A 72,089-nucleotide genomic window follows, 5' to 3' on the forward strand; every position below is an offset into this window, starting at 1 on the left:
TGTAATAAAAAAACTTTTTTGAATATTGTTGGAAAGTGTCATGTAGGCATGTGTCGAGTCTAGAAATTGGCTTGGGGGATTTCAAATATACTAAGATTACATGCACAAATACACATATAGATTCCTAAAAAAAACAACATAGACAATCAACATGTGACTGTCAACATAGTCGCCTTCAATCTCCAAGGCTTGTTACACATCGAGATGAATGCTTGGGACACCCCCTCAAAAAAGAGAGTCTTTTCTTTTCACATTTAATGAGTCAAAGTTATTATAAATAAGGTGATATAATCATGAGGGCTTGCCTATAAACGAAGTATTGAAAGAAATAGCCATAGTAGGGCCATTTAAAAAGTAAAAAAGCAATGGAAGGATATATGAATCTCAAAGTTCAAATATTGAGCTTGACAAAAAAACATTGGGATTTATTCTTTATGTGTCTGTATACGTGAGTAGAGGAGAGGGTATGTATCAATATAGATGAATATCTTAGATAGTAACATTTGATTTGTGTATAGTATATGTATGTACAGACACACATTTGAGAGGGAAGCAATGGTGGGATGCAAGGTAGAAGCTATGGAGTGCAAGAGGGTTGAGAGATAAGAAGAGAAATGAGTTATGTGGATACAAAATGAATAATACCCTTATTCTTTGTTATCTTTACTTATATACGACTATATGATGTGTACTTATACAAGGGGCACCTGCTATTGGCCATTGGCCTTTACCCCAACAACCTCCCACTCAAAGGCCAATGCACATTTATGAGAGTACAAGAAGAAAGTGAAGATACTATCCAATGCCTATTAGTACTCTATAGTGTGCAAAGCACTAAGAAGGTAAGAAAGTTTACCTTCTACAAGGTAAACTATATAGGGTGCAAAGTGCTCACAAGGTAAACTCTTCATGAGAATATATGTAGGGTTATCATTCGTATGGATCTTGACAAGATCGGTGTGCTTATCCTTAAGCAGCTTATTCCCTTAAGCACCTCCCTGATGAAGTGATACTTCATCTCAATGTGCTTTGCCTTTGCATAAAAGACAAGGTTTCATGCCAACTGAATGGTACTATGACTATCATAGTGCAATGTAGTTATCTCTTCTATAATATCTAAGTCTCCCACTAGACTAGTAAGCCATGTAATTTCCTTATAGGCCTCAATAGCTACAATATACTCTACCTTAGTAGATAAAGCCATACATGGCTACAATTGAGAGACCCAAGAGATTGGACCACTTGTGAAAGTGAAGACAAAACTTGTAGTAGACTTGCTAGAGTCTATTGGTGCGCAAATCGGATGTTGGATGCGTGCGTAGCGAGCGTCGGAAGGTCCCCAAGAACAAAAGAACTCTACTAAAGCTCATAAAACAAAAAGAAAGATTTGCACGACATGAAGAAAAGAGACCAATTGGGTACAATCTCCCCCCATGCCTTGTGTGAGCGCTCCACAAGGCATGTATTTATAAATTTATTAATCTCCAAGCTCAAAAATAGCCCAATTTACAATCAACATGCTTTGGGTTTTGTCCAAATAAAGAATAAAGCGGTTGGGCATCCCAAAAGTCGAACTGTGCCCAAATACAATGTCCAATAATGAAATATTTAAACCGAGCGTCTATGCGCATACAAAATAATAAATATTTATCAAGTGTTTCAATAAATAAGCGCGCCTAAATAAATATTAGCACCATGCCTTTAATGACAAGACGTGCGCCTATAAAAAATGATACTTTTTTCTTGGTAATTTGAATACATGCCATCACCTGGTGCTTCCCAACGCCACTGCTGCCTGCTCTACACATCAATTGAAGCATTCACAATTGTTAGAAAATAATAAAAATAAATCGAAAAAAGTGAATACCTAGTAGTCTTTAGCTACAAAATAAATAGATAGGTTGGAACTCTATCCTAACCTTAATTTAATACGAGTGCACTCTAAACTCATAAACGCCCATTAATTTAAATATGTATTTTGCGGAATCACCCACGTGCACATTAAATTAACATGACACCCGAAAAGGACAGGCGTCCCGTCAACTTCTCGCATAAGGAATCCACTTTAAGAACGAGCCCCAGCAAATAAATATAGTTTTATGGAATCAACCGCAAAACCTCATGGAATCCACCGTGGTCTCACGGAATCCACTGTGGAATATGCCTCCTGGCATCATCTACGCTCCCTACAAAATCAACATTTACATATTCAAGTACAAATACATCCTTCCTTTTGAAGCATATGCACATAGATCTAAAATCCATTAATGAAACTAGCATTAGAGAGCATACTATGAACCCTTTATTGAATGATCCTAATCTTCTCAACCACATCATTTTGAATAGGATCCTTACAAGCTGCCAACTCTCTCATGCTACCACAACTAACACAAATTTTCATTAAGGCATGTGAGGTGTACTCTCCACCATTATTAATCCTTAGGCACTTAAACTTCTTGCTTAACTAATTTTCTACAAATGCTAAGAATTTTTTAAATGCATTCAACATATTACTCTTATTGGGAAGAGGATAAACCTAAACCTTCCTCATGGCATCATTTATAAAAGTGACAAAGTACGATGCTCCTCCCAATAAAGCTACGGGTTTAAAATATCATTTAGCAAAAACATACTTGAAATAAGGAATGAAAGGAACCTTTGGATACATAATATCAACTTGCCACACCCTTTGTCTCTCAACATTAAAAGGTTGGAAAGAGAGAATCCTCCAAATCCCATTACTCAACAGTTCTTATGTTACACAGTCTTTACTAAATCCAATGTTGACCATTCTTATCTTACACAATCCTTTGCTAAATCTATTGTTAACAAACAATCTCTCTTTTTTATTCTCTCATTGTGTGAGAGAGAGAGAGAGAGAGAGAGAGAGAGAGAGAGAGAGAGAGAGAGAGAGAGAGAGAGAGAGAGAGAGAGAGAGAGAGAGAGAGAGAGAGAGAGAGAGAGAGAGAGAGAGAGAGAGAGAGAGAGAGAGAGAGTGTGTGTGTGTGTGTGTGAATCCAAGAGGTGACATGAAGGCCTACATCCTCTAGGATAGGAGAATAGAGCCTCTCAAATTGTTGGAGTTAGTGGATGCTATAGGGATTGAAATTGTCTGTCTCATTAAAATTTATCCATTCCTAGATTCTTGATATATTTTCAATGATAATGTTTCCTTTTTTAGAAGTGTGAACAAGAAAAGGATATCGTCAGGATAAAACTTCTCCTAGATAAGGCATGTAATACAATGAGATAGGATTTTATAATCATCACTCTTGGAAGGATGGGCTTTGGGTCCACTTTTTGTAGAATGGTAAAAGCTTTGTTTACCAATGTTTCCTCATAGCTTTTATCAATAGCTACCTAAGAAACTCTTTCACTCTCTTTAGATCCATTTGGTATGGTTTCTCTTTAGCATCTTTGTTGTTTTTTGTGGTATCAAATGCATGTCTTACTTTGTTGGCCAAAATGTCTTAGGATCAAGAGTGAGTATAGATAAGATTGAGGTGCTAAGGTTGTCCCACAAAAGTGACCTTTGGTATCTTGTAGGAGTTAGGTGGTATTGGTAAAATTATAAGGTATGTGGAGTGTCTAGTAGGGTTGGGAATTACATAAAAGCAATGATTTGATTGGCTAACTCAAAATGTTTGCAAAAATTGGAATATTGTGCCAAGGAACCATTATCCTCCCTCTAGTAAAATGGTGGTTTTAAAAGTATGTATTATAGATTTACTTTGTGTTTGTGGTAATGGTCTACCCATTTGCCAAGTTCTTGTGGGACAAAATTGAAAGGCAGTCAAAAAACTTCCTCTAGAATAATGACACTCACCAGACTTGGCATTTTGTGCCGCCTTGGGCTCAAATAACAACTAATAAGTCTCTGCATGGCATGGGTGTTAGGTTGTTATATGGAAGGGCAATTAAATTTAGCAATAGGTGGCTCCAAAAACTTCATAATTTGCCTCAACTATGGTGGGTGGTGATCCTATGGTCATGAATTTTACTAGCTCTAGTGAAAGGGAAGACTTGGAGAGGAGTAGAGTGATTTCATAGGTTGCTCTTTGATTCCCTTCAAGTTTGAAGTCTAATAACATTATAACAATCTAGGCGAGGCTTAATTTATTAAAATGGTGGAGAGTTTCCATAATTTCTTGATGAAGATGACTTAGCTATCCACTTGGTATATTACATGTCTAGTACTTACATCACAATGGATGGATCCCCAAATGAAGTTATAGAAACTTGAGAATTCCATAATTTACCCAACTATTGGTTTTTCAACCCCTGGAGTATGTAAAGGGATATCCAACAATTACTTCAATAATGATCAATAGAAGTTAATCGCCAAAGATAAAGTTGAAATCAAGATTTATGATGTGGTGTAGCTTCTAGTGGATGCTTGGAAAAATCAGTTGGTTCAAGTGGAGTGGAATCCTATTGAGAAAGGTGATGCCTTCCTTAATATGTCCACTTGGTTCACTACAACTACCGCTACTAATCAGATGGAGCTTTATTGGTTGTATACAAAGGAGAGCTCACAAACTACAATGTAAAGGCCACTGTGACATGGAATGATGTGTGGAATTTGTGGATGCAAAATTGGATTTCTATTGATGAAGCTAAATAGTGATTTCTTTTGATAGAAAAAGAATAGGAACGGTTTATTCAAGTGCTTTCTAAGGTCAAACAAGACTAGCCCACCAAGATTGAGGATCAACTTTGGTTGAAATCATCTTAGTCTTGATGAGGTGCCTATATCTAAACTCAGATCTGCTCTTGAGAATTTGAAAGAAGATTGTATTATTAGATCCTATGGTTTGTGAAAAGTCTTTGATCCCACTATATTGGTTTTAAAAAAAGGACTTTAGTTCAAGAGGCATGGAAGGCTACTCCTTTTGTGTGATGCAACTTGGTTTTGTGGATAATTACTATGGAAAAGCTCCCCACTAGAAATAAGGTGGGAAAGTGGATGTTGTTAGATAAGCATTGCCCATTGTGCAAAGGTTTTGAAGGAACTCTTCTAGTAGGCTTTATGCATTATTCTCTATCAATACATGTAGACTTCACACTAAAAAAAAAGAGCTTGTAAGATTCTAATTTATATTTGATCTACATTTGTCATTTGCTTGAGCATCAAGATCGGTCCCCCTTTGAGAGAGAGAGAGAGAGAGAGAGAGAGAGAGAGAGAGAGAGAGAGAGTCGATATCATGTTATATGAGAGGGCCACAAAGGAGCAAAATCAAAGAGGAGAGGAAGATTCACATGCGATGAAGAATGCGAATGGAGGCACTTTGGATGAATACATAACTTTCTTGGACACGAACAGATGTGTTACAAAAGAAACGGGAAAGAGGGTTTGAACTTTGAACTCACACACCCCCAATTACTTGACCCACACCTGAACCACTCCACCATTGCTGGTGAAGAAGGAATCACTCTACTCTGTAGTAAATCATATTTTACATTGCAATTATTAGGGGTCAATTTTTAAATTGCTGGGCTAAGGGGGAAAAACGTCTCACAAACTTAGGAAAAGGAAAATGCAGATCAACCAACGAAATAAGTACAGGTCCGGGCCCGGGCGGTCGGGCAGTCACGTCGTACATTTTCATGGCGGACAACTCTTTTGATGAGCGGAGAGTGCACGACAAATCAATCTCTGCGCTGGCGCGCCCGTATGGACAGGAGGTCCACACTTGATCGATTGCAGCCTTATTTGCACACTCGCACTGGTGTCTGGATGCCGCCATAGCGATTATTTGTAGTCTCCTTTCTGCTTCGCCCGGCATTTTGCCGATGCCCTTTCCTTTCTATCCCGTCGCTTCTCTCGGCAAAACATTGCTGGACTGGACATCTGCCTTTACTTTTGCGTTTGGTATGCGCAAGTCCCGTCGCTGTCTGCAAGGGATGGGCCAGCCGTTTAATGGCAGTCCATAGCCTGCGTTGTGCTTCGTCTGCGGAGGCCGCTCTACCATCCTACGGTACGCTGCTCGAGGCGCTCTCATCATCCTCGGTGCGCCTTCAATGGTGTGCATTTCCTTGGTAAATTCCCGCATCCGGTTGTGAATTCTTCGCACCTAGTCATTGGCAGATCTGTCCCTTTTCTCAATGTATATGTCTCTCTTTATCGTTTTGCTTCTGTTTCCCCCTTCACGTAATAAAAAAGCTGCCTCTCAGAATCGTTTTGCCTTAGACAAGCTTTTGCTTTTTGTTCGACCAAAAAGATTATTATGGGACGACATTGCTAGTAGCATCGCTACAGTGTTGCTCTACTATCCTTGACTGAGTTAAATGGAGTCACTAGTTGCGGGGTAAAACAGGAAGTGAAGTTAGTCTGGTCAAACGTAAAGCGAAGTTAGTCTTTGCATACCTGCAGAAAAAATGATCTCAGCTCTTGATATCCATGTGCAGGCCAAAGAATTCCCTGGAAAAAGTGCAAAAGGTGTTGCCCAATTGCTCTCTGGCGTTCCTGGACTATGCTATCGAGCTTTTCATGGGCTGTTTTGGATCAAAGCCAGTTAAACAACTTCCTGGTTATGAAGATCCAGCAATCTTGGCAGCGGAAACTCCATGTGAGTAAGTTATGTTCACAGGAAATGCACTTTTGTTCTGTACAAATGCATGGACATGCTTAAGGATGCAGCATCAGAGTTTAACTTAGTTCAGTCTGTAATGAGAAAGTAGCAGCGCTGTACCTATGTTCGCCATAGCACAATAGAGCTAGGCACAACCAAAAACTTACACAATGTTGTGTGTTGCATCTAATCTAACTTCTCGGGCTTCCCTATGTTGTATTAAAAATGAAGGTAAACAATTAACAGGACGTGAACCAAAATTACAGGTTTGATTACATTGAATTGAAAACAAGCCAATTGACCATGAATAGTTGTCACTGGCAGTAGATTTCTGCAAATTGAAAATGATATGTGGAAATGATTGTATGAATACTTGATGGAACAGTGTTTGTAAGTCCAAATTAGTATAGACCTATGAAGATGGGTATTTCAATAGCTTAGTCAAGATTTCTTTGAGACAACAACATAGGACAAGAGAAACGACAGCTAGTGGCAAGGGACATCCTTTCAAGACGGACAAGAACAGGTTTTCAGACATCTATGACTCTTGAGTCTTTACTCTTTAGACCTTTTTAGTAGTATGTACTTATTTTGCAGCATCTATTGGTCTTTATATTTGATGTGCCATTCATTTTGTTTGTAATATCGTAGTGTGATGTTTAGAGTGTGCTCTTGGAGTGTCTTGTCTTTGAATAATCGTGAAGTTGTTATTTCATATTTTTAATGTCTCATTCCCTCCTTGTTTTTGGAATGGGATCTCCCCGTTCCTATCACATGCATAGTTGAGAGAGATGCTTAATGCCCCACTGTAAGGTGCCATCAAGGATCCATGGTGTCATGGGGACGTGAAATTTTGAGATGCTTTAATCTTACTAGTAACATTTGATTAAGTTATTAATCAAATGTGCAAGGTGGTTTAGCACATGTGATGCACATGGCAGTTATTTCATGGGAACGGGCCAAGGATCCCGAGGATGCAGTGGATGTTAAAGGCAAAAGTTGTGTTAAGTTATGCCAACTGGGTTTTGGTGGTCAGTTGGTGCCAGGTTGGACCCTAGGACAATTGTTTGGCCATTAAGTGTCAGTAGTGTAACTAGGGACTAGCATTAATTAATTAATTAATCCTAGTCTAAGGGTCAACAGAGGTTGGGGACCACTCCAAGTTGCAAATGGCCTAGCCAAATTCATTACAGATGGGCATGTTCAATTTTGGGCAGGGTCAAAAGAGCTGAAATTAATTTTCAGAATTAATTAATTCTAAAAAATTAATTTAATGATTGTAAATGCATTAGGAAGGCTGCCACTTGGCAAAACTTTCCCATGCAACTAGGGAAGGCTGTTGGACGCTGGTGGAAGCTGAATTGCAGCCATTCTGAGCTTGGTAGAGGGAGAGGAGGTGATCAGATTTGGCTCTGAGAGACGACGACGACTGATCGCGCGCCGCGACAAGACAGGGGGCAGCAGGTTTTCTCTTCCGCCTCAAGAGAGGCGGCGGTAGAAGAGAAGGGCTTGCTAGAGGAGTTGGTGTTTTACTCCCCTCTTGAAGTTGTTGGTGCCATTAGATTTGTCATCAGAGCTACGAATCAAAAGATACATTTCAGCTGATTTTCTCTCTCTCTCTCTCTCTCTCTCTACAGCATTCTCTTATCTCCTCCAGTATATGCTCAAGCATTCCCAGTAATTCTTAGCCATTGGTAGCAGAGTACAGCCAAATTTGGTGGACAGCAGAGAGTTTACTGTTGTAAACCCTAAAATTACAGCAGTAATTAGGATTTAGCAGCCACCTTGGGACCCGTGCCGTCAATCAAAGGCATTGTACACTGAAATCAGCACCGGAAATTTGTGGAATTGTGAGGATTTTAGATGCCAGCCCATCTATTGTGAACTTGGGGCAGCATTTGACCAGTTGGGGTTCCATTAGAGCAAGTCCTGAGTGAAAATCAAGGGGCAATTTGTTCGAATGCTTTGCTGATTATTGGAACTGCAAGGGGCTTTTGAATCAGCCAAGGAGATCGTGAAATCTCGGCTAGTAATTTATCCATTAGCAATTGAAATTAAAGAAATACCGAAAGGAGCGCCAGTTTTGGGGCCAATAGGGTGTCCACCGTCCAAGTTTATGAAGGTAAAGTGAGCATTTCAGTTTATGTTCATTTGTTGCTGATTGCTGTAATTAAGTGCTTAATCAGGTTAAACCACCCTATCCGAGAAAGAAGGCTGGTTTCACATGGTGCTCAAAGTTGTAAGGGCCTCATTATGAGGAGAATATGTGCGAGTCTAGTGGATCTTGACTTGTATGTCGGATGAGGTCTATTTGAGTGAATGATAAAAAAGGTGACTATGTTGGTCTAGTCTACAGGTTAGATGGGGTAATTGAGTTGGTAGCAACTTGAGACACATTGCATGGAGCTGTGGGACATGGGAGTTATCAAGGATTCCTATTTTGGGTCCTAGGGATCACCTAGACTGAATGTCCCCCAAAATTTTCCTTGGTTGACTAGTGAAGGTTGATAATATGGTATGTTGGTCATGCCAACCTACCGCCTTTACGGGCTATGAAAGAGGAGATCCTCCTAGCGACCACAAAGAGCAAAGGTTCTCTGGAAATTTCCTTGACTGACTAGTGAGGCTAATAATATGGTATGTTGGTCATGCCAACCTACCGCCTTCATGGGCTATAAAAAAGGAGACCCTCCTAGGACCATGATCTATCCATTCACCCAGTCTCAGTTTATCTGGCAAGCTTTAAACTAGGGTATGGGCTTTGTAGCTATACCATGGTGTAGGAGCCAGAAACACCTATTTAGGAAGTAGTTGTGACTCTGAGCTTAGCTTGGTTTCCACTCTATGTGTGATTCCCTATACTCAGGGGTGAACCCTCATATGTGTGGCATCATGAGGGTGTAATCTTGAGATGCGCCTCAATGTTGTATCTTTTGATATCATGAATACAAATATTCCTTATTGATATATCTTGTGTGTCATTCCACTGTGCCTTTTTGTGCCTCATGATAGGTTTTACCATGAAGTTCCGTAAAGAGAGTGTGTGTGTATACATGTGCGTGCAACAAACAAGGAAAGTTGTGACTTGACAATGCAAGGATCCAAAATATCAATGTTTCGCTTATTGGTTTCTAGTATCTGAAAGAGTTTATCTTAGAATAATGGGAAGTTTTCAATTTTATCTATTTTTAATATTGTATTAAAAAATTGATGCTTATTTGTCCAGCATTGGGTTCAAAAATAGTCCAAGTGTTCCCACTCTCTACATTAAAAATGAAGGGAGACTTGTTGGTTATCATTTTTTATGTGGATAATATGTTGCTCACTAGACCTAGAGAAGACAAATTTGCAAATTTTAAGGCTGATTTGAAACATGCTTTTGCTATGTTAGATATTGGTTGCTTACACTATTAATAGAGGATTTAATTCACCCAAAATCAGCATGGTATCATCATGTCACAATCACAATATGTGGACAAGCTTTTGCATAGGTTCAACATGCGAGACTGTAAACTTATGAGCACTTTGATAGAGCCATGGCTAAAACTGTCCATGCATGATGGTAGTGAGATGTCTGAAGTTGCAGTTTACACCCAGGCTGTTGGCTATCTTGTTTATCTTTGCAACAATGTCGTGACATATAGTTTGCAGTATCTTAGGTGAGTAACTTTATGTACATCCCATAAACTGTACATTGAAAGCTGTTAAGTAGATCTTTTGCTATTTGTAAGGTACCCGTATGCATTGCTATTTCTCGGGGTGGGGGGGGGGGGGGGAGACTTGCAACTATAGGCTTACAACGACTCAGACACTTGATAGTCTACTAATGGACATTGTTTCTTTCTAGTCCATTCATGTATTTCGTGGTTTAGCAAGTAACAACCTACAATGGCTACCTCGTCTTATGAGGTTGAGTATAGGGTAGCTTTCATAGCAATAGTTAAATGTGTATGACTGTGTAGATTATTGGCTGATCTACAAATTTCATTGGAGGGTCCTATGCCCATTGTCCTATGCCCATTTTTTAATGGTCAGAGTACTATTGTAGTAAAATGAAATCTTGTGTTTCATGCTTGCACGAAACACATCAAGGCTCACTATCATTATGCTAGAGAAATATGTTATGTAGGAGATTGACTTGAAATATGTTCCTACACAGGAAAATGTTGCAGTCATTTTCACCAAACCATTACCACGTGAGAGGTTTGAGGCTTTTCGAAAGTCCTTGAAGTTATTTCCTCTTGGTGATTGATCTTTCTTGTACTTCATCACATTGGCACTTTAGGGGGGTGTTAGAATTTACCAAATTTGGGTAGTGCCCAATGTAATTTGTGTGGTGTGGATACTTTAAAGTGTCAATGTATGGTGTGTACACCTAGTGTCTTAGGATATTAAAGTAGTGATACTAGGCTCTAGAGTAAATAAACCTAACTCTAGCTAGGTGGTAGAAGTGTGGTTAGGTCAATCTTAGACCTAAACCTTAGTTGTTCTTTTATCTATCCTTTTTTAAAAGTTGAGCAAGTACATTGTCATTGAGCTCACACATTGTCCACTGTCTACTATTCATAGCTGTCATTGAGCTCACACATTGTCTGCTGTCTACTATTCACTATCTTGTTTCTCTCTCCTCCATAGCTGGTTGTTGTTTTCTACAAAAATAAGGGAGAAGACAACATGAATGAAAGAGAAATTCGTGTTGGATTTGGAAAGGATGGTGAATACAATGATGGACTAACATGTAGGCCAAAATGTCAGTGAGGGCAGCGGACTAGGTTGGAAAATGATGACAGAACTGAAGATGGAGATGGAATATGCAGCCACCAGCATCTGCAAAAGGCTAAAGATGAACTGATTGTGTGCTATGACTTGTCAAGTGGGGATATGAATAGCCAACATCCACTAAAATTGGTCAACCTGCCTAAATGGCATTAAAAATGCAGTCCAACTGCAATAAATGCTGGCCTACTGCTATGACTGCAGCAAACAATGCTGATGTGGCATCCTTTGGGGAAATTGCAGCAGTCATAGGGGCTGCCTAGACTATAAGGCATTTGGCAGATGAAAGATGAGCTCCAATGTCTCCCTGGAGAATACCCCCTCTTAGATCTTGGGAGTGTTTGAAGACCCAACAACATGTGATGAAGCATAGAAGCTTGTGGAAGAGGCTTCGTGAAGAGATTTGCTGCATTGTCCTCTATGGGACGATAGGCCAGTGATAACTTAGAATCCACGATCTGCTCCCGAACAAAGTGGTATTGAACCTCGATATACTTAGTATGAGTACGAAACACAAGGTTCTTTGCGAAAGCTAGGTACTTTGGCTATCCATGTGTGGCTAGGTGGGTCTTGTTTGTGGAAAGCCAATCTCCACCAACTAATGAGGGAGCCAAACTGCCTCCTAAGCTATAGATCAAAGTGCACGAGACTCATTCTATGCACAAGATAAGGCCACGGCAGGCTGCTTCTTGCTACTCCATGAGGTAGCTCCTGAGCTGAGGGAAAAAGCAAAACATATAGTAGAGCACCACCTGCCCAATTTGAGTCACCCTATCCAACAAGAGTGCCCTCCTCTCCATACATGATCTTGTAGGATCGGTCTCCTATAAGTAGCATAACATGCGCAAAGCGGCTCGCAAGTGAACTTGAGTAGGAGTCTTCATGAAAGCAGATAGTAACACCACCACAAAAGAGATGTTTGGCATGGTATGGATAAGCTAGATGAGTGATTCAACAAGACACTTGTACTGGGTAGCATTAGGAAGGGGGTCTGCAGTAGTAACCAACTTGGACTTAGGGTGTATGGGGCAAGAAATAGCCTTTTGCAATTATAGACATGATTCTCCTTCCCTTGCATGAGAAAACTAAAAGGACGTGAAACATAAATCTCATCCTCAAGTATGTTGTTCAAAAAGGCAAACTTCATGTTCATTTGAAAAACAGGCCAATGGTGATGGGCAGTCTTTGGATAATCCAAACTTGCACGTTGTGCAAAACCCTTGGCAACAAGCCAAGCTTTATGCTTGTCCAAGGAACCATCAAACCAAATACCTAGTCTTACCCACTTCACACCAATCACCTTTCACTCTACGGATATAGAACCAACTTCCAAGTCTAATTACGCCCCATCACGTCGAGCTCCTCCTGCATAGCACAGTGCCAAACATCCTGTGTGCAAGAGCCTTATCAATTATAGTAGACTCATGATTTGAAGCGTTCGTGACATAAGAGCATAGTTCACACAAAGTGAACTATTCCATTGGGCTTGTATTTTGCTTGATCCATGTGGGCCTGAAGGGGTCGTAGGAAAATGAGTAGCACCTGCATCCTCCATGAGTTGTTAATACCATTGAGGAATAGTGATAGACTCATCTTGCAATGAGAGAGACTTAGAGGCCTTCGGTGCCTTTAGTGCACATGTTTGGGAATGGGACTCCCCTTCACCAACATCGATGGGGCCATCTCAAGCATGGTCTGATTGTCGCGCTTCACTACACTTCTCTCTAATGATGAGTTTGGATGAGAGTACACCCAAATGCCGTGATCCTTGCAAAACTTTAAAAAAACATTAGAGCAAAACTCACCGTCATGATTAGCTCGTGCACCTCGAACGTTGAAAGATGTTTGCGTTTCAACAAACATCTTCCACTTGTAGAAGTTGAAGTACGCCTCACTCTTGTACTCCAAGAAGTACAGTCATACATATTTGTTGAAATCATCAACAATCAACATCAAACACTTGGCCTCCCAAGGGAGGTGTGCCCATAGGTCTGCATGAGTTAGTGTGAACCAACTCAAGCGGTGTAGCAACCCTTTGAGAGGCAACTTGTGGATGAGGTTGCCTATGCTGCTTGCCTCGCAAGCAACTAGGGCACAAGGTCTTAATAGGAGGAAAATTTGGGAGACCCTGTTAGCAGAGTATTTGTCAGCTCATGTGTGAGTCTGAGCTTGATCTGGGCTGGGCATTTTTATTAGGTATTTTGGGTATTTTTCTGGTGTGGCATTTTATGCCATTGGGGCATTTTATGCACCAGTCGACCAGCTTTAATGCTGTCCGACCAGCATTATTGCTCCCCACTTTTTCAGCCTATTTATACTCAGTGGCTCCTCCTCAGTCAGTTACATCATCTTCACCATCTGCAGACTCTGTGGAGAGAGGAGCCAGTGCCAGTGCCCACGCAGCCAGTGACTCACTGTTGTATGCGACTGTCTCGTGTTCAGATATATGGATTCCATTTCCCGTGCATACATCTGAGTTCTCATCTGTATCGTGTTCTTTTCTTTTCTCTTTTTGTCTTGTGTTTCAGCAGTTTATTTCAGCACATGTTTATGCTTCCACCGCTGCTCCACTTCTGACATGGTATCAGTTTTCAGGATTTGTGTTTCTGCTGTGTTTTCTTGCTGATTTCAGGACTGTTTTGTACCCCTGCTGATCAGACGACTGCTGTCGCAGCCAGGCGACCTGTTTTGGGGCTGTTTTCAGCCTGCGTTTTTTGCAGTTTTGCCATCGCCTGCTGCCTCCGCACCCTCTGCTGCCTACGCACCCTCTGCTGCCTGCGTTTTTCATCTGCAGCTGCTGGCGACAGTTTTCTGCCTGTTTTTCTCCAGTTTACAGCCTGCGTTTTGCTGCTTCAGCATCTCTCGTGGCTGGGTGACTGCTACTTCAGGCCGTTTTCTCTGTTTTTGGCAGTTTTTGACTGATTTTTTGACTTTCTGCAGCAGATTTTGTCTTCTATTGATCAGATTTTGGGTTCTATTGCATGTGAACTCTCATTTTCTGTAGTCTGTGCTTGTGTTTTGGCTGTGTTTCCTCTCTAAATTCCATCTCTTCTCTACTTCTCTTCTTCTCCTCTCCATATGGCTCCTCCGTGCACTTCCCCTGATGATAAGTTGCATGAGACATCCTTGAGATTACAGGGGCGGCTTCCGGCACATTATGGAGGTGAGGCTTATGTAGCTTCAGAGAGGGGTGACGGGAAGAAGAAGTCGAAGGCCCAGTGTTACCACTGTGGCAAGAAGGGACATTTGCGGAAGGACTGCAAGAAGTTAGCGGCTTCCAGGAAGAAGGAGCAGAAGACGAAGCGGGATGATGACTCTACCGATGAGTCCTCTCCTTCATCAGACTCCGACTCCGATCCTCCGACCAAGGTGAAGTCCAAGGCGCGGAAGGGATCCTCTTCTTTGGATCGCGGGAAGGGCTTGGTGGCCCCTTCCTCGGCTGCTTTCTAGTGGTGGTGATGAGGTCATCCCTCACGACTCTCTTGTGCCAGAGAGGGAGTGTGAGCGGGTGTTCAGATGGGGCAGCCGCGCCTCATCTATATTTTTATACAGGTGCACAGGTTCCAGAGAGGGACGTCCCTGACGCATCGACTTCAGTCTGGCGGAATCAAATCCTAGAGCTGGGATTGACATCCAGGTTCATGTTGAGCTGGTTATCTGACAGAGAGCGGGAGGCTTTCGTCTGGAGCTCACATGAGGGGACACTTTGGTGGTCTGGCCAAAGGCGGAGAATCCATGGTCACATATGTTCAGCGGCATTTTTGACAGGATGGTCTTGTATGCTCCTGCGAGACATTGGTGATGGACACAGTGACATGCTATGATCTTCTCTATTTTCAAGTGTTTGGTACGATCGACATCGACATCAGGTTCTCTCCGAGGCACCTTGGTGGTGGCTTGATCACCCACTGCTTGGGTATCCATGGTTCTACTTGGTGGTTCTCTGTTGTATAGTTTATGATCCCTTTTCATTGTACTATTGTATTGTATCAGATCACCCATGATCTGAGAGAGGGTGTTAGCAGAGTATTTGTCAGCTCATGTGTGAGTCTGAGCTTGATCTGGGCTAGGCATTTTTATTAGGTATTTTAGGTATTTTTCTGGTGTGGCATTTTATGCCATTGGGGCATTTTATGCACCAGTCGGCCAGCTTTAATGCTGTCCGACCAGCATTATTGCTCCCCACTTTTTCAGCCTATTTATACTCAGTGGCTCCTCCTCAGTCAGTTACATCATCTTCACCATCTGCAGACTCTGTGGAGAGAGGAGCCAGTGCCAGTGCCCACGCAGCCAGTGACTCACTGTTGTATGCGACTGTCTCGTGTTCAGATATATGGATTCCATTTCCCGTGCATACATCTGAGTTCTCATCTGTATCGTGTTCTTTTCTTTTCTCTCTTTGTCTTGTGTTTCAGCAGTTTATTTCAGCACATGTTTATGCTTCCACCTTTGCTCCACTTCTGACAGACCCTTCACTAACTTATTTTGGGAAGCCTTGCATATGGAGTCAAAGTTTAAATGCCTATAATAGGCATGCCAAAGTAGCCCAAGCTCATGAGAAGTCCACATAGCAAGGGTGATGAGCTTATAAAGCCCACCCTCTTGAGTACGTGTCCAAAGAATAGAACCTGTAAAAGAGTCCTCTACGGTTATAGCATCTTGGGTAAAGACCACATGAGTACTTAGCTGTGTCAAACCATGGATAGAAAGAAGGTTAAAGCCCAAATCTGGAACGTAAAGGACTTTGGCTGTTGAGACTGAACGATGGGGCAAAAGGGGAACGGTCCTCACTCCATGCGTTGGCACGGAAGAGCTGTTACCAATGGATACCGAACTCCCTTTGGAATGAAGATGTTGAACTTTCAAGCCAATCTTGTTGGTAAGTCATATGGGAAGTGGCCCCATTGTCAACAAGCCATGGCTTCTTCTCAACTCGAACCTGAATTGGTTCTTGACCGTAGGTCTAATTTCTAAACGATTCCATACCGTTAATCCTAAGTGGAAGAACTGCTTGGAGGTAGAGGCTACTTGGGAGTTGGTATGCTCGTTAAAGAGTCATTTTTCCCTCTTCGTCCTTGATGATATTACTAAGGACAACAATCATTCATAAGGGGGGAATTGTTACATCCTTGGACATTCGGATGGGTGCTAGTAGCATTGGTCACAGTGGTTATGAATTGACTTGGTGCGTGTGCATTGAGGACACTTCAGGGTTAGGGGCCAGGGCAATTGAGCCCTATTTATAAGACTCAAGGCCCTATTGTGCACATTCATTGTGTGATCACTATTGTTGGTGGATGTGTTCATACATCAGGATGGTAGGGGCTGGTGGTATGGAACACTAGTTCTTGGGACATGGTTGTGACTTGGAGCGTTGCTAGCTCCCAAGCTTGGGGATGAGCCCATTTGGCTCTATGGCTAGGAGGTGGGCCTAATGTCTAGTTTCTTACATTGGTAGATATTACTTGTTTCATGTCTTGTGTAGGTTGGATCCTAGGTGGGGATCATTGTACGATCCTAGGCCACATAATGCCCTCCCTTTCAATCGTCAACATCTCTTGCATGTTGTGCAAGAATCAACCATGGCTTGCATTTTTATTCCCTTGAGCTTGATGATAATTGGTGGTTTAGTTGAATGGTTAGCATTGTTATAAGCTAACTCTGTCTTTGGAAGATAATGCTCCCAATTAGATTGTCTAAGGGAGACATGCACGCAACATATTCTCCATGATTTGATTTGTTCACTTGGTGTATCTGTCGGCCTCAATGGACAATTGAGTCTCCAACTTGTGGAGGATCATTCGCAAGAAATGGCTAGTGAACTTAGGGTCACGATCATTGACTATTTCTTTAAGCAAACCATGAAGTGTATATAAATATGCTTGAGAAAGAGGCTAGCTTGCTAGTGGCTTTTGACGAACATCTTCTTTGGAATGAACTAAGCTATCTTCATCAATTGGTTGATCGTGACCTAGATTGTGTCATGGCTTTGATTAGTATGGGCCAATCCTACTACAAAATCTATGGAGATACTATTGCACTTTTTATTGGGAATTTGTAAAGAATGTGACATCTCTGCTTGTTTGTGCTGTTCAGCTTTATTTCACACTAGGTTTATTTAATGACCACTTTAATTGATGTTCCTAGCAGCCCATCCGGATGTCCAAGGATGTAACACTTAGTTTTGGTGTTTATGCTAGTCACTTGTGATACCTTTGTTGAACATCAAATTGAATGTGCATCGAGCTATTTTCATGACACCAATTTATTGAACAAGGAGGCTTGCCACTACCAAGCTCATTGGGGAAGGACTAAGGAGATGGCGATGATCTCAGAGATGATGATGATGATGATCTTAAGTGAGTCCATGATGGGAGGGATTAGATGTTGATCTGATTTGAACCCTAATGAGGATGATATATTGGGTCCAATGAGCCCTTTTGGCTAGAAGAATTGTGATAGGGAAGAGAAGAATGATGCTGCTGGATGGTTGTCTAGACAACCATCTTTTTGGGCGACAAGCATTGACAAGGAAAGGTTAAACTGAATCCTTGTACCTTTTTCAAGTAGATGGACAAAAAGTGAGACAGTTTCTAGTTTGCTATGAAGATAGATGTGATTTTGCTAAAAATACATTACAAACCAATTAGCGCTTTAAAACAGCCCCTAAACATGTAAATTACCAAAAATTTCATTAAATGATGCGCCGTCCTAGAGTGTTTTTGTGCCCCATAAGCAAAGCCCTAATTATGGGAGGATCCTTCTACATCCATAAATAGAGAGGCTGCCCACCATTCAGCCCATCGCTTGTCTTGCTGGTTTCAGCCATCAGCTCTCCCTCCAGTGGCTGTCCAGCTTATCGTGCCTGTTGCCACATCATCACCAGCCCTTGGTGTGCTATCCATTGTTGCCGCCCTGCTGTCCAGTCTCTTTGTGAGCATCATACAACTTGCGTTTACTGCAGTGCAGGCCTATTCAGCATTATTTTCATCTTCTTTTGCTGTTACTCAGCTTCCTATAGCCTTCAGTGCTGCCATCATCTTCAGGGGATTACATTGCTGTGTTTACCAATTCCAGCCCTAGAGATTGCTACGTTTTGGTTTCCAGCCTGGTGCCCTTCCAATTTCAGCCTCATCTCAGCCCCAGCTAGTGGTTACAGCACTCAGGATCTCTCTCTCGTGGACATCACACATGGATACCTCCCTCAGCCCGTTCCCACAAGAGCCACCGACTGTTGAACAGCTCTGCCCTTGATCATCTTGTACACTCTTTCCTTCATTTACTGCATTCATTCGCTCACTTCAAAGTTATCTTTCTTCTTTGTGTTGTGTTTTGTGTTTTTGTATTTGTGTTTGAGTTCTTTGTGTTTCAGTTGTGGTCGTACATTCAACGTTTTCTTTTGCAAATCCTAGCATATCTCCACAATATTGAATTGCATCGTCATGTCTACGGCCCACTGCCAGTCACCTTCCATTGTTACCTTCCGCTGTTCCTTGGATGCGATTTTGAATCGCATTGTCATGTCTACTGCCCATGCCAGTCACCTTCTGCTGTTCCTTTGGGTGGAGTTGAGCAGCTTTGCTTCTTTGAGAATGCATTTTGGTACATCACAAATGAATTTTTTAAAAAGATCTTAAGAAGACTGCTTGCCACTTGGGTGCTGGTTTGGCTTCTTTAAGATTCTCGTGCATAGAAGAAAGTTATGAAGACAAAGGGTCTTTCCTTTTTGGAACAGAAAAGTTTATAGCATCCAGTTGGAGCTGGAGAACCTGATAGGATGTCCATCTTGCAGAAGTATTTCACACTCTTAAGCTCAGATTTTTACTCTTTATGACTGTGCAGAGTGATGGTTGAGATCTTATCTTTTGAACTTTAAAGAACAATCTAGAATGAATATTTTTAAGTGGTGTGCTTGACTTTTAATTGTTTTTTTTCATTGTAATTGCATGATTTTCCTTTACACTTCTACAGGTATCATGTAATTGGATGACCATTTAAAGATCATGTGGTTATTTATGGTCTTGTTTTGTCATTGTAATCATATATGGGAGATTTTTTTCTCCTTATTTGCTGTGCCTTTGTTGTTGGCAGTTAGGGTCAGTGAGGTGGAAGCTCTATGTGAGCTCTTCAAGAAACTTAGCAGCTCAGTAATTGATGATGGGCTTATCCACAAGGTGTGGCACATTTCAGATCTCTTCTTTTCTCTCTATTAATTATTTGCATTTCTATTCAGTCCCCTGGAACATTTTCTTTACTAAACATTTATTTTTCCCTTTGACGTTTCAGGAGGAACTTCAGCTAGCTTTATTCAGGAATAGCAAGCGAGAGAATCTTTTTGCAGACAGAGTAAAAAACATATGCCCTGCAATGTTTTAGGGAAACAATAATTATGAACAATGGCTTTACTAAAGAGCCATGGAAGAAAGTCTTGTTAAAGGGTCAATGTCTAGTTGAGTGCAGAAGGCATTCTACTATTAGATTTTTTTACCTGGAGTAGATCAGGGCCCTCCACATATATAATCTTTTTGCATGGTATCTTAGACAGCCAGATATTGGGTCAGAGATTGAGTCTACAACCTTGCCACATGGTTATTTTAAAGTAAATACCTAAGGTTAATTGTCATATGGTGCTAGATGGCAATTATTGATAGAAAGAAAAATGGTCACAATGGTAGCACAAATCATTTTCCTCTATTGACTGACCCCTTTTCCTCTATGCCACCTGACATGTGTGGGGCTCCTTCACATAATTTCCATTCCAAAATCGTTCGATAAACTTCAGTAATTCTACAGTTGATATAATTACAAATCACCAAATAGGGTCATACTGTTACCATTTTGCTTGGTCTTACATCTATCTTTTCTTTCTAATGGCCTTGGGCCTAGCTACCTACACCCACCACCCCACACATCCACACACCCTCCCACACCCAACCAAAAGAAAAAAAAGAAACCCTTGACCCTCAAGCAAGTGCTTCATTGGATTGAGGTCAGGATTGGTAATTTCGGCCAAGCACAGAGGATGAACCAGGAAGTCTGAGGTTATGAATGGAATCATCCATTGCAAGGAGGTAGAATCACACCCACTGCAAACAATGGGCGAACCTCTTTCAAGGTAGAATGTCTCCCGTGGTAGTCAAAGGCTCTTGATTGCTGAATCACTTATCTGTACAGTTAGAATATTGCTGTTTGGAAAAAACGCTGCAATTTGAACTACCTTGGCATTTGGTGATAATATTTGTTTTTGCCCTGTGCTTGGCCTGTGAGCTTCGAGAGTGGAGGTGATCATGTTGCCCCAATGTGACTCTCTAGACTCTGCTTAAAAACTTTGGTATGATTAGCTATTATTGCTGTTGTATATGAGATGATGCTAGTCAATGTTGTAGAATGTTATCACACTTCCAATCCTATTTTAGTATAAACCAAAAGGAATGAAATACTGACAATCTGTACATCACTTCAACATTTTAGTTAGTATTATAAAAACACACATCCCAAGTTGTTCCTTGGAGGGGCTAGCACAATACTCAAGTTGTTAAAAAAAAACTCCAATAAAAAACCCAAAAAGCACAAGCAAACAAATATTAAACTCACAAACATATGAATGCATGGGTTGTCTTGACTTGCTCTTGTTCAGGTTTATTGCTCCACCACACTTTGGGTATAGCTAGCTCATTGTACATGTTTTGAGTCATAGGCCATTCTTGGCCTTCAATCGATGTTAATATATATTTCTTTCTGCTTTAAGAACGCTTCTTGTCACAACTCACATGAGTAGGCTAATACCACATGTGCCATGAAGTCTTTAGCTACTTGTAAGTTGTCTTGCCAAGAGTTGTGGGACCGAAGCAATATAAATGGGTTTTAGAGTTGCAAAACAAAGCCAAACCAGCAAAATGAGAACCCAGAATTTATACATGCACACATGCACACACGTGTGCGTGTCAGAGACTTTGAAATGTATATGTTTCCATTTCAGTGTTTCTAATTGGGCTGTTGAAATGCTGTTTCCGGCAATTATGCACATGTCATGTCATGTCACATCACACCAATTGGTTACATTAACATGTGCCATCACATTTGATGCTAGATAGAATAATGGCAAGTACAAAACAAAAATTAAAGGCATGCAGATTATAAATCGTAAAGCTATCATGCTATACTTCACTTCACATCAACTCATTTTACTAACACGTCTCATCTCATATCAGTTGCTTGTCAGTTGTGATTATGGTGTCACTGTGTTTTTGTCATCCATGAGATATATTAATGTATGGATCTACACTATTGGCCTTGTGTAAGGGGGGACTAGCTATTGTGATAAAAGACCCACAAACTTCATTTTCCTGCTTGGTGATTTTTGTTTTTTGTACATTTATTTATTTTAATACACTAATGTGGCCTTATATTGATACATGCATTGATGAGAGCAGTACACTCATGTCCTGTCTTAGTATTGTTGTTTGCTGTTCTACTGTTTATAACTTAATTCTTTTGATAGGTGTTTGACCTCTTTGATGTGAAGAGGAATGGTGTTATTGATTTTGGAGAATTCGTTCGGTCACTGAGTGTATTTCATCCAAACACTTCACTTGAAACAAAAATTGACTGTAAGTGATCAGCAGAATGTGTTACAAATTCATCAACTTTTGTCACTTTTGCGCAATATATTTGTGAGCAGGGAGCTGTTACTAGTTTATATATTTAGCCAACTTCCGAGAATGATGTGAAAACTGAGCTATGATGCTGATATATCTTCTACTACTGCTGGTGCTTAAGGTTTGAAGATTTAGTGGGACAGCAGGACCAAGTATAGTGGCCTGCACCATGCACTCTATGCTCTTGTGACATCTTGAAGCGTTGCTTTCTTCTTGCTGGTGTTGGTCCATTTGAAAGTAACTTTTGTTTATCACTTCTATCTCTGACGATTTTACATCACCTGAATGCTTATTTGCTACTTGTTTGCTTTGTTCTGTGAGGTCTAGGTAGTGTGTTACAATTATCTGACTCTCTGTTTCTGTATGATGGCACCTTTTTCTGGCTGATTCTACCTATGCAAAACATGATTTAAGTCTCTAACGGTTCTGATTCCAGTGGAGTTCTGATGTATGTCCTGATATTTCAGTTGCCTTCAAGCTGTACGATTTGGGACAGACAGGCTTTATTGAACGTGAAGAGGTGAGAAAAATAAGTCTTTTACATTTTGGGCATTTGTTGTACCTTTTTTAAAGTTGGATTGCATGTTTTCTATTCCGTTTTGATTTATTGAACCTCTGTTTGTGAGGCTGCATTTCTGGAGTACCATCATTCTTTGCTATAGTCCGTGTTAGATATATATCTTGAAAGACTCTTTTTGTGTAGGGGATGACAAGAATAGGTTATAGAATATACACATATGGTGTTCAGGGGTGCACAACTAATAGCACATGTAAGTGACACGTGACCAAGGGCTTAGACCATTCAAAACGCGGAGCTCAGCCATTTAGTGCATTTGTAGAGGGGCTGGAGTCAAGGCATGTGCAATGCACACACTTACTAGGACTAAAGTCATTAATTGATAAGTAAGGTTGTGCTGTGGCTGGGGAACTGAATTATGCAGCTCACAGTGCACACACTCTCCCCTTTCTCCTCTCCTTTGTTCAATATTAGAAACCCTAATTTACAGATCAGACCAGCAAGTTATTATATCACATCTATCATTGGTATCAAAGCAATAAGACATTGGGGATTAAGGATATGTTTAGAAAATGTAAAACTTTATCACAGAAAAGTATAAGTTGATCTCCCAAACTGATCATGATTACCAAAAAGCCAAGGAGCAGAGTGAAGGCCAATCCCCAAGCAAACCAAGGGGCAATTGGTTTGTAGGCTTGCTGGTAGTTTTGACATCAAGAGGCACTTGGATTAGCGGAGGAGATCAAAGGATCTCAGTTGTACTCCTTCCATTTGCAATATAAGATAAAGAAATACCGTATGGGGTGCCAATTTTGGGGCCAACAGGGTGTCCAATGTCCAAGATTAAAGTGGTAAAGTGTGCATTTTCAGTTTATGTGAATTTTATGCTTGCTGTAATTAGTGCTGAATCAGGTTATTTACCACCCTATCCAAGGAGGAAGGTTGGTTTCAACTCCCATTATTAAGGTGATTGCTAGGTAGCCAATTGGGGGAGAAAATACAAAAGTGTTTGCTGCCAAATTAAGAGTCTCCAGCATGCAAATGTAGACGTCAACACATTGTAGGTAGCTGCTAGAAGATAGGTGGTTAGATGAAATGATAAACAACAATCAAAATGCAGGTATATTTGGAGGGTCAGACCTACAGGCAGCAAATGCAAGAGCTGCCAAGTGCAGCGACTAGTAGAGAGAGGATGAACATATGCTAAAACAATGTGATGAGGTTGCCATGGTCCAACCAAGTTTCACCAATATGAAAGAGGTGGTTGCAACACTCCAAAAGAGGGGCACTAGGTTGTGGTAGTAAGTGGAGAGATTGCTTTGATGATGAATGAATGAGTTGTGTAAGAGAATGCCCACATGTCCTATTTAGGGTTTTTGGAGCATCTGTCCACAGTCCTATCATGTTTCAAATGCCAATATATACAAATAAAGCCTTTGTGTTAGAGTCAGGGTTGTCATGTCCGATGGCATCCGATTAGTACAGTCCGATGCTAGTACGGTACTAATCGGACTAATATATCCGATGTTCCGCGTCTGATGAAAAATAAATTATATATATATATATATATATATATATATATATATATATATATATATATATATATATATATATATATATATATAGTTTTAAGTCTATGCTTAATGTTTGGACTTAAAAGTTAAAACATAAACTTAGAGATTCAAGTCAAAAGTGCAAAAGAGAGTTGAAACAAGACTCGAGAGTGTAGTATGAATAATGAAACCAACAATTTTATTATGAGCCAGATGTGCAATCACATACAAAAAGTATATAAAAATGGAATTAGATAAAAGCCAACATCCATGGCTCAATCCGAATCAAGCTATATAATTACTCTAGGTGCTCATATCACTCTCGGCATCGATGGTGGAAGCATCCTCATCGCTGCTTGAGGAGCCATCACCCTCCTCAACAAAATCACCCTTACTAATGATATTGCCCTCGTCTTCATACTCGAGCTTTCTAAGCTCTAGGTGAGAGGAAGTGATAGGTATGTCCTTCTAGGCCAAACTAGAAGTACTTTTCGAGCCACTCCCATGCCTCGTGTAGCATCTAAGGGCCTCATAAGCATCACAGGCAGCCGATATGGATGCCGAAGTGGAAGCTCCATCGCTACTGGTGCAAGGGCGAATAACAATACTGGCATGCCGTGCATGAGTGCGAGAGACCCGTCGGTCTATCTCCTCGAGCTCCAAGTAAAGCTCCCTAAAGATTTGCTTCTCCTCCAAGTCTCTCTCGCGAGTCACACTTTTAAGTGTACTACTGGAGAGCTTGAGTGAATCCACATTTATCTATACATTCAAAGAATGAAAAACTTAGATTAAACAAATGAAACTTCTTTAAATATATTTCATAATCTATGAATAAAGTTATTAACTAAAAAGTATAAAAATTGGATGTACGATACTTGTCTTGCTTTAGACATCTCATGCATATTGCATAGCATGCGTAAATTGGAGCAATAATAAATTAGTCGCTCCAATTGTCGTGTGCTAAGCTTATTACGAAGTTTGGTATGCATGAGGAAATAGATGGACCAATTTCTCTCACATGCACTCGACGAACAATCCTAAACCATGTGAAGAAAAAGTAAGTTTAAACTTTAAAACTTACAGGTTGTAAGTTATAACTAGAATTATACGAAAAAAGATGTACTCGACGAACAATCCTAAACCATGTGAAGAAAAAGTAAGTTTAAACTTTAAAACTTACAGGTTGTAAGTTGTAACTAGAATTAAACGAAAAAAAAAAAGAGATTTTCAAACTTGTGCAAGAATGCGTAAGGCCACTCTTTGGAGGTGAGACAATTGGTAGCCAAATGACTGCCACCAAAAAAGAGGCTTCACCAACGATTTCCGCTTCCAAAAAATGGTAGATGCGAAAGCAGTGCCCCTTTGATCGCTGTAATTAATGAGCTCCTGGAGGAAGGCACCATGGTGCTCTTCTGCCAAAGTCTTTGGAAGAAAGGCATCACGATCGGCAAGGACATTGGCATCCATGAAGTTACTACGGTAGGTGTAAGATGATAGAGATTTAGAGAGAGATTTAGAGGTGAAATTTGAAAAGAAAGAGTGTAAGACAATATGAACTATAGATTCTAAAACTAAAAAAAAGCACGAATTATAAAAAAAAAGAAATAAAAACAATACCATGAAGAAGAGGCATCTCCATCCAAGACGGTCGATGATTGTATCTCCTCCATTGCATCTGCCATAAGATGATAGAGGAGACGAATAGTAGTCTTCTCCTTCATGTCCATCATGCAAAGCACCTTGTAGATGGGAGTGACGGCAATGATAATGTCTCTCACATCCATCCAAAATTCCTCCTTTAAGCAAAGCCTTTGAATAGCCTTTGCTTCCACATGGCTTGATGTGGACTCCCCTCCAAGCCATTCCTTAAACTCATATGACACAATTGTTTTTTGTAGCTTATTGCGAATGTCATAGAGATGCTCGAGGAGAAGCCACATGACCGCAAACCGACTCTTTGAGGGCTTCTTCAACTCCAAGTCTGAGTATGAGCGATAAATCGCAAGAACACGGACCTTGGAGTTGACAAAGCTAACGATTGTGCAAGCATCGTTGACAATTCTTGCCACCCACTCCAACTTGTCTATATCTTCCATAAGAAGATCTAGACAATGTGTAGTGCATGGTGTCCATACTATGGATGGAAGCTTGGCCTTAAGTTTCTGTCCCATGCATGCACAATTCGAGGCGTTGTCCGTGATAACTTGCACCACATTTTGCGGCCCAACCTACAAGATTATACATGATGAAATTAGAATAAATTTGGGAGGTTAAAAGAAAAGAGAGATTACAAAATAATGGATTTAGAAGCATTACCTCAATGATGGCTTGCCGTATGTGCTGATATATGATCGAGCTCGTGGTTCTCCTTCCCCTTGTGCTCACATCCACCGCACACGTAAGAAGTATGTGTCAAGTAGGCAAGAGACGAGGATGTTGATGATCCCCCTTTTTTTGCGGTCACTCCATCCATCGGATAGGATAAAGCATCCATACTTCGCCCAACTGGCACACATGGGCTCAAGGGACGTATCAATCCTCTCTCTCTCTCTCCTCATTAAGTTTCTTGGTATGCATGTCATTGTACATGATACCGTACCATCCCTCGCATGGATCAATGGCGGCATTGACTTTCACCATCCACTTTCATCGATCCACTTTGAGAATATGGAAAGAGAGATTGCACTCAATTATGGTGCGTGCAATTTCTATTTCCGCTTGTCTTTACCTCTTCTTGAGAAAGGAGGGAGGACCAGAAACTTGCCCCGTTGCTTGGGAAAGAGTGGCTTGTAAATGCCCCGAACAACGTAGTATGCTTAACAATTATGATATTCGCTTGCTTTCGAGATTTAATATAAAAGAGAATGAACACTTAAAGCTGAAAATGAAAATTACTCACAAAATTACAGCCACAAAAATGTAAAAGTAATGGAGACAAGATTGAGGGTTGAAGATGGGCAATCCCCCCCGAAGGAATGTATTTCTGCTCAACCCAAGTCCTTTAGGGAAGAGCTCAGTCACAATCAACCTGAGAGTGAGGAGAAGTAATTCTTACTCTCACAAGATTATGCAAAGATGTACAAACACACATGCATTATCTATTATGCAATGATAAGAACTGATTTCTTTATAGTATGAGAGAAGAAAGAGGGGAAATCAGCATTTCTTCATCGTTGATCAGCAGTACATGGATAGGGCGTGCTTCTTGTTGCTAAAATGGAAGAAAGAGCTCGAGAAGGAGGTGCTGTAATGAATTTACAGGCTTGCTGTCCTGTAAAACAGCAGTGATAGAAGAGGGAATATGGAGGAATTTGATAATGGAGAAGTGGGGGATGATGATGGGGATGGATGGGGCCAGTTTCTGGCTATCTGTGGGTGCTGACATGAGTTTACAGCAAAGAAAAATGATGCTGAATGAAGAAAAACAAGCTCTTATTTATAGGAAAGGGAAGAGCTAGCACAAAAGGGGAAAGTGGAGTAGCACAAGACAAGTGTCCAGCCACATGTCATGAGATGTGACAAGTGGTGGGACACTTGAAAACTTGTGTGACAAGTGTCTTGACACTTGTCTCTTCTCTATGGCCTTCCTTTTTGGGCTGAATACTGTCAAGAATAGAAACAACTAAATTTAGTAAGCACAGTCAGAGTACAGAATTTACTATTTTTAGAATGACATCCCTATTTTTTAGGACTAGCATTTTTAGGCTAATTCGAGGCTCTAAAATTTAGGAACCTCCTAAAATTTAGGGACCCCCCCAATATGGGTGTCATATGAAAGCTTTTTCCGTATACATCGCAAAAACGGTATCAGAATCTTCATGTGACTTTCCTATACAAAGAAATGTGCATTTCAAGCTTTCAGCCCACACATGTACATTGTACAAGCATTTCATGATCATGTCATCTTGTTGATTGTAACTGTCTGTTCTGGCAGATCTAGCCCACACTTCAAGGCATCAATCCTTTCTGTGTGCGAGTCTAACCCTGATATGCGCGAGTTCTGGTCACAGGCGTCCAATTGGGCCATATAGGTGGAAGTGTGAACTATCTTTTCTCTAACCCACCGCGTGGGTCCACCATAACCTGTGACCACTCATCAGGGCCAGCTCCAATGCACTTTTCTTTATATCTAATTAGTGCAAAGGAAACAAATTTAATAAATCATTATATAGACAAATTAATGAAAAAGGATACAAATTCTGTTTCTATAGAGTTGTGACATGGCTTGTCTCTCGAATGACTTTTTCTAGATGGGATAGAAGAGGTCCCTCCAATGGGGGAAACCAAGATAGTTGGAGAGCGATTGTCTTCCGCATCCGAGACCTCATGATCGGGAGAGATCACCTCCTCACTTGCCCTTGAAAGACCTTTGCGTCGCTTCAATGGCAAGTATTTCCAACAACAATCTTCATAGACGTTGTCGGGAATACCGGGGCATGGTGTGGCCTCCCCTCCTAATTTACAAAGGTGGATGAGAAGGTGATTGATAGATGAGATTTGGAGCTTTGGGCAATACTTGCATTGCTACTTGCAAGTGTTGGATTTCTCCTTCACTCGTTCAAAGTAGACATAATGCAAGCAAAAGGCCTCATGGAGAGGGGGTGCCATTGATGATGTATAGAGAGAGCCTAGAGGGTCACGGGTGGAGGGTGAGATGATTGAAGAAAGGAGTGGAAAGAGTAGAGCTTAAGTGAGTAGAGAGAGACTAGAGCTTGATGGAGGAGGAGGTTGAAAGGGTTGAGAGGTTAAGGGAGGACTCTAGGAGAGTAGGAAGGATGGAGAGCTTGAAAGGAGTAGGAGGGGTGGAGAACTTGAAAGGATGAATGAGATGGTGGGAGAGGGGAGATTTTTATAGAAAGGGAGAGTGCTTTGGGGTTTAGGGTTGGCTCTTGAGAGAGAGAGAGAGAGATTTCAAATTTTGAAATTTGAATTGTGGTCCATCATCCATGGGAGAGGATGGCTGCATTGTGCCATAATCCATTGTGTGTATATGAGAGAGAGAGATGGATGAAATTTGAATCATGAGAGAGGGAGAGAAAAGGAGAGAGAGTTTTAAACTTGTTAGTTTAACACTTTAATCTTTAATCTTTTCTCTTGAGTCTTTGTGTGAGAGAAAGAAAAGAAAGAAAGAAAAGAATAAAGAAGAGTCAAGAAAGAAAAGAAGAAAAGAAAGGTAAGAAAGAAAAGAAAGACGGGGCCTGAAAACGGCAAAAAAAGTGATCGTTTGTTGGCTGTTGCAGGGCTTAGGCGTAGAGGGCCGTCGGGACTCAGGAGTGGATAGGGCACAATCAGGTGACTCCACGAGGAACGGACTGGATGTGGCAGATGGGACAAGACGGGTTTGTTGAGAAACCCTTCACTCGCAGTTTTGCGTTCCATGTTTTGCGTTTAGGGTTTCGCGTTTTGCGTTTTTGGATATCGCGGTTTATGGCTGTCTTCATCATCTTCCTTGTGCTACGGCACCCTTGTTCCCTTGTATCACAATCATTCCATTCATCAGAGTTTCTTCTCTCTTCTCTTCTCTTCTCATCTCAGTGTTTACTGAGTTCACTCCGTGTTCCTTGCCGCAAACCCTATTGTCTCACTGGTATGTTATCTTTTAACATGGTATGAGAGTTGGATATGCTCAAATAGTGGCAAAGATCCTCTACTCCAGTGAAGGCAAAGTCTGGTGGTGGGTTCAACATCCACTTCTCTTCTTCTTCTGCTGCATCAACATCCTAACTGGCGGCTGCTCCCTCTTGCTTTTGCTGTTTTTTAGCGTGCATTTAGGTCTGTTATTGCCGCCTCCACCTCTCAGTCTGCTGGCGGCTCCTCCCTGCTGTTGGCGGCTCAGCTAGACTGCTGGCAGCTGTTCTCTGTTGTTGGCGGCTCAGCCATACTATTGGTGGCTGTTCCCTGTTGTTGGTGGCTCCTCCCTGCTGCTGGTGGCTATTCTCTACAACCCGAAAGTTTCACCATACTGCTGTATCCTGCATGTTTCTACTGGTTGCAACCTCTTACTACTGGTAGTATCCTCCTCCCTTTGGCAGTTCACTTCTAGTTCTTCCACTACCTTTCCACCCCTTGAGGCGGACATTGCGGTTCGTGCTTTGCTTTTTCCTCACATCCCTTGAGGTGGACATTGCAGTTCTTGGTTCGTGGTTGACCTCTTCCTGCTTCAGTAAGGCACACTGATACCCATGGCTTTTTTTACCAACAGATGACCAATCTATTGGGTGCTCCTATTATGGCATCACCAGACACACCACCGATGCTTGCCGACTTCGATCTTTGCTCCCCACCCCCGCGGAGTATATGCGTCTCCCACCTGGCACTTCCTGTGCCACCTCTTCTTTTTGGACCGCCACAGAGATCGTTCTGCATCAGCTATTAGAGTACTATGCTCAAGGCAATAAGACGCATTTGATGCGCACTAGATCCTTTCAAGCACATAGAGGATCAATTGGTGCTACGACCTCCTGGAGATCGTCGCAATGCCAACGACAGTCTTCTCCCACCTATTTTTGGGTACAATGGCTACCACGGCCTGTGGTTTTGCAGTCCACTCCATCGAGAGACAATGATTGTTTGATACTGTCTCCTCATTAGTCCGCTCCTTCGAGGGACAGTGGCTACTCGACTTCTTTCTCTTCTTTGGCTTCTTGGTCCGCTCCATTGAGAAGCAACGGTTGTTGCCCACTCATTGCTCAGTTTGAGCTCCACCCTTCACCCTTGTCTACTCAGGTTCGAGAGGCCACCTTTGGGAGTTTTTTACCACCCCAAATATCTCTGACGCCACTTCCTTCATCCTCAGACATTTCGGAGTCCGTGATCCATGAGTTTTTGGATTCCCTATCTACCCCAGAGGGGGATTCGAAGGGGGATGATCTTTCTTTTCCTTTGAGGAGGCATCTACATCTACTGCGACTTCAGAGGGGGCTCCTATTCCTCTAGTTTCAAAGGGGATCCCCACCCTCCACTCAATTCTGTGCACACCTTGGCGGAGCCTTTGAGGGGGCATCTACATCTACTGCGACTTCAGAGGGGGCTCCCATTCCTCTAGTTTCAAAGGGGGTCTCCACCTACCACTCAATTCTGCGCACACCCTAGCGGAGGCCTTTTACCTTCTTCTTCTACGCTTGGATGGGATAGCTTCCTTCTTGCGGTCATCTCATCTATTAATACCCAAGATCCCGAGGATCTACCTAGATCGGGGCCTTGGAGATTTAGCCGCGACTTGGTGACAAGGCCTTCGTATTCCTTCTTACATGGATTCACGGAGCTAGTGGCTTCTCTCCGGAGGTTGAGTTTTGGGTTCTCCAAGTCACTCTATCTATTGTTCTTTACTGCAGGTTACCTTTCATGTGGACATCTTGGATCTTAGGGATCCCCTACATCTTTTTCCTCCTCTTCTTCTTGCCTTGGTCACTTGGTCAGCATGGAGCCAACTTTCGAGTTTGAGTACGGGCATATCCTTATGGTTCTCAGCACTACACAAAGTTCGAAATTTCTCCTATGCATTGCATGATTTCATCATCTTTGTACTAGGGCGCTTAGGCAAGTGAACAATTTTCCCACGAGGAACACTGTCCAAGTGGCACTTGTTGCATGAGCATTTTTTAGCATGTAGCATTCCATCTCCACCTCACTCTTCTCTTCTTCCCCTTTTGGGGCCTGAGAGGGGGTGTTGAGAAACCCTTCACTTGCAGTTTTGTGTTCCGCGTTTTGCATTTTGCTTTTAGGGTTTTGCATTTTGCGTTTAGGGTTTCACAGTGGATAGCCCCAAAAAGGAGCTGGGCACGCACAGTGGGGCGCTAGACAATCTCTTGCCTATTTATAGGTTGCCTCGGTCACTCATTCTACATGGCTGATTCATTCAGTCGGTCACCTCTTCTCTCCAGCCGCTCCACTACCCTCACACCCCTTCAGGAGGACACTGCGGTTCATGGTTCGTGTCTGTCTTCATCATCTTCCTTGTGCTACGACACTCTTGTTTCCTTGTATCACAATCATTCCATTCATCAGAGTTTTTTCTCTCCTCTTCTCTTCTTAGTGTTTACTGAGTTCATTCCATGTTCCTCTCCGCAAACCCTATTGTCTCACTAGTACGTAACAAGGTCGGACGAGTTGACTAGTCTGTCGGATGTGGACAACCTTGGTCAGAGTGCAATGAATGCATAAGCACATGAGTGAATTGAAAGGAAGAACAGAACATGGAGAGAAAAGAGAGAGGGAAAGAGATAGAATAACACAGAAATTTGCAGTGAGTGAATGCTGAATAAAGGGAGCAGTATGTACAACAGGCTGACAAATGCAGCAATTGGAGCTCTCATCTTGCACACACCAAAAGTGAATGATGTGTGATCCCCAAGCTGAATTGTCTAAATAGGCGGAAAATAATTAATAAATTATGTATGATTGGCCAATAAAAAACTATCTATTAGTGCAAACAATTAATAAAACAACCATAATTTGTTGCATTGTAAATGCTGCCCAGCCACGTCTTGTCTGGCACTGCCTGACCTGCCTAAGATGCTACAGAAATTGATGGTGATTGAAACCAGCCTTCTCAGATAGGATGGTAATGGCCTGATTAATTAACAATTACAACTAGCATAAAATTCATATAAACTGCAAATGTACACTTTACTACTTTAATCTTGGACAATGGACAGCCCATTGGCCCTAAAATTGATGCTCCTTGCGGTATTTCTTTAGCTTTTATTGCAAATGGATGATGTACAAGTGAGATTCTTTGATCTCCTTTGCTAATTCAAGTGCCTATTGTTGTTAAAACTAACAGGCAAGCCTTCAAACTAAATTGCTCCTTGGCTTGCTTGGGGATTGATCTTCACCGTGCTCCTTGGAAAACATTTTAAGCCCCAAATTTGATATGGGCTGGTTGGCCTCTTGAATCTCCTTGAATTCTTTAATTTCAGCTATTGGAACTCAAGTCCTAGACACTTAATTCCGAGCATGCATCTTGAGGTGGCCGTCAAACCCTAATTTTTGATGTTGTAAATTAGGGTTTATGGTAGAGATTTTCCAATATCTCAAACTCTGTTGACTCAAATGGTTGGATGTTGTCGAGATAACTTGAGAGATGATTGTAGAATGAGAGAGAATGCTGTAGAGAGAAATTTCAGAGTTTCATCGCGAGAAAGATGAAAAAACTACTGTCGTCCCACTCAAATAGCCATGGAAGTTGTCACCTACAGCTTAGGACTACCAAAAAGGCTAGTGCCCCTTCTTGTATCCTGTCACCTATAGCAGAAGGACCTTGGGTTGCTGTCACCTGCACATGGAGGGCTCCAAATTGCTGTCACTTGTTGTAGGACTAATCCCCAGTATTTATTAGGCATAATTTATTACAAGTTTTGCCTTTGGCATCAAGTGATATTTTGGGATCCTAGGTTTCAAATTGTGAAATAATTAAACCTCCCCATTGAGCAATAGGCACTTGACCTTCTATGCTATGTTGAGCTTAAAACAACTCTATCCAAAATTGGCTCTAATCAAAATACATCAATGTAAAGTGCATCACTAAGGATAATTTGTCAGGTTAGTCTCCTCCATCTAGTTGTATTTTTTCATTTGTGAAACATTGCTAAAGCTTTACCAAGAAGCATATTGAAAATTTATCTCTAACTTTATTTGCCTTGAAACCTCTAGTAGATGCTAGGTCTTTATTTCTCTTAAGCATTGCGATACTTTATACTTACACATTGTTGCAATTCCAACTCACCTAATATACAACATTGCTTTCAATTGACTAGCTTGTCATGTGTATCTGACATGCTAGGAGCACCAGATGCATTGGAAAACATTCTTATTTGCATACTTTTGACTATTGCAATGTGGTTTTCATGGAAATTCGCATGCTAGCAGCCATACCAAGATACATTTTTCCATACATTGCATGCATTATTAACTGCAATTTTTTCTCGTGCCTCATGACCAACACTATATGGAGCATTTATGTGAACCATGAGTCCCAAAGACAGTGGTCTGCATATGTACATTGCTAAACTTGCTACTTTGTGTCCTAGCATAATACCAACATTGCTATACATGGGGTTATGCATATTACCAGTCATGCTTGGATACATTGGGGCTTGTATACCACGCATTGGTTGCTGTATACCATAAGGAGTTGTGTCATATATCCCTTTATGTGGTCCTTGACCACCATAGCATGAAAATTGGTGCTACCACTAGAGTATCCTATTTGCCCCATCATTGCTATATGCCTTGGTTGAAAAAGCATCCAAGTTGGCCTTGCATATGCATCAATTGCCTCACTGATACCATTTTCTTATGCTCACTATGCACATTTGGAACATCATGCTATTCTAAATCTCTCAAAGACGATTTTCTCTTCTTGTCTTTGTTACCCTCCTTTAAGGGGTTGTAAAAGTGCATGAATTGAAAATCATTTGCCAATTGCACAAACATTTGAGTTCCAAATTTGATATGGGCTGGTTGGTCTCTTGAATCTTCTTGAAATTCTTTAATTTCAGGTGTTGGAATTCAAGTCGCAGGTCCTTAATTTTGAGCATGCATCCTCATGTGGCTGTCAAACCCTAAATTCTGCCTGCTGTAAACTAGGATTCACAACAGAGGTTTTTTACTATCTCCATCTTTGATGACTCAAATGGTTGGTTTTTGATGAGATAACTTGAGAAATGGTTGTAGGATAATAGAAAATGCTACAGAGAGAGAAATTTCAAAGTTTCATTGCGAGGAAGGGTGAAAAATTGCTACTGCTCTGCTCAAACAACCATGGAAGCTGTCATCTACAGGTGAGGATCACTAGAAGGGTTGTTGCTCCCTCTTGTATGCACCTTGGGTTGTTGTCACCTCACTTGGAGGGCTCCAAATTGTTGTCACTTGCTGTAGGATTGGTCCGTGGCGACTACAAATCACATCAGCAACATCTCCTTGCTATATAAGGGCTTTCTTCTCTCGCACAATGGTTGGAATAGACTTTTATCAGCCCCGAAAAACGTTTTCCCATGTATGGGCAAGTTTTGCCAAGTGGTAGCTTTCTAATCTCATTTTCTAGCATTATTAATTTTGAAAATTAATTTAATAATTATTCTAGTATTAATAAAGCACCAATGAATAATTAAATTGACTTGACCAATTTGTCTTCCAAGTATCCTCAAGCAGCTATCTGTTTTTAGACCGACATTGATTGATTAATTAATGTTTAGACTCTAATGTTACCATTGACATTAATGGCCAACAAATTGGTCTAGGCCAAAATCTAATACCAAGTACCACCTAGTACCTGTAAAGCATAGCTTATTACAACTTTTGCCTTTGCTATGAATTGATATTTCGGAGTTCTAGGTTCTAGACTATGAAATAATATTCTTAAATTCATAGTCAAATGGATGTGATAAATCTCACTCTTTTGGCTATGTTGAAAGCTCATGTTAGTAAAAAATAGTCACAATGAGAGAAATATATTTCATTGCTAGGATTTGCTTACAACAATACAGTATATACTCATCCATAAGGAAAGATCTAAATGAGATAATATAATGTAAAGTGATTTCTTCTCCAATCATTTGAGCTAAAGATAAGACTTTTGTTGTTGATGAGTTTTCTTTAGATTCATAGCAAGAATGAATCTAATTTAACAAACCTTCACTAGAATGGCAAAAAAAGCAAGCAAACAAATGAAGAAAATATTTGGCTTTAGAAAATAATCGATGTCTTGCTGAAATTTCATAACAACTAGTTGAAACAAGATTTCGTTCAAAATTCATCTTTTCCAAAGCTCTTTAGTAGATATGAGAGTGTGCAACCAAAGAAGAATGCAAACATAGAGAGAGACTAAAATGAAAGTAGAGAATGGAAGAAGAAATCTGCACGGAACTTAAAAGAATATTGAATACAAAGCGGCTTGATCAATCCCTATATGCAATCCAAAGTGTCAATAAGGGCACTTAATCAAGTTGATGACAGTGATGTACCAAATGATAGAGGAATGCCATTGGCTAAAGAGAGTGTTGAAATTTGCAAGATAAGATGGATGCCGCTGTGTGGGACCTACTATAAATAGCAGAAGTAGCCTCAAACAAGCCAATCTAATTAGGCGTTGCATGTACAAACAAGAACATTTCCAATGGGAAAGTGGTTAGGCATATATTCCACTAAAGTATATTTTGCATCAATATGAGGGTCCCTTGTTTGGGCACACCAAAGTAATTTGAAGGACCTTATCATCACAGAGGGGGACGTGTGGCACATGCCTCACTTTTTTCTTACGTTCATTGTAGATGAGGTGACTAGTATAAGGTGGGCTGAGATTATTAAATTGGAAGCCATTGCAAAGAAGTTCAATCCGGAATTTTCATGGAAAGATTGCCCAATGCAACCAATTGGCACAAAAGCCGATCACTAGCCTTAGATCAATCACTACAATGTGAATGCATCTCCAAGCAGCTAGAAAAGAAATACACTGAACTAGATCTCTAAACAACCATTGTGAACGCATAGAAATTGAATAAAAACTAAATGTATACAAGGAAAGCATTGATCGACAATCAAAGCTCCTCTTATCTTTGTTACACTAGACGGGTTGAGAATCATCCCCCTTGCTCTGCCACACACAAACAATTTGACTTTCTTCGGGTATTGGTGGAGATTGGATTTCTATACACATGATCTACATAGCTACAGGTGGATAATTAGAGTGGCCTAGCTCTCACGAAGAACCATGTGTTTGATGCTTGCATAAAGCACATAGAGGTTTAATACCATTATGTTTGGGAGTGGATCATGGATACTAAGCTAGTGGCGGCTTATTGTCCCATGGAGGGCAATGCAACAGATCTCTTTATGAAGCCTTTGTCTCAGGCTTCCATGCTTTATTGTGTGAGGTTGTTAGGTCTTCACACACTCCTCTGAGAGGGGGTATTAGCTCCATCAAAGTCTAATAGAGTCAAAGAAGCTCTGACTGTATTTCTACCCTTTCCTTATGTGCATTTTCAATTTTCAGTTAGATTTAGTGTGTTCACACTAGCTGTTTAGAGATCCAATCCAATTTGTTTCTTTTTAAGCTACGGAGAGGTGCATTCACACTAGAGTGATTGATTTGAGGCTGGCAATCAGCTTTTGTGCTAGTTGGTTGCATTAAATGCAATGAATGATCAGGTTGGCCACTTTTTTGGTGTTCCATTTCTTCTTCCATTCTCTGCCTTCATTTTAGTCTCTCTCATCTCTTGTCTCTCCATGTTTGTATTCTTGTTCCATTGTGCACTCTCACATGGTATCATTGCCAAAAGAGAGGACCCAAAGACTGTACAAAGAGAAAATCACTCTCTACTTGCTGTTTGATACAGATTTGTCATGAAGAACACTTGAGTTTTATTGTTGTTTGGGCATCCTATAAAATGTGCAGAGCATCTATAACTTGTATTGCAGCAGTGTCACTGATTTCTCCTCCGTTTGAGCATCTCGGCATCAAAACACAATAGTTTGTTTTGTGCGGATAGAGGTTGTGGGTTACTTCCTTTTCATCTTCTTCAAGATATTGAGCCTTGTGCGCTTTCTAGACAACTTTGTTGCAAAGAAAGTGAATTTATCTCAATTTCATTGCGGTAAATCTTTTTGTTTGTTGGGAGGAACAGTGTGGGATTTCATGGGAACAATGCAAGATAGTTGCATTGGGTTCAAATATTGGCTGTCACGTTTAGGGTTTGGTAGTGTGAAGTGTTCATTCGCATTTTTGAACTCTCTACAATTGGTTGGAGACCAACATTGAAGGTGACAAAGTCAGTGTGCAGCCATGGATTAGTTGTGCCACGAGAAATTGGTGAAGTATAACTATTTGTAACCAATTTCGAGCATACGTTAGTAATCTAAAGAAATATTGAAAGGGATGCCAAGCTTTGGGGCCAACAAGTGTCGTGTGGTGTAGGAGTACTCTAGCCATGTGGACTTTTCTTGTTGAATTTACTATTAAGTTGAACTAAGTGTTTGCTAAAATGTGATTTATTGTAAGCTTGGCTAAGAAAATAAATAGGGGAACACCCCTAAAATATACACTTGAAACCCCCCCACCCCCTTGCACTAATATGATTCCATATCCCCCGACATTTTCTTTTTGTGCCAATGGCCCATGAAAGGGTGATGTAATTAAACCTTGATGCACATTTCTTTGTCATGTACACCTTTGAAGCATGTAAAAGGACAACACGCACCTCTCTCTCTCTCTCTCTCTCCACAAAAAAAAAACATCCAACACTAGTTTCTGTTAGCGGTGGAGGCATCCCCTGGACAGGCTGTGTTAGGGTTTCTGCACAGTTAGGGTTTGGTACAGCAGCATGACAGAGGGCAGAAGCCACGTCAGCAGCAGCAGGCAGAGTACTGTGCCACGTTAGCAGCCACGTCAGCAGACTGCGCGGGTGCCAGCCTGCAGTGCAGTCGGACAGTTATTTGGCATTATTTTATATAGGAGTCCTCTAGCACATTGTTCACACATTATTCAGTGATTTCAGATTTTGATCTTGAGATCTGTTGGCTGAGACAGATTGTGCTCGGGCTGACAGAGATCGAGGTCATCAAGTCGGATATATACGTAGATATTTCCTTTGCCTCCTTGTGTATTTTTGCACTATTATACAGCATACTACACGGCAGATTTTCTGCGTTTACACTCTCCTTTTCTCTCTCTCTCTCTCTCTCTCTCTCTCTCTCTCTCTCTCTCCTCCTTGTGTTCACTCTCTCTCAGTCTTTGTCCTACGCTTCCGCATCGCTGCACTCTGACATGGTATCAGAGCGGTGAAGATGGTCTTACTAAGGGCTGAACCTATCTGAAGAGGAGATTTCAGCGAGACACAAGGCTGCATTTCTAGGATTCGAGGGCGAGCGGGAGGGCTGCGCATCGGATCAAGACTGTGACGCGAGTATGGGCGTGCGGGAAAGGAGTCTAATCGGTGAATTTGCTGCAGGTTATTGCTGTTCGAAGGGGAGGAAGGTTGCGTTTGAGGCCTTCCATTGCAGATTTTACCTTTTCATCGCCTCCGGCGGGTGAAGAAGGTTTGGGCAGCGGAGGAACCAGCCCTAGAAGGCTCGTTTTCACAGTCAGAGGGGGCTGATTTTGCATTTGTGCAGGTATTGCAGGTTAACATGTCTACAGAGACTGATTTGGAGTTCGAGGCGATCATGGACAAGAAGGTGCCTATCCTACCAGCTCTTCCATCGGATCAAAAGCTTGATGGTGACAATTACCACATCTGGCGGGCGATGATGTTGGCCATTTTGGAGTCTTATGATTTGGCGAAACTGGTGATGGAGGAGATTAACAGGCCCTTGGTGAGGGATGAGTCCAAACTCTCTTCCAATGCTCGTGCGGAGTTGACCAAGGCCCAGTCTCATTGGGACAAACTGAATGCCAGGATTCGATCTTTTTTGTTTCTGTCTTGCATCACAGCCGTGATAGCTCACATTGAGCACTTGACGGTGGCTCAAGAGATATGGCTGGAGCTCGATCAGATGTACAACTGGATGACCCTGATGGAGAGGGTTTCTTTGGAGGTGCGGATACGGACTTTGTCCGTGAATAAATCTTCTTCGCTTTGGGAACATATCAACAAGCTTCGGTAGCTTTAAATGCAGGTTCAAAATGCGGGGAAGCCTATCTCCTCCGAAGACATGGCGATCACTTTACTATCCTAGTTGCCGCCACGATTCGGTACTTTTTATTCCGCTCTTATTGCATCAGGGCGGGAGTCGACTCTTTGGTGGAAAGAGTTGGTTCCTATGGTCTTGGACCATGAGGAACAATTGAAGGGACAGAATGCTTCCAAATCGGAGGCATTGGTTGGTCAAGCCTCTCAAAAGAAGGGGAAGGACCAAAAGAAGAAGAAGGAGGACAACAAATCCAAGAAGGACAAGGAGAAGAAATTGACTTGCCATATTTGTGGAAAGACGGGTCACTGGAAGAAGGATTGCCCTGACAAAGACAAGAAGGATACCAAGAAGGACACGAAGGATTCTGGAGCGGTGGCTGCACCCTCATCAGCTGCTTTTCTACACTTAGCAGTCATTGAGGACTCTACACCTAAGAGTGGTGCCTCCCAGTATATGACTTCTCTCGTTGGTGTTGCCCATTTGCGACCTTCGCGTGGGCAGATTCTCATTGGAGACAACTCTTCTGTGTCTATTGCTACGCGGGGTGAGATGCAGCTTATTCCGGATAGACGTGGTAGTACCCACACTTCTGAGGTGTTGCATGTGCCAGGTTTGGGGTATCATTTACTTTCAGTCCATAAGATTTGTGCTCTTGGCCTCTTGGTGGAGTTTGACAGTGATACTGTTCGAGTCCTTGATCGTGGATTGAGGACGGTTTTCTCTGCAGGGTATGAGGAGAATGGCATCTACAAATTGAAGTCTTCTTTAGCTCTTACTTTTCTTCTTCCTACTTACCAGACACAGTCCGAGTTATGGCATGCTTGGTTTGGCCACCTGAACTACGAGTACTTTCGCAAGGCATCGCGAGGGTCGTTTGCCCGAGGATTGCCGGACATAGTGGTGAGCCATCAGCCGTGTGTCTCCTGCATTCGTGGGAAACTGCATCGGGATGCGATTCCGAATAAAGCTTCTAGGTGGTCTACTTCACCCATGGAGCTTGTATCTACGGATCTTTGTGGCCCGATGAGGACCGAGTCCCTGAAGGGGGGCTTGTACTTCATGTTGATCGTAGATGACTACAACAGGATGACTTGGGTCTATTTCTTGACTTTAAAGTCGGAGGCTTTCTCTCATTTCAAGGATTGGCTTCTCTTTGAAGAGAACCGTTCTGGCCGGCGACTGAAGACCTTGCGTTCAGACAAGGGAGGTGAATTTATGTCTAATGAGTTTGTTCGTTTTTGTGCAGATAGGGGCATTCACCCAGGAGTTTGTTAACACCAACACTCCCCAAGAGAATGGCATTTTGGAGCGGAAGAACCAAAGTGTGATCGAGATGGCACGCACCATGATGGAGCATTGACAAACACCTCAGTTTCTGTGGGCCGAGGTAGTGGCTACCGCAGTTCACATTCTCAATTGATCTTCCACTTCGACCGTTGACAGGATGACACCTTTTGAGGCTTACTTCGGGACTAAGCCTGATGTCTCTTATTTTAGGATCTTTGGGTGTGACACTTATGTGCGCGTTCCGAAGACGCAGTGTGATAAGTTCGAGGCAGCTTCCCGACGACAGGTTTTTGTTGGCTATAGCTCCCAGTCCCTGGGTTATTGCTTGTTTGATCTCGTCAAGCGGGATGTCTACATGCGCCGAGATGTGTGGTTTGTGGAAGTTCCGGCCACAGAGGGGGATGAGAAGCACCCCATCCTTGGAGATCCAGGGGAGAGTTGGGCTCTCGAGATAGTTCCTTTGGAGCCAGAGCCTCTTGATGGAGATTCTTCTTCTGATTCAGAGTCTTCTCTTCCACCAGCCACCCCCGAGGAGTTTCCACCGATGGATGTCCTTGAGTCTTCGGCAGATGGAGAGCGACGGGGAGAGGTTCGGGAGAGGTTCGTCCTCCTCCTCGTTTGGTCCGTGACACACTCCGAGATTCAGGGATCGAGGGGGTCCTTGAGGAGTGGGAACCGCAGGATGGGCCGCGAAGGTCACGGAGGAACCAGGCACATTCTTCGGAGCTTGTTTGCTCCAACTATTGTTTGCTGACCTGTGTTATGCAGGATCGTGAGCCCACTTCAGTGAAGGAGGCTTTGCAGTCTAATCATTGGTGGGAGGCCATGGAAGCCAAGTTGGAGGCTATTGAGAGGAATGACACTTGGTCTCTTGTGCCTCGTGCCTCTCACAAGAAGGTGATTGGTGTCAAGTGGGTCTTCAAGACCAAGTACCTTAGCGATGGGTCTTTGGACAAGCACAAGGCTTGCCTTGTTGCTAAAGGTTTTGCTCAGCGCCCAAGCATTGATTTCCATGATACTTTTGCCTCCACTGCTCGTATGGTGACTATTCGAGTTGTTCTTGCCTTGACTAGCCAAAGGAGATGGCCTATTTATCAGTTGGATGTGAAGTTGGCCTTTCTTAATGGTGACTTGCAGGAGGAGATCTATGTTGAGCAGCCTCCTGGCTTTGGATCCTCGGATGGGAAAGTTTACAGGTTCAAGAAGGTCTTGTATGGCCTCAAGCAGGCTCCGCGTGCATGGAACAAGAAGATTGACTTGTTTTTTCAGTCGAAGTTGGGATATCGGCGCTCTAAGGCCGATCCGCAGCTTTATGTACACACTTATGAGGTTGGTCGTGTGTTGTTTGTGTTGTATGTTGATGATTTGATTTTGACAGGGGATCATGCACAGAAGGTTCGAGAGACCAAGACAGCTTTACATCAAGCATTCGAGATGACGGATTTGGGGCTTCTTCATTTCTTCTTGGGTTATGAGATTTATCAGTCTCAAAGGGGGATTCTCATCTCTCAGCAGAGGTACCTTCAGGAGCTCTTGGTGACTTTTGAGATGGAGACTTGTCGGCCCATTGCTACTCCGATGGATCCGAATCGAAAGGCCACTTCACACTCCGATTCTCCCGTGCTGGATGCTTCATGCTACCGTCAGTTGATTGGATCCTTGATTTGGCTTCTCAACACTTGTGTTGATCTTTGTTTTGTTATGGGTCCTTTGGCAGGGTTCATGACTGAACCCAAACAGGTGCATTGGCAGGCTGCCTTGAGGATTCTTCGGTATTTGAGGGGGACCTCTGACTTAGGGATTTCTTATCCCGCAGGTTCAGATGCTTCAGATTTGGTTCTTGCAGGTTGGAGTGACTCGGATTGGGCTGGCGATGTGGACCACCGATGGTCTACTACAGGCTACTGTTTTACCTTGGGTACAGGTGTTATCATTTGCATCGCTGTTTACAGTTGATTACATAGCGCATTCTGAGCCGAATACCTGACAGGAGGCTCTTTAGCACCCTCAATGGCGAGAGGCCATGGAAAGGGAGCTAGAGAGTATTGACCGAAATGAGACTTGGACATTGGTGGATCGTTCGAGCCACAAGAAAGTCATTGGGACAAAGTGGATTTTTCGGACAAAGCTAAAAGCTGATGGGACTTTAGACAAGTACAAGGCTCGCCTTGTAGTGCAAGGGTTTCGACAGAAGCACGGCATTGATTATGAAGAGACCTTTGCCCCTACTGTACGGTTGATTTCCTTTCGGTTGCTACTCGCGCTCGCCGCTCACCACAGCTGGCCGATACATCAGATGGATGTCAAGAGTGCCTTCCTGAATGGATACTTGGAGGAGGAAGTCTATGTGGAGTAGCCATCGGGCTTTCCCTCAAGGAACCCTAGGGATACGGTATTCCACTTGTAGAAAGCTCTTTATGGGTTGAAGCAAGCACCGCGGTCTTGGTTCCATAGAATGGATGAGTTCTTACAGACTCATGGATACCATTCTACCCCTTATGATCCGAACTTATATGTTCGATCCACTCCAGAGGGGGTTAGCTATATCCTGCTATATGTTGATGACTTACTCATCACAGGTTCAGATTCTGTTGCCATAGCGGAAATTAAGGCTAAGCTTAAAGCTACATTTGAAATGATAGACCTTGGTTTGTTGTCTTATTTTTTGGGGATGGGGGTAGTTCGTTTTGGATAATGTATTTTTATGTCAAAGCAGAAGTACGCACTTCAGCTTGTGGAACAGTACACTTCGGATCAGACACAGCCAGTGGCCACGCTTATTGATCCTATTGTCCACTTGTCGAAGGATACCCTAGGACAGTCCTTCGATGCACACATCTATCGTTCTGTTGTAGGAAAACTTCTTTGGTTAATTCACACTAGGCCAGATTTAGCTTACTCAGTTAGCATACTCAGTCAGTATTTCACAGTACCTAGGATGTCACATTGGATTACATGTCTTCGTGTATTGCGTTATTTGCGGTGTACTTTTTCTTATGGCTTGATATATGGTTCTGGTTTATGTTTGCAGGGGTACACTGATTCTGGTTGGGTAGGAGATCCTAACACCCGGCGTTTCCATGGCGGCTACCTCTTTACCTTGGGCTCGGCTCCCATTTCTTGGTCCAGCCGTAAGCAAGAGACGGTGGCAGCTTCCATGGCCGAGGCTGAGTACCAGATTCTCTTCGATGGCACCACCGAGGTCATCTTTCTGAGGAGTTTACTAGCGGCGCTTCATTTTCCACGTGACTCTCCCACAGTTGTCTACTGCGACAACCAGAGTGCCATTGCCCTTGCGCGCAATCCGATCATCACACCACGGACACGGTATGTGGGAGTCCACTTCCACTTTTCCAGAGAGCAGGTTGAGCTAGGCACTATTCGCCTAGAGTTTGTGTCTTCATCAGATAATTTTGTAGATATCTTGACCAAAGTGGTCAACCGGCCGGTTCTTCAGTACTTGCTACCCAAGATCGGCTTGGGTACACCCTCCCCTACTTCTTCAGCTTGACGGGGAGAGGGTGCTTCCCTCTTGCTTTCCCTTCCAGTTTGAGAGGGGGCGGCTCCTACTCTTGATCGTGACAGTGATGATGCTTACAGTTTTTTAGACATTACATTCACTTATTCTTTTGTATTGTATTATGGGCATTTGTAACTTCATTCGCACTATCAGGATGACCCGATTGTAAAAGGGCACTTGGACAAGTGAACACTTCCCCTGTGAGGGCACTGTCTCAGTGGCACTGTTGCATAGCATATTGCATGAGCATGACATCTTGCATCTCCCTTTGCATTACCCTATGCATTGGCATTTTGTTCATGTCAACATGCATCTGTGCGCATTTATCCCTTTTCGGTCTTTTGGAGTGGTCGACTCTAGGATCCACCATATTCGTAGCATAACACATGGCAGTTGTCCTAAAGGCAGTTTCCCTAACCTTGCTTGCTTTGCTTGTCTTGCTAAGCCCACCGTTTTTTTTGCCTCTCACATATTCAACACATGATTAGTATATACACTCACTTTTATCATCCCTAGGCACTTATCCTCGTCAGTGCGAGGGATTGGCTTGCTAGTTTTATGAATAACTTGGGTTTAAAACTCTCTTTATCTTTTCTTATCTGTCACTTGATCGGCTGTTGCCTCTATATTACTTATGTATTTTCAAAATACTTTTCAAAAAAAAAGAAAAAAAAAAGGAAAAAAAAACAAACAAGTCCATTCTTGATTCCATCCGCCTAGGCCTTGTTAGGCCCTTGGGCAGCCGACGAGCACCCTTGGTCCGATGCCCCGACCTCTCTAGGGTGATCACTTGGGCTCCCTTGGTAAGATATCCATCGCCTCTGTAGCCTTGGTAGGCCACTGGGCAACCGACGTGCACCTTTTGTCCGATACCCTGGCTGCTTTGGGGTGGGATGCCTTGGGGTAAATCAAAATTTAGACTGGTCTACTTTTCTCGCCCTATTTTGGGCCTGAGAGGGGGTGTTGTGCTAAGAAATGCACTTAGCCACTTAGATAGCCCCAAAACATGCTTATTTTAGGCTTATTTTAGCCAAAACCCTAAAACGGGGAGCGGATCGAGAAAGTTAAGTGGGAGAGGATTCAGAATCCTAATTTTCTATAAATTGGTAGCTAGCCTTCCACTCTTTTACAATCTCGTTTTTGTAGGTTTCAGGCGTTACTAGCTTGCTGCCCACACCCCGGTCACGGAGGACATCTCAGCCCTTGCTGTCCATCACTATTCCCTACAGTCTGGCGTCTGTTTCCAGCCCTTCGCACGCTGATTGCTGCTTTTTCTGCCTGGCAACTGACTGCTGTTCATCTGCACTGCTGTCTACAGCCTGCCATGTTAGCAAACTGCTGCGTTTGCAAGCTCCAGCTGCCGCCTTGACAGTTTTCTCTCTCTTATTTGCAATTGCCGCAATCTTTTTCTCTCTTGCAGGCTGTCCTGCCTGCGTTTTTAGTATTTCTCTCTCCTGCAGGCTCCGTTTTTAGTCTTTCTCTCCTGCAAGCTGTCCTGCCTGCGTTTTTAGTTTTTTTCTCTCTTGCAGGCTCCGTTTTTAGTCTTTCTCTCTCCTCACTGCTGTCTGCATCAGATCCATCTTCTCACTGCTGCGTTTGCTGGTGTTCGACATCCGGAGGTTGCCTTGCTGCGATTCGGGATCCGTTCGGAGTACGACATACTCTCCAGCTCATTATCCTTGCCCTGATTCTAGAGATACAGGAGTTCAAGGTTGAGTATTCATTCACTGCATAGTGTGTTTGCTACATGAGCATCGTATTATTAGTAGTCATATCATTTCATTTATGCATTGTGTTCATTGTCTCTGAGTTTCTCTAACCCTAACCCTAACTGTGTTCTTTTTATCAGTCTGTGCTTTGTCGTACGGTTTCTGTTTATGTTTCTGTGTTAGGGTATTTTTCTTTACAATCCGCTAGTGGACTTGCGAGTGTCCAAGTCACCTACTATGTCTACATCACAATAACCCTGCAGACTAAGTGCACCCTGCCCATAGCAAGTACACTTTCTTTGTGTATCCTTTAGATATCGAAGAATACAGTTGACAGCCTCCCAATGTGGTTTGTCAGGATTTAACATAAACCTGCTGACAACTATTGCATGAGCGATGTGTGGATGAGTGGTGACCATAGCATACATAAGAGAGCCAGAAGCTGATGCATTAGGGACTTCCTTCATAGCATTGGCTTCCATGTTATCTTTTGGATTGTTGGCTTTACTAAGATTAAGATATGGAGGTAAGGACACCCCCAAGAGGCTTAGCTTTAGCCATGTTAAATCTGTCCAGTACCTTTTCAATGTATTTCTCTTGAGATAAGAACGATAATTTCTGCATTCTATCCTTGCGAATCCTCATACCCAATATATGCTTTGTATTCCCCAAATCTTTAATGGAGAAAGCTGATTTCAGCTGATCTTTGAGAGCATCCAAGCTAGTCTTTCTTTTCCCAGCTAGAAACATATCATCCACATACAAAACAAGTATGATAGGGTTGCCGTCTGTATCTTTTTTCATGTATAAACAATGATTTGCATGGCTGCGTGTAAATCCATGAGAGAGCATAAAAGTGTCAAACTTTTTGTATCACTGTCGTGGTGCTTGCTTCAGCCCATATAAGCTGCGTTTTAGTTTATACACCAACTGCTCTTTTCCACGAACTACAAAGCCCTTGGGCTGTTTCATGTAGATCTCCTCATCAATATCACCATGTAGAAAAGCTATTTTCACATCCATTTGGTACAACTCTAAATCCAATACAACAGTGAGAGCAAAAAGCACACGTAGAGTGGTCATCTTCACAACATGTGAGAAGACCTCTTGAAAGTCAATCCCTTTCTTCTGTGCATACCCTTTGGCAACCAGTCTTGCCATGTACTTGGGTTTCCCATCAAGTGTCTTTACTTTGTAAACCCATTTGTTTGGAAGAGGCTTTCTTTCTTTGGGCAACGACACTAGATCCCAAGTATCATTAGCATACAGAGATTTAATCTCTTCCTGCATAGCTAGCTTCCACTTACTATTGCTGAAGTTGCATGACTTGGCCTCTTTATATGTAAGAGGCTCACCCTCATTTGTAAGCATCACATAGTGCAAAGAGGGGTCATACCTATGTGACTGCCTTCTTCAGCGTGTAGAATTGCCTACCCAATGATCTACATTCTCAGGAATTGGGTCTACATCTGGAGGTTATGTTATTTTCAGCATTTATTGGCTGCTGTAAGCCATTTTCAGCATGCTGTTCATGCTGTACAACACCTTCATTTTCATTTCTAGCACCTGCGTTTTCATAATCAGCAAGTCTATCTTGCTGTCCATGACCTCCTTGTGCTTCTATTTGCTGTCCATCATCATTTGGCTCAAAAATAACCGGCTGATCATCAGTTTCAGCCTGTGGTATAGCATCATGAGGCTCATCATTTGAAGTAATAGATGGCTGCAAATTCTGAAATTTGACATTTTTCATGTCTTCATTAGAGGCTAAAGTACTTTTTAGCAACTTTGCCTCATTAAACACAACATTACGGCTGCGAACAATTTTCTTGGACTGTGGTAACCACACTCTATAGACAAATTCACCCTCATCACCATAGCCCATGAAAATGCATTTGGTGGATTTCGGGTCAAGTTTAGTTCTTAGCTGCTCTCTAACATGCACAAAAGCATCACAACCGAATATCTGTAAATGGTCATATGAGGCCGATTTGCTAGACCAAACCTCCTCAGGGATGCCATTACTTAAGGACCTGTTTGGAGAGTGGTTGTAAATGTGAATCGAGGTTTTAAGTGCCTCTCCCCAAAATTCATGAGGGAGATTAGTAGTGAACAGCATGCACTGCACTCTTTCACATAAAGTCCTATTGTATCTTTCAGTCACCCAATTTGAAGAAGGACTGTAAGGAGCTGTAAGCTCCCTCTTGATTCCATGTAAGTCACAAAAAGACTTAAACTCAGTAGATGTGAATTCACCCCCATTATCAGTTCTCAAGCATTTCAGCTTTCTACCTGCCTGAATGGTCACAAATGCATGGAAAGTTTTAAAAACAGCAAGCACTTCACTTTTCTTTTTCAACAAATAAACCCAAATGTTCTTGGAACAATCATCAATAAAAGAGACCAAATATGCAGCACCACCTAACGATTTCACGGGCATACTACATACATCAGAATGCACTAAGTCCAAGACATTGGACTTACGGGAGACACCAGAGTAAAATAAATTTTTCATAATTACAAAAATAAAGTTTAGAGCCTTTTCCAGGAACCCTCTTCAAAGAGGTAAGGACATCAAGTCCTTTCTGGCTCATCTGGCCTAATCTCTTGTGCCACAATTCTACAAACAATACAAAGTGCCCTTCTTTTGAAATCAGCATGGAACCCTTTTTCAATCTCCACAAACCATCACAAACAATATAGTGTAACCATGCAAGTCAATTTGACCAATAGATAGTAAACTCTTCTTGATGCCAGGCACATATCTAACATCTTTCAACTCAAGCTCTTGCCCATTATCCAAAGACAAGTGTAAAGTGCCTATCCCATCAATGTTGCAAACATGGTTATTTTCAAGATATACTTTTCCATATTTGCATGCATTGAATATAGCAAAACATTCCAAGCAAGGAGTTACATGGAAAGAGGCACCAGAGTCTACAATCCAAGTGTGAGTGACACCATCATCAATTGACAAAAGTGCATCAATCACATCAGCCTTGGTAATCTATATATCTTGCATGTCACATACAAGAGCATCATAATCCACTGCACATAGTACATCAGTCTCTGCATCTGAGAGTTTCTCTATTACTACACTAGAGGCCACATTGGCCTTTTCCTTGCCTTTGGCTGCCTTAGATACATTTGTCTTTTCCTCCCCCTTGTTTTTGTCTCCTACATTCTTCTTTATCTCTTGTTCCTTTTTGTAGTACCTGCAATCAGGTTTCTTGTGGCCCTTTTGACCACATTGATAGCAAGTAACATCACTCTTTTGCTTTGCTTTGCTCTTGCTTCTGCTTCTCTGTCCAGCATTTGCATTTTTCTTTTCAGCCCTGCCTCTAACATTGTAAGCTGAGTTGTTGCCTTCTCCATTAGACTTACGTCTAATTTCTTCATTCAAGATTAAACCCCTCACACCATCATATGAGAGATTGGGATTATTACTAAGAGAAACTACCAAGGTCTCCCAGGAATCAGGTAGTGTCATGATCAGAAAGATCCCTCTCAACTTACATCAAAATCCAAATTAGCATCCTTGAGTTGATTTAAAATACCTGTAAATGCACTCTAGTGCTCAGCTATAGGCTTGGACTCATTCAACCGCATATTCACCAACTTGCGCATTAAATGCACATGATTAACAAGTGTAGTTGTAATATTCCTGCATATGAATCTCCTCTTAAGTTAGATAATAGCAAATTTTTTTTAAAATTATCCCCTCCTTTTCCCAGCCGACGGTCGTGCTGGAGGAGAGGGAGGGGAGGCACGATGACTAAGCTCGTTTGGTGGAGCTCGTGGAAGGGATAAGGGCCATGCAACTGGCCACTTAGAGAGAGAGGTCTCCTCTCCCTATCCTTTAAAAACCCCCTGTGGGAGAGGGAGTAAGGGGGAGAGGGCCATAACGCTGCGGTCTGAGAGGATTGTGGAAAGGGCTGAAGGAGAGGGAGTTGCGACAGACTGTGGAGGCTATAGTTGAGGAAGGTGGAAGGAAGTAAAGGGAAGGGAGGGAGCTGTGAAATTTGTTCGTGGAGGAGGAAGGAGCTGCCGCCGTGTTGGAGGGAGCTGCCAGCTGAGAACGCCGCCAACGGCCAAGCTACTGCTGCTGACACCGCTTGCTGTCGTGGAGCTTACGGTCGCCGTCAAAAGCCTCCCAAGTCCTCTATTCCCACCCTGGATGTAGCTACCTGAAGCTTCTTAGAAGCTTCTCTAGGAAGCTTCTAAGGGGGCTTCTCTAAGCCCCCTTCCCATGGATTCTCCATAAAGCCCATTTTACCCCCACGGGTTCCTTTTAAACCCCTTTTCCATTGCAACACCCACAAGCCCCCCTAGCCCGGCTTTGAAGAGAAGAAGGGGAAGCCTACAAGCCCCTTCCCACCAATCACCCACAAGGCCGGCCCTAGGATTTTAGGGAAGGAGAAGAAGAACTCTAAAGCCTCCATTCTTGCAAGGCCCATTCGCAAGAGCCCTTTCCGCGAACATCCTCGTAAGGCCTCAATTTTTGAAACTCCATTCATAAAATCCCCATTTCCAAGAACTTTGTAGGAGCCCCATTTCCACAAACCAAGCTCCAACCCCGCAAGGCCTCCCATAAGGCCAAATTCCGCAAGCCGGTATTCTCAAGGATCCACACTTCGGAAGGGATCTCCTGCGTACGAGGGAGAAGGGCAAGATCTTGAGGCTACGTACCAAGGCAAGTAAATTCACCGATCGGGTAAGGATAAAGGCAAATCGGAAGTCCGTAATTACGCCTACGATGGGCCCTAAAAAGTCACAAGGTGCGCCTGTGGGAGGTTCTTCTCCTAATATTCACGTGGATATCTCCCCAAGCCCACAAGTTCAGGTTTTTACTAATTTTGATTCCATGCAAAAGCATTGCATTAATCACGATAACTTCATGGATTAGGAGGCACCTATGCATGCTTAAAATCACCTAGTCAAGTTAAATGCAACTGGAAATAAATCGACTATTCGAACAATGATTAGAATTAGTTCATGACATGAAATTGGGTCATTGGTATTTTCCATATAAAGAAATTGTCTATCCATTTAACGTCCTTAATAGTATGTTGCCTTGTCGTGCATGTCAAAGGACGGCCTAGAACACTTATTGCCTATCATTATAAGGTTGAGATTATTAAAGTGCACCTTTGACTAGGCATGGAAAGATTAATTGCACGTCGCATTTTTAGACAAATCTTCATTGAATGATTCATTAGGGAAAGTCCTTAACCCCGTAGGAAATAGAAGAGCGCGGAAATGATTCTAGGAATTTGCGTGTGGCATGTGATTGTAAATTGGAATAGGTCAACTCTAGTTTTTTTTTGCATGAATTTCACTACGTTGTAGTCAGGAAAGGAGTGCATGTTGCACATTTGTCATATGAAAAATTTCATTCATCAAGAGTTGTATTTAGGGAAAGGCTGCATGGTTTATTGAAGCATGAAATCTTAAAAGCTTAGAAAAAGAATTATGGGCATGATTCTTGAATGCAAGTCCTAGTAGGATCAATGGAAGTTATGCCGCAATTTAATATGCGTTTTGATCTTAACAAGAAAAGTTAGGGTTATTGCGAATTTAGGGGTACGTAGAAGCAATGAATCACTCGTTTAGGTGAATTGTGAGATGTTACAACTAGCTTTCTCCTTTAAGATCAAGTTAACATCTCTAGGGATGGTTCGTCCTTGTCGCAAGACAAGTAGATCGAATTATCTAAATCGCCTAACCCGCAAGGGATTCGCATAGGATGGCTCAACCGATACGATAAATAACCCAAGTGCTAACTAGGGTTTAGCACGTTAAGGACTTGACCTAGTTTTACGCACTTGTTACCAAGACGAACCCTTGAACCAAAGGTCCTACCCACATTCACGGAATGTAGGGACAATTGGACGCTCATGCATAAAACGATCTAAGGTTTCTACCCTAAGGATCACTCGTTCAAATGATGAAACTCGGATTGAGTTGGAATTCCTAGGACCGAACGTTGTCGGCCTAGTGTAATTAGGAATGTGTTGGGTAAGAAGACACCCTAAACCTTGCTTCTCGTCTGGAGATAATTCCGTGACCAGAAAACGCCGTTCAATGGGTGAAATGATCCCATGGAATAGATGCGACACTTGTGCAATAAGTTGCAACGTCGCATAGACTTGTGGTTTGTTCACAAGAGAGTTTTGCCATTTCTTGAAATGAGGTTGGCAAGTTCTTGCGCAAGTTTAACTTGCAAGAGGATGAGTAGTCATCCTGTTACATCACCTTTCTTGGGGAAAAATTGCCAAGTAAAGGGAAGTTAGGTATTTGCTTGGAAGCAAATGATCAATCAATAAATTGGAGCGACATGGTCGCCAGGATTTACTGTTAATAAAACCTAAGGTATTGGTTAAGTTGGGTTAACAGGGTATGGCCCTAACCCAAGGACAAAAGGGTGAACAAACAAACCCTGGGGATCTTGCCATGTCGCAATTGATCCCGGATCGAATGCTGGATGCATTCGGAGAGAAGGATTCACTCCTTAACAGTTGGCCAAATAAACGGCCACCACTGGAATTGATTGTGCTTGTAACAGTTTAGAAAGCACTGTTTGCATTGTTTGCTCAAAGAACTAAAGGATGAACTGATATCTAATGCTTCAGGTTGAAGGCCTGAAGGGAGAGGCAGCTTCAGTTACCCTCGACTGCCTGCCTGACCCTAACCAAGGGGGTTGTTGACCACGCCGGGAACGTGGACCGAACCCGCCGCGAGAGGTCTTTCCGTTGAGCTCTACTTGGAGCAGGAGGACGCTTGGGTGCCAGGGGGGGCTCTAGCCGTAAATCCCTCGCCTTCCGGGTCCTGCATAAGAGGCTAACGTGACTCGGGATTGATCTCGAGGCCCACATACTAGTTTACGGGCGGAAGCTTGGAATAGTGATCCCTGAGGATCACTGGATAGCCTTCGGGCGGATTACGGACAAGCCTACGGGCGGAACTCCTTGTATTTCAAAGATAAAATGATGAAATGTAAAAAAAGAACTTGCTTGATTTTGTTTTTCTATGTCACGTGATAAGATTACGTGAAGGAACCAGTGCTTAACAGGATTAATTAAAGAAGCTGATTGTTATGTGTCAAATTAATGTGTTAGATAATTACATAACTAAAACAAACCGAGGAAAGTGCGGAGGATAGACCATGGGTCCGTCCTACGGTTGGGTGGTCCCGGTTAGCCGGGAACTTTTCTCAAAAATCTCGAAGAAAAGCGGGATGATCATCATCATTAAAATGAATAACGAGAGCGATGACCTAGAGTTACGTCGTACCCGATTTACGCTGTTTTAGGGGAACGGAAGGGGACTATGCCTTATGGCAGAGAGGTTGAGCCTTGCATCCCTCTCGTTTCCCATTCTCCTTGAACCAAGTGCAGCGTGAATCCGCTTCGGACCTGGCGTTTCTGCGTAAAGTAGTTTGCTCGGGTCTGATGCTAGTAGCTGTTAGCTATTGACCAATCAGGAAAACCCTAATTTCGGTCGATCCTAAGTGGGAACGGCCAGGATACTTCCGCTATGTGGCAGACGCGGGAAGGCCTAGATCGCAAAACCCGTAACATTCCATGGGAGTGCCGGGCGGAGTTTTCTAGACATCCTTTCCGATGGACTGCTAAAGATGTGTCCTGGATGATACTAGTGGACACGTTACAGTAGTGATCTCATAGGCAGTTTTCAACTTCTCCCATATTGCATAACGAGTATCTAAGCCCTTAATGTATGTCAAAATGTCATCGGACACCCATCTTTATATAGGCCACAACCTTTTTGTTGACTCTGGCCCAATCTGCATCAGATATTTGTGCAGGTTTATCTTCTTGCAAAGCATCCTCACAATCCTTTAGGAATAGTATGCCTTGCATAAGGTCTTTCCAAAGGTCAAAACCTTAACCATCAAACTATTTGATTTCCAACAAACTCTTAATGTCAGAGTTGGAAGAAATTGCAGCCATTTTTATCACAAACACAAGAGTAAATGCATTGAACTGCAAGAGCACAAGCTGAACCAGCAAATACACTGCTGTTCTCGCCCAACCAGCAATAATCCTCTGCTGTTTTTACATAAACCAGTCACCACATGGGTAAATACTGCAGAAATTTACCAAATCTGCACAAAGTCCCAAATTTCCAGGTCCAACAGTGCGTAAATGTCAGCCAATCTGTCCTAGCTGAGCAAAATTTCATCATTACATGAAAAGCCCTGAAATTTTCAGGTCCAATGTCATGAAATTTTAGTCGGATGAGCAAAATTCCAACAAATTTGGCAAAATCCCCAATTTAACTAAGGTCAACATGCACGATGTCTGCAATTTCTGACACAATGTCACTATCAAGCATAAACAACATCAAATCTGGGAAAAGCCCCAAATTTCCCGAAGCAGATTTGCATAGATTTGAAAACTGTGCTTCCATGCACGAACCCCCCTCAGAGCAAGAGGATAAGAAAGATTGAAAGAATTTCTGATTTAAAAGGGGGGGGGGGGGGGACTGTTGACCCGCCATCCCGTTGCGTCTCGTTGGTCTGCCGCGTGTGCCTGCAGTCCATTGGCGTTGCGACCTGTCTACCTGTGTCTCTTGTTTCTGCCGCTTATCCACCCGTCGACTTGCATGCTGGTCGTCAGCCATCAGCCCCGTCAGCTGGTTCGGTTAGGTCACACTCGACTTGTCGAGAAGTCCGTTTGGTGTGCTTGTCGAGTGTGCCTATCGAGCAGTCCAATTGGTGTGCCTGCGCTTGTTGCTGGTCCCGTCAGGTCATGCCTGACTTGTTGAGCTGCAGCCTACCTACTGGTCTCAGGAAGCGTGCACAACCTGTGCTCTGATACCAGTTGTTGTGAGTAGCTATCAGGAAGTGTGAAGATCTTCAGCAGCAGAAGAGTGCAGGTGAGTGAGAGTGACAGAGAGAGTATGATATGATTTGGGCGTACCAACAATGTGTTGGTACACAGAATAAAATGTATTAATACTTAGGGCACGTAAGGGTGTATTCACATGTACAATATAATAATACATGTGTACAATACACGGAGGTGAATAAAGGACCTTTACATCCCAACAATCCCTTTTCTATAGTTGTATGTAGATGCATAGTCTGTGGTAGGCATTGGACTGTAGATTGGCCACATAGAGTAAGGCAAGCATGTGAGACTTCATCATCAGTTATGGCCTTTAGCGCAGATGTTACACAGGTACTGAAAGGGCTGGCCAAGCTGGTTGATACTTACCAGCAAGAGGAGGCTATGGCGAGCAGGCTCATGTATCAATGGGGCTCCTTGAGCTTTTGATAAGGACATCCCTTGGTTGGTGTTCCCATTATAAATGCCCTACTTTAGGAGTTCCTCTAGACCTTGACTATGAAGGTTTGAAAGTTCAGCCCGTAATTGGGGAAATCTTTTGATCCACCAATACTTGCATGCATCATATGGGCCCCATCATAGGGCTGATTGCTTCTCAAAAATCTTGATAGAGGGATATGAAACTTTTTATGGTGAGGCATGAGTCTAAACAAAAGGTACCAGTGTGTTGCATGTATGACCTTGAGGGTATAGATGAAATGAGAGTTGAATTGTGATTTTGATGAATATGAAATTGGTATCATAGATATGCTCAACCTGGGTTAGATTTGCATGGACAAACTGTTGTGTTTGTATAGTGGTGTGGTTGGTAATGGTTATTTTTGGCATGATATTGTTGTGCACTGTTTAGCATAGGTGCAAGAACCAGCCTTCTCCAAGGTTTAGAACTTGGAAATTCCATTCCCAAGCATTGCCATTGCTGCTGCAGTATCCTTGTGTCTTAATTTTTGGATGCAAATATCACCTGCAGGCTTCATTCATCCTGTGCTTGTTGGATGACGTTCTCATTAGCCTTTGTCAAGTTATGGTTGTGTCCTCCTCTACAGTTGTTTCATGAATGGTGTTTCAGTATCTCTTTTGGTTAATACATATTCTTTGTGAGAGGGGGAGGAAAGGACTTTAACCCACCTTTTTACTCTGGTTGTTTGTAGGTCCAAAAGATGCTCATTGCCTTGCTATCAGAGTCTGAGATGCAACTATCTGATGAACTGATTGAAGTAATTCTAGATAAGGTAATCAGTTAGTGTGTAGATGAGCAAAGGACGTGCCAAAATTGAACTACAGTTGTGGAGAAGCACATTGTTTTATCAGGTGCAGTTGAATTTTGTTGGAGTGGAAAGGTTTGGAAGTTAGCTAGCTTTAAAAAAAGGACAATTTGCAGAGTGCTTCAGATCTCAGCACAGTGCATAAAGTTTGCAAAAGTGAGAAAACAGAACGTTGAGTGGGTAATAGTCAAGTGGTGAACATTTACCATGTTAAAACATTGTATGCTTTGTTTGTTTGGAGGCATCAGCATTTAACTTAGGAACTGTCATTGAAATGTTTTAACTTCTTTCACCATGTCAACTAGACGTTTGCGGAGGCAGATACAAACAATGATGGGAAAATTGACCAGGAGGAGTGGAAAGCTTTTGTGCTGAAGAATCCTTCCTTAATGAAGAATATGACTCTTCCTTACCTTACGTAAGTAATTTGAAATGTCATTTTTGGCAGGGTAAGTAGGCGTCATCAAAACCCCCTCTTTCTCTCTCTCTCAAAAAATTGCATCTGCAGGGATGTCACCACATCATTTCCGAGTTTTATTTTCAATTCCGAGGTTGAAGATGCATGTTAGAGTCAAACATAAATTTCACACTGAGTTGCTACATCTTATGGGAAATAACTGCCCATAAGCTTGAAGCCAACATCAAAGGAACTTCAGAACTGGGGGAAGATACAGTTGTTCTCAGAACTTACAGCTCTCTCATAAAAGCAAGAACCCAGAAGAAGCGAAGGTCACGTTTAAGACGAGCATCAAGATGAGATGAAAAGCTAGACCACAAGTTGACTTTCCTGCAATGGCGCATCTCTGGAAGACTTGGCAATGTGGATTATGATGAGATTTGTTGTTGCTGTTTGCCTGAAGAACCAACAACTGCTGTAAAAATTGTTATTGTAGATAAGACTATGTTAGACCAGAATCCGAATTGATTTCCATTTATAACTTGCAAAGAAGGCACTGTTCTTTTCATTGGGTAGCGGATGTCTCCCTTTCTGAATCCTCATGGGTATAAGGTGGCAGTCTACATCTTCTTGTCATCTCAAGGTTGAGCTCAAGGGTTATGACACCTATGATTGCACTCACACATTTGAGGTGAAGCTGGTCCATTCAGTGTAATTCCATGAGAGGCATCTAGTAGTTTGGAAGTCCACTGCACTAACGCTTCCCATACAGGGTACAAACCCTGTGTTGATCTAGTCAGCGAGAACGCCGCTCCCAACGTGTGAGCAACTACATAAGATACTTCAACTTGAGATGTTATAATTCAAGCTATAAAAGCTTGCCTACTACCACCCACTACAATAATCACGCCCTAAGTGCTACCACTGCTACTGCTGCTGCCTCTCTCACCCTCACCCTCGCAACCACCATAACCACTACCAACACCACAAGTGACTGATATCTACTTCTGCAAACCACTACCAATACCACCGACTGATATCCTACTTATACATACAAAACGCATACAAAACTTAATCATCTGATACCACTCCCACTTGCAAGTTGTTTAACAAGATGGGTGCCTTACATGCCAAACTAACACCTGCTATAATGGTTCTCTACTGTTAAAAATTCCGGTTTCCCAAACATTTTCTACTAAAACAGTAATTTGATAGTGATAAATATTCTTAATGGCGTTACGGCATATCAGCTTAAATTCATAGTAGTTTGAATGTTGTAACGAAAGAAAAGGAAGAACGAGAAGCTGCCCGATTAATTATGATTACAAAATATTTAATTAAGCTACTCTTGAAGCCCGTACACCCCTCAAAGTTGTGGAGTTGAAGATAGAATGCAGTCCCTCATGCTCATACCATGCTCGAGTATAGCTCTTTTGTTACTGTGGTTTGGCCCGAGAGAAAGGCACAAAATTAATATGCGCTTCACTTCTTTCCTCTCAAATTTCAATATAATTTCCACTAAGGATATGTGTTGTGTTTTCATGAACTTCCATAAATCCTTGTGTATTGCTATTGAAAATATAAGTTGAAATTGAGTCAGCTAAGCAAAATAAGGGCACCATTCTGGCTTTTGGCATCCTCATTTCATGCTATGGCAACTTTAAGATCCTTAGCTAGACTATTACCAACTTCAGTATATGTATACGTTGTAGTCACAATGAGTTGCTTTTTGGGCTCTACTTGCAATTAAATCCTAAGTCGTCCAAGTGAAATAAGGACGCCTTGTTGTTGATTGGTTGGTAATATAGATAGTATGGGCCCTACTTTTATGGGGACCAATGGGGATATGTTGGCAAGCTCTATATTGCATGGCACATGTTAATCTAGGTCTTGAAGTCATGATCTTTGCTTTATGGCCCCATAGGCACATCAATCAAGGTCTTGAACTCATGATCTTTGCCTTTTGGGGCCATGCTCCTATCACTATGATAGCCAACAAAATTAGGGGGCATTTCACTACTCATCAGGGATATATGAAAGTAGCAAAATGGGTTTCGTGAAAAAATGAATTTTCATATTTAGGACTCCAAAATTAGTTTTCCCAAGTCTATTGAAAAGCTACATTGTGCCACATTCCATCTTGTTAAGGATCCCTTTTATTAGAAATATGATTTGGAAAAATTCATGATCACGTATAAGATGTAACTAATCAAGCTTTTACCATATCTTTTTGAAAAGAAAGTTTGTTTCCCCCACCCCCACCCTCGCCCCCACTCTTGATGCCCCCTCTAATTACAAATGAAAACCTAGAACCTCTTCTCCCTCCCTAGAGCTATAATTCTTCATCCTAACAACTATGGTAAACTCAATTCAAATATTTGAACCTTCATTTCTTGATGGATTACTTAGAAGGTGGTTGTGCATGCATCATCTTTCCTAAAGACTATGATTCTCTAACATAGTTTGAGGGAAGGAGAAAGATGTCCCAAGAAGAAAAACATTTACTTAGGTGATATGGATGAAAATTAGTAGCATTGTGGTGTGATTACTCAATATATACCCAAAGGGCAAGAACATGGTAATGCCCTCACCATCCCAAAGTATTTTATTTCTTGTAGAGTTCATAAGTGATGGAGCATTTGGATTGCACTCTTACTATTGTTGCTTATAATAGAAGCATCAGGGGGCCAAGTACATGAGCAATCCCAATGCTTAACACAAGCTACAAAAAAAAGACTTGAATAAGAAATAATTATAGAGCTATTATCAATAATCATACTCTTCTTTGAATAGCATAATGGCTGGAATGAGGGATCAAAGGAAGGTTTGTTGTCATTATTAGTGAACTCTCCATGTAGAGTTGAAACATGAAAAAAAGGATTTACGAATCTCATGGCAAGAAGAGGAAATCCTTGAACTTTGTTTACTGAGTACAACAATTGCTTTTGATTTCCAACCTTTGTGCTCTTTGGCTAGATATTGGAATCTTCAAGAAGTGATACAAGTTTGAAACTTCCATAAAAGGAATTTAGTAAAAAAGAGTTGCTCATTGCCATCCTTGACTCAATGAAGATGAGTGTTAGGAGAATAATTACAAATATACTTTTAGGAGATATAAGAGCCAATCCTAAAGCAAATGTATATGCATTCCATGAAGTAGGAATTTATAAGAATGGTTAGATGGGGATATAGTTGATTGTAAGGGATGCTTTACATACAAAGCGATTGCAAGTACCTCCTCCCACCTTCAAAAGATGTAACTTGTCCAAGCCAATATGATTTTTTCAGGATTATTCTCACTTATATTACTACAAGGGACATTTAAAAGGATAACTATCTTGTTACTATATTCTTGCAGAAGAAGACAAATACATATGATTTCCAACAATTGTTACTAAGTACAACAATTGCTCAAAGCCATTTAGTCAAAAAAAGCTGCTCATCGCCGTCTTTGACTCAGTGAAGAAGAGTGTTAATACAGTAATTACAAATATGCTTTTAGAATATAAGAGCCAATCCTAAAGCTGCTCATTGCCATCCTTGACTCAATGACGAAGAGTGTTAAGAGAATAATTACAAATATACTTTTAGGAGATATAAGAGCCAATCCTAAAGCATGATAATGTATATGCATGCCATAAAGTAGGAATTTATAATAATGGTTAGATGGGGATATAGCTAATTGTAAAGGATGCTTTACATACAAAGCAATTGCAAGTACCTTCTCCCAACTTCAAAAGATGTAACTTGTCCAAGCCAATATGATTTTTTCACGATTATTCTCCGTTATATTGCTACAAGGGACATTTAAAAGAATAGTCATCTTGTTACTATATTCTTATAGAAGAAGACAATTGGCAACTCACTACTGTGTAGTTTCCTAAAGAAAAGTATGAGGCATTGAGTTGAGTTTTTTCATTAATTGATTATAAAGAAATGATTGAATAAAAATGGGAAGGTGAGAAGATTTTTATAGATGAGATGGGAAAATACAGTGCCACTTGGCACTATGCAAGAGACCTAAAGACAACTAAATGAATTGGCACTCATGAACAAGAATCATAAGCTAAGTTTTGTTGCCCATTATCCAAGGTTGAGAGAGTTTTCTGTCCCCACAAAGCAATGAATTTAAGTGGGTGAAGTAATGACTTTTGTATGATTTTATTAAGATTCCTCATAGGTTAGCACCATCAGAAAGACGAAGCCGATCACAATTTGAACCCCTTTTTGCTAATGGACCTTACAACCTTTCACTTGTGCATCTTGCATGTTGGGATGTGTAATATAGATAAGCTCCTCCATTTGCATATTGGTTTTGCTAATAGTATGATTAATAGGGCTTCACGGATGTAGAACACATTTTGAATGAAATAGATGTATATGGTGGAAATCCATAGATTGGAAATTACATGCAACCCAAATAACATCTATGTTGGTGGAGCAAAAGCAAGGAGATTATTTCAACCTTGGAGGGTAAATTCTACATAGAATATGAACACTTGAAGGTATTTAGTGATATAATGACTTCAAAGATAGAGAACTCAAAAGAAGCATTTTATATAGCCATGCTTAGTTGACCTTCAAAACTTGCTATCTACTTGTCATTCATTTGGATGAGGTAGACCATTGGCAAATTTCTAGCTCCACTTACTAAGGAATGATGCAAACAGTTATAAATATAAAAAACAGAGTATTGTATAACAGTTATAAATATAAAAAACAAACGGAAACCATTGGTTGTAGCTCAAGGAAGGCTCGATTTGTTTGGGATGCAGCATAATCTTTTAAATAGAAGAATCAGTTCACCAATAGAGAATTTGACAAAGACCTCTCAGTCAAGTGTAACAAAAAATCTAGAACTAAGTTGGCAATTTATTTTAATATATCTATTGATTCATCACCATTTCAATAAAATCAATACGTATTAATCCTCTATTTCGATAAAGAATTAACGAGTACTACTTACTCGGTTTAGAATTGAGTCTGGTTAGGCACTAGTATAGACGAAAAATGACCCGAATCTGCAGGAAGACATTTTCTATTATATGGGAAAAAACACAACTTATTTTATAGGATAAGTGTAAATATATTTTCTTAAAAATAGACTAAAAATTGGGTCGTTAAAAATGTTATAGTTTAAGAGGTGGTCCTTTTGGATTATCCAATAGGAAGGCAAGATTTTGATATCTATGGAGGTGAATAATCTCTATCCAAATATTAGGTTTTTGACTTTAAAAATGCGCTAGTGAGACAGATTAAAAAAGGAAATATGAATAGTGCACACAATTTGAGTATCTCTATTCTCATACAATCTCTTCTCATTTTTTGGTTGTTTTTTAGTTTTGTTTTTTTTTCCCTCCTACTCACTCAATTAGACTTAAAAATTGTGTAGCAAACTCCTTTCCCTCTCTTTTATATTCTAGTAAATTTTCATTTGCACTGGAGCTTTATATTGATAGAAATTATGGTTTTGATAAATTCTCTTACCTCTTCAATTTCTTCTGCTTGCAGTAGTAGATTTTGGGCACAACGAAGTTGTTCACCCCTCTCTTTGCTTTCTTTTTTTTCACTATTTTTTCAATAGGGCTTGAGAGAAATGAGGATTTTGAGAGAAATGAGCATTTTAAGCATTGGTCTTACCTCTTGCTTTTGTTCTTCTTGGAGCAATCAAAATTTGAGCAAAACATCCATCTTTTCTTGTAGATCTTTCTATATGTAAGTTTTCACTTCATAATGCAATAACTTTAAGGTTTGATGAACTTTTTAGGATTTTTACTAATTTATTTGACTAATACAATGTGTAGGTGGAATACAATGTTGCAAGGAAGCTATGTTGGGGGTAAAGGCGCCTCCGCCTAGCCGCTCATGTATTACTACACTGACAGTCACCACCACTGCACACTGTAGGTGGCGGGCGCCGTCACCGTTACTTTATTCTTTATTCTTTTAGTGACAGTTTGAATAAGGGAAGGCCCGGTCACACATTGTGACTATTGGAGTTCCCATTTCTAGTCTCTCCCTTTCTTGCTCTTGCTCTCCCGCCATAGCTCTTGAGTCCAACCTTCGATCCATCGCTCCCTTTCAACTGGTATCAGAGCTTTGCTTTCCGACTCTTGATCTTGGTTCGTGGCATTCTCAACATCCCATCGACTCCCTACTTGCATTGGGTCTCCTTCCCGGCAGCTATATCCGACTCCTTTGAGCTCTCGTCACTCCCCAGCTTCCCGAGCACCTTCCCGGCATTGTTGGGCACCTTTAGGGCATTACATCATAGGTATTTGATCATTTTCTTCAGGGTTTACTTCAGTTCTCAGGTCTCATAGGCTGTAAACAAGATTGGGGTAGCCACCATTGATGCTCCCTTGCTTCATATCTCACTTGCCTTTGAACAAGACTTGCTGGAGCTTGTTTGAGGCCTTCCTTGGCTTTAATTGGACCCCTCCGAAGCTTTTCGGGCTATACTTATATATACTTATGCCTATGCTTTTCGGGCTATGTTTCGGGCATATATGATGATGTATTGACACTTGGGGATCGACATAGAGCTTGGTTTTGATTCGGGATCATTGGTTGAGCTTGAGCTCGCTTTGCAAAGCATTTGGATGGTCCATCTTGGATGTACTTATGGCATGTATGTTGCTTATGTCTGACCGGTCTTGACATGCTTAGCCTATGCCATTACTACATGCTAGTTACGTTGTTTGGAGCCTATTGCTACTGGAGCTCGGTCTTGGCTTGACCTTGGATTCTCGGAGCTTACTTGAGCTATTTATTGGCTTGCTAGAGTTGTATCTTGGGATGTACTTGATGTCTTACATGCTTATGGATGCTACATACGGATGCTCCACCGCCTACATGTTCGGGATGTACTATTGATTTATTGTCTTGGACTTATGTCATTGGCACTGTGTCTTGACTTGGCTTGAGCTCTTGAGCTCGTACATACGACTTTTGTGCCAGTGGGAGCATTCTTGAATGCTTATCAGACATTGAGCAAGTGGTACTTTTATGCATTGAGCCGTTACATGCTATTGAGCAGTTTACAGACACTTGAGACTTTGGAACTTCTTACCTTTTGGGATGATACATCATATGTCTTGGTTCACTGTATGCTTATGAGCTAAGTCTCAGTTTTGGATCCGTATCTTTGTGAACTGACACCTACTTGTGTCAAGTTTTGGTAGTGGCAGGAACACTTTTCCCCGTTGCCTGGGGAATATGCCTACTCACTGGCAGATGTTTGTATGACATACTTGGGTGTTGGATTCATGCTTATCGACCGTCATATGCTTATGCTATGCCTGCATGATGCCGGCTTTGGTCTTGGTAGTATCTGATTGCCTTGGGATCCGATTTTGGCACTGTTAGCTCTCTTTTACTGAAATCTGAAATTTATTACAACAAGCATATATGTATGGACTAACATGGATTTTTCATGCTGAAACACTCTAAAATGATGTGCTTTCACTAGTACTTGGTGGGCAGTAGCTTTGGCTCCACTTTCTTCGTTGTTTTTTCTCGATTTTGGTGATTTTTTGGTCATTTTGTGCAGTAAACAGCAAGCAGTTTTGAACTGTCTACAGTCTTCCAGGTGCATTATGGCGAGTTTGTCCATTGATCATGCTATTTTCAACATCACTAAGCTTGATGGTACAAATCACTCTTATTGGAAAAGCCAGATTTGATAGGTGTTGGTGCAGAAATCGCAGATCAAACCTTTGAGGTTAAGCAGACATTCGCCTGCAACTATGCCAGATGAGGAATGGCTTGAGCTTGATGAGTTATGCAAGTCCACTATTGTATTGTCTCTCACAGAACAGGTTCACTATAATGTCTTTGAGGAAGAACAGAGTGCATGGTAGTTGTGGGAAAAGATCAAAAATCTCTATGACAAGAAAAGTCCAGCGAGTCAGATGTATTGGCTAAAGCAGCTTATGGATCTGCGCATGAAGGAGAATGTGACTATGTCTGCTCACTTGAGCTAGTTCCATGCTATACTCAAGAACATGACTTTGCAGGACATCACTTTTGCAGAGGATGTCACTCCTCTTTTCTTTCTTGGTACTCTTAATGAGTCATGGGATGTATTCCGCACTGCATTATGTGCCTCTACTGCTACCTTGAAATTATCTGATGTTGAGAGTGCTCTTTTGCAGGAAGAGGTTAAGTAAGAATTTGGATGCTTCTTGTGTGTCTCATGCTATGACAGTTAGAGGCAGGAATGATGGATATGGAAAGCATGACAGTGGTAGTGGCCGTGGACGGGATTCTCAGAAATCTCGGTCCAAGTCTCGTGGGAAGTCACGTAACAAATCCTGTCGCAGGAATGCAGATGTTATTTGTCACCATTGTGGGAAAAAGGGCCATATTAGGCCACAATGCCATGAATTGCGCAATGAAAGGCGCAAAGATAAGGGAAAAGACAAAGTGCAGGACAAGTCTTCTGATCGCAGCATAGTACCTGTAAAGTCCAGTGTTACTCTATGTATGCACAGTGTTGGCTCTTGGACTCAGGTGCGTCCTTTCATGTGACACCTTGCCGAGAGTGGTTTCATTCATACTGTATTGTTTCGGATTCTGTGCGCTTGGGTGATGACAACTCTCTTGATATTGTGGGCATTGGTGATGTTAGGCTACAGTTTCCTTCTGGGTTGGCAGCAGTTTTGTTATGCAGGATGTACGTCATGTACATGCTTTGACACGCAGTCTTATGTCAGCTGGACAGCTTGATGATGCAGGATATCATGTATGTTTTGGAGACTCTGCATGGAAGATCACTCATGGCAGACTTGTGATTGCGAGAGGTACTAAGGCTGGCAGTCTCTACCCCTTGATTGTATCAGCTTCTTCCCTTGATCATGTTTTGTCTGTGGGTTCTATCCCACATGTATCTCTTTGGCATGCTTGTTTGGGCCATATGTCTTTGAAGGGAATGAAAATGCTTTCTGGTTTGCAGTACTTACCGCCCCTTGATTATGCATGTGTTTGTCTTTATGGCAGGCAGACTAGGTCCACGTATAAGAAGTCTGGTAGGCCACGCATGAGTGAGCCCTTGGCATTGGTACATTCGGATGTCTATGGGCCCATGCCTTGTCAGTCTATGGGTAGTGCAAAGTATTTTGTTATGTTCGTAGATGATTTTTCATGAAAATTTTGGGCTTATCCCATTAAGCTGAAATCCGATGTCTTGGCTGTGTTTCAGATGGCTTGCATTGGTTGAGAACCAGTCTAGGTATAGGCTAAAATGCCTAAGGACAGATAATGGGGGTGAGTATGTCTCACATGCTTTTGAGCAGTTATGTGATGAGAGGGGTATTAAGCGTCAGTTGACCGCCCCCTACACCCTCTCTAGAATGGTTTGTCTGAGCGGATGAATAGAACCATACAGGAGCGTGTACGCAATATGCTTAGCCATGCAGGCCTACCACAGAGCTTTTGGGCTGAGGTAGTTAGTACAGTTGTGCATGTCATAAACAGATCACCCTCTAGTGGTTTGGATTTCGAGGTTGTAGAGGAGGTATGGACTGGAAAACCTCCCTCTTATGCGCATCTCCATGTCTTTGGATGTGAGGCATTTTGCCATGTGCCCAGGGACAAGAGAAGTAAGCTGGATCCCAAGGGTGTCAAATGCATTTTCCTTGGTTATGGGGATGCAGGCGAGATGGGTTACCGTCTCTGGGATCCGCAGGCACGGAAAGTCATCAGCAATCATGATGTAGTCTTCCATGAAAACAAAATGCATAGGCAGCCTGAGAGAGTTGTTGAGATCCGCAAGATCATATTTCAGGAGGAGTCGAGAGCTCCCACACAGCCAGTTGGACAGCCTACAGCTGCAACAAATGCTCATGGTTAGGGTGTTGGATAGGCAGTTAGGCAGGCAGCAGAGCCCGATCTACTAGGGACATGCGTCCACCTGATAGATTTCAGCCCTCGATGCATTATGTCTTGGTTAGAGATGCAGGAGAGCCTTTCACCTATGATGAGGCTATGCACAGGGGTGACAGTCACTCCAAGGAGAGGGCTATGCAGTCCGAGATAGACTCCTTGCATAAGAATGAGACTTGGGATTCAGTTTCCTTGCCTACGGGCAAGAAGGCTTTGCCATGCAAGTGGGTGTACAAGCTGAAAAGTACCCCTGGACATCCCAAGCCGGCATACAAGGCTAGATTGGTAGCAAAGGGTTTTAAGCAGGAGCATGGTGTGGACTTTGATGAGGTCTTTTCTCCTGTGGTTAAGATGACCACCCTGCGCTTAGTCTTGGCTTTGGTTTCTCAGCTTGACTTGGATTTATACCAGATGGATGTCAAGACGGCTTTCTTACATGGGGACTTGCATGATGAGATTTATATGGAGTAGCCTAAGGGCTTTGCAGAACCTGGCAGGAAGCACCTAGTGTGCAAATTGAAGAAAAGTCATTCTGGCTTAAAACAGGCACCTAGGGAGTGGTATCATAAATTTGATGCCTTTATGCAGTCATAGGGCTATAGCAGGAGTGCTATGGATCTGTGTCTTTACACGAAGAAAGCCCGTGATGGTTCTTTATTAATTTTGGTACTCTATGTGGATGATATGTTGATAGCAGGGAAAGCTCATGATGAGCTAGATACTCTTAAGGCTCAGCTCAAGAAGAGCTTTGAGATGAAAGATCTGGGACAGGCCGCTCACATACTTGGTATGCGCATTAGACACGACAGGCATCAGGGACTCCTCTACTTGTCACAGAGGGAGTATATTCATAAAGTCCTTGAGTGCTTCCGCATGCATGACGTAAAGCCTATTGGCTATCCATTGCCTTCTTATGTGAAGGTATCACAGGCTAATTGTTCGCAGACAGATGAGCAGAGGGCCGAGATGGCCAAGATTCCCTATGCATCCGCAGTGGGAAGTCTTATGTATGCCATGATAGCCACTTGTCCAGATATTGCCTTTGCAGTTGGTGTTGTGGCACGCTATATGGCTACACCTGGCAAGAAGCATTGGGATGCCGTGAAGGGTATCATGAGGTACTTGAAGGGCACTACAGATATGTGCATATGCTATGGTAGCCAGGATACAGGAGTCGTGGGGTACACCGAATCTGATTATGCAGGACATGCAGATAGTAGGAAGTCCACTTTCGGCTACATATTCACATATGCTGGAGGTGCTATTTCTTGGATATCCAGGGTGCAGAAATGCATGGCCCTTTCTACTACAGAGGCCGAGTATGTTGCAGCCACCATTGAGGCTTGCAGGAGGCCATTTGGTTGTTGACCTTGGTATTGATGCTATCCCTACACTGCATTCGGATTCTATGAGTGCTATTCAATTAGCCAAGAACTCGGTCTTCCATGCGAAGACGAAACACATTGAGGTGAGGTGTCACTTCATACGTGGGGTCGTTGAGGATAAGTCTATTGATCTTGTCAAGATCTCGACTGACCAGAATCCTGCAGATCTGCTCATGAAAAGCCTCTCTACAGAGCGCTTTGCCTTCCTCAGGAGGTTGATGGGTGTGGGATGAGATGACGTCTTTCCTCATCCTGTTGTACATGTGTACATGTTGTACTGTCTTCTTCTTTTTCTTTTCACTCCTCACTAGGGCAGATTCGCCTTTAAGTGGGAGGTTGTTGGGGGTAAAGGCGCCTCCGCCTAGCCGCCCGTGTATTATTACACTGACAGTCACCGCCACTGCACACTGTAGGTGGCGGGCCCCGTCACTGTCACTTTATTCTTTATTCTTTTAGTGACAGTTTGAATAAAGGAAGGCCAGGTTGCACATTGTGACTGTTGGAGTTCCCATTTCTAGTCTCTCCCTTTCTTGCTCTTGATCTCCTGCCATAGCTCTTGAGTCCAACCTTCGATCCATCGCTCCCTTTCAATACTTAGGCTAAATAGTATTTTTATTATGGTCGGTTTTATTGTTTTTTATGATAAGAGCAAACTTCTCTCCTTCATGTCACCATCTTGTTGATTCTTTAGTTAATTTAGACTCGGAGTAATAAGTTTTAACTAAATGAAATGAGGTATTTGACTAATGATCTTAACTTTGGAATGGATGCTTCTTGAAGCAATCAACTTTGGATAATAGAGCATACATTCCATTTTCTATTCTAAAAATCTAATTGTAAGTAAATTTACCCTTTGTTGTTGCCAAAAATTCCATGATTGATTTGTTATTTTTGGTTTAAATGGTATGTTTTGACAATATGTAGGTATAGTACAAGGTTACATTGAAGCACATAACTCTTGCAAAGATAATCTACTTTGTTGTGGTGAGTACTTCCTTTCTTTGGATAGACTCATCTATGGAAGTTAAGGGTCACATATCATTTGAAGTGTCAGTCTAATGTGTTTATCTGGATATCCATGCCGTTTGGGTTCCATCCATGCAATTGATGTGGCATATTATTCATCTAGTCATACAATGTAGTGAGTCAAATGAGATACTATATTCGATCCAATGGTTGCTCTTTTTGCGTGATTATCAAGTCATAGATAATCTAAAGTGTCAATTGAAAGCCTTTATTTGGATCTATATACCATTTGGATGCTATCCTTGTAACTACTGTGGTATAATATGGAAGTATTCACACAATGTATTGTTAGATCTCAAACTATTCAATATAATGGATTTTCTTTGTATACCATTATCTTTTTGTGTATTTTTGTATTTTTCTTTTCATTTTCTTATGTGTAAACATGATGTTCATTGTGATGCTTTCAGATTTAATTTGCACTTTGTGTCAATGTAGATATCTCTATATTTTCGTTCTTATGTTTATAACTAATTACAAAACTGCTAATATCACTGGATGCCATAGTTGATTTGTATGACATTGGGTATTAAAATGCATATCTTCATTGACAACACATGAATGTTTACATCTTTTGCTGAGGTCCTAGTACTAGAGAGAAGAATGAAGCACTTGAAGGGTAGGACATTAGCACTCAAACAAAGAAAGGTTGATTGTTACCTTGTGACAAAGGCATTGGTGTAATGAGTGGGATGTACAGAACTAGGGGTTAGATACCTAGTCACATTGACGAGGGTATAAAATGTGTAAGGGACCTAGTTTAGGGCATCCACATATAATCAAGAACTAACTATTGACCTTCTCCTTTAGGTTCCATGGCTTCTTGCAAGATGTGGCTATTCCAAGACCTACTCTGCACAACACCAATTTTGGTATATCTCTCTGCGCGTTGATTAGATGAAAAAACGTCCAACACAAAAGTTGTAGTTCTCACCGTTTCTAATAACCCTATAGGGCCTTTTTAGAGATTAACTTTCTATCACGAGATATTTTAAAAATGGATTCACCATGTCTATTTTAAGAAAAGTAACTTTTTAAACTCTATTCTTAACTTATGGTCCATGCAACCACCTTGAGTTATAGATAAGGAGAGTTCATTAGATTTCCTTGGGCCTCAACCTTAAGATAGACTTCCACACAAACACTTGTGTCATCTTAGACCTTGGAAAGAGAAAATAACTTCTCTCCTCACTTCCATAGGATCATGCCTTTCGTCTGTCTTAATTAGAGAATTACCTCTCTCATTTTTCTTAGTGAAAGAATTACTTCTCTTCTAATTCATTAAGAGAGAAAAGACCTTAAACCTTGACTTTTAAGGGAGAGGATGATCCCAAATGAATGCAATGCTCATTACACACAAGTAAACGTTCCCATGCATCCCTGGATGCACATATAAATACATATACACAATGCTAATGCACTTCCTCTTAGAACTCAATCCATCTTCATTTATGTGTAACTCCTTGGTTCTTGTGTACACTCTTACACTTGGTAGACACTTCCTTCCCCCTTCATAACTTGTATTGCTTGTACTAGATATCCCCGTCACAATGCTTTGATCACCCCATTAAGTGATGCACTAGGAATACTAGTATCTAAATGGTCTCATGGCCATGCTAGATCATCATCAACAATTAAAGAAAAGTGAGTCATTAATTTATTGATGTAAATTTACTAAATATAGAATGTGTAATAAGCAATTAATTTAGTAACATCCCTCAGGCTTCTAAACAGTTGACCTCAACTATAGAGGGGATACATAGTCCTTAAGAAGATCAAGAAAGTCTTGTAGTTTTCTCTTAGTTATAAACTGAGCGTCCAATGGGGGATAATTCTTAAACTTAACCAGATACTTTTGTTATACCTTACCTGACCTTAGAGTATTGTCCTGATGGTGTAAAATTCTTTCAGATATAAGAAACTATTCTGTTTCTTCTATGTCAGGTAAATCTTCCTTGATTGGTTCCATTGGAGGTTTTCCAATATAGGGACATAGCAAACTTATATGGAAAGCATTATGAATGTTCCAATGACTTGGTAGATCCAAACAAAAAGTCACATTGTTTATCTTATCTGTGATCTTAAAAGGGCCACAATAGTGATTAGAAAGCTTAACCACTTTACCCTTTTGACCTTTCTACTTCTTCAAGAGAGCCTTCTCAAACTTAAGAAGAACATACTATCCCAACTTGAGATCTAGCTTACGACATTGCTTATCAGCTTTGTGTTTATGCTTCTCTTGTGTCCTTTTTGGATAGCAACTTTTATTTGAGTGAAAGCTATATCAATGTCTCTAACAAACTCATATGCTGCAAAGATCTTATCCTTCGTAAGAAGAATGAGTGATAAAAGAGGCTTACCATAGATGATCTCAAAGGGTGCCTTACCAGTATTAGAGTGCACTGTGTTATTGTATGGAAACTCTACTAAAGGCAAATACTTTTCCCAAATTTTTTGATTATCACAGACACAGGATTTCAAAAAGTCAAGAATAGTAGAATTAGCACTTTCACTATGCCCATCCGTTTGAGGATGAAAACGTTAACCGAGTCCCAAGGTTCTCGAAGAGAGCTTGCCAAAAGAGGTTGGTCATGCGGGGATCTTGATCACTTATAATGGACTAGGCATGCCATGATGCTTGAAAATATGAGCAATGAATAGCTTAGCAATATGATCAGTTTTGATTGTCTTTCACACAGGTATAAAGTGTGCTTGCTTACTGAATCTATCAATGATAGTCTAGATTGCATCGTTGCCTGCTTGTGTGTGAGGAAGCTTCATGATAAAGTCCATGCCTATACTTTCCCAAGGCTCATTGGGAATAGGTAATGGCTTCAGTAGACCAGGTGGTTTATGCCTCATACTTTACATTTTGGCATATCTTGCACTCGGGGACATATATTTCAATGTCAGCTCTAAGAGTAGGCCAAAAGAAAAATATTTCCAATGTTTGAGTAGTGGGTAGAATACCCCTATGTCCAGCATATGGAGATGCATGTGCTTCATCCATTATCTTGTGTTGCAATGGTAATGTTACAC

General features: G+C 41.8%; 1 protein-coding gene across 2 annotated transcripts; it reads left to right on the plus strand.

Moving 5' to 3' along the window:
* The first annotated feature begins 5,596 nt into the window (after positions 1 to 5,596).
* Positions 5,597 to 57,727, plus strand: LOC148020078 (calcineurin B-like protein 1). 2 transcript variants are annotated; one of them, XM_087700355.1, is made up of 9 exons: positions 5,597 to 6,039; positions 6,409 to 6,569; positions 19,440 to 19,522; positions 19,635 to 19,694; positions 21,850 to 21,958; positions 22,474 to 22,526; positions 56,244 to 56,324; positions 56,663 to 56,775; positions 56,866 to 57,722. In XM_087700355.1, the coding sequence occupies exons 1-9, from the start codon at positions 5,921 to 5,923 to the stop codon at positions 56,924 to 56,926; spliced, it is 840 nt and encodes a 279-aa protein (XP_087556481.1). In that variant the 5' UTR covers positions 5,597 to 5,920; the 3' UTR covers positions 56,927 to 57,722. The 2 variants fall into 2 exon arrangements, with proteins under 2 accessions (XP_087556481.1, XP_087556482.1); XM_087700356.1 differs by lacking the exon at positions 5,597 to 6,039 and adding an exon at positions 6,209 to 6,308 and having other exon boundaries at positions 56,866 to 57,727.
* Positions 57,728 to 72,089: the final 14,362 nt, after the last annotated feature.

Source organism: Lygodium microphyllum, chromosome 19 (genome assembly GCF_053477565.2).
Source record: "Lygodium microphyllum isolate KBCC chromosome 19, Lygodium_microphyllum_v1.1.10, whole genome shotgun sequence".
Lineage (NCBI taxonomy): Eukaryota > Viridiplantae > Streptophyta > Polypodiopsida > Schizaeales > Lygodiaceae > Lygodium > Lygodium microphyllum.

Coding starts and splice junctions, on each gene's coding strand:
- LOC148020078 (XM_087700355.1), top strand. CDS start 5,921: ATGGCAGTCCATAGCCTGCGTTGTGCTTCGTCTGCGGAGGCCGCTCTA. Junction 6,040..6,408: donor CAATGGTGTGCATTTCCTTG/GTAAATTCCCGC, acceptor ATCCATGTGCAG/GCCAAAGAATTCCCTGGAAA. Junction 6,570..19,439: donor CTTGGCAGCGGAAACTCCAT/GTGAGTAAGTTA, acceptor TGTTGTTGGCAG/TTAGGGTCAGTGAGGTGGAA.